The sequence below is a fragment of the Theobroma cacao genome, chromosome 10 (assembly GCF_000208745.1).
Source record: "Theobroma cacao cultivar B97-61/B2 chromosome 10, Criollo_cocoa_genome_V2, whole genome shotgun sequence".
NCBI classification, from domain to species: Eukaryota; Viridiplantae; Streptophyta; class Magnoliopsida; order Malvales; family Malvaceae; genus Theobroma; species Theobroma cacao.
The window spans coordinates 16479629-16551717 of NC_030859.1; the positions used below are offsets into that span (position 1 = coordinate 16479629).

Sequence of the window (72089 nt, forward strand, 5' to 3'; positions counted from 1 at the left end):
GCTGTCAAAATTTTATTGTATGGTGGGTTTAGCTTGCTGCAGTAGGCGAACTCTGTGGACCAGCCTATTAGAGGGGCACGAAATCCAGATATACATATGTACCTCAGTCGGAGAGGCGCGTAGGGTATCTTCTGAGGTATGGTTAGAGTTCACGTCACGCCGAACCACCTTGTGATTCTGAACTCCGCTAACGCCAAGGAACGACTGTGTTTTTCAAACTAATAATTTGTTTACATGTATACGAAATTTTTAACAGCCTTAGCGGATTCGGTTAGATGCCTCGGCCAAGGTATCTCCGAGAATGATTTTGGCAGGAGCCAAGCTTTTAAAATACTCATAAGCCATGTTGATTATTTAAATGAAATGAGTATTTATGTTATGAAAAACATATTTAGATGAAATGTTTTAATAGTCTCCTTTTACTCGACTTTAGATCTTTTGAATGATGTTTGTTTACTCACTGGGATTATAAAATCTCACCACTCTCTTTTCCACCCATTTCAGGTTCAGATTAGGTTGTAGATAACTGAGTTTATTGAGGACTACCCTTGGATTTGCATTCCTTCAAACTGTAGGTTCATAGTCTTCTTTACTTTTGTTTATTCGGAGAGGGTCATTTGTTATTGTAAATTAAATTAAATACTCTGACTTACTGTATTACAATATGCATGAATTTATTTAGCTTTTATGCTACAAAAATTATTTACGTATAACTCTATAAATATTGTTTTATAAGAAAATAGAATATTTTACTTAATATTTCTTTTATTTTCTTATTATATCCAAATAATCGTAATTTCGTTTTAAATGAAGATTTCAGACTTTAAAACTAATTTTTGATTATGAATTATGTGTTTTGTACTTGCTTACTACATTTTTAGCGGATTTTGAGATTTTTAAGAAAAAATGACCAAAATGCCCCTGTGAGGAAAATTTTATTTTTCTATTGTTTTGAATTGAAAATAGTTTATAATCTCTCAAAACATGAAATACTCACGGGGAAAGTGAGAAAAACTGATGTTAAGCCTTGCGAGGTTTCGATTGACATTTCGGGTAATGAATGTCTATCGAGACGTCGCGGTGGTTGTCACGGGCTTGATGAGAGTTCCGAGTCGTGACAGGTTATTAAATGTCAGTGATGGAAACTTAGGTTCATCAACAACAGAACAAAATGATGATGAGTCTTATTGCATTCCATTACCAAATGACATATCAATACCTCTAATTAATGACCCAATCAAAGATATCATTTCTGCAGTTTATGATGGATTTGAAAAATACTATGCGGATCCTAAATACCTTAGGCCAAGAGCTATAGTCACACTTTATGATGAAATAGTTGACTCTATAAATACACATGCACTTGATTTGATACCAGGAAACCTAAAAACATATTTTAGCTATGACTCAATATCCCAAGCAACAGATCAAATATCAGATCATCTATTATTATATCCAACTGAATTCCTAAACTCATTAAAATTCCCCGGTTTACCAGATCATGCCTTGCATTTAAAAGTAGGTGTTGTTGTCATGTTATTAAGAAATATAAACCAAAGTTCAAGACTGTGTAATGGAACAAGGTTTATTATCACTTAATTAGCTCTTAATATCATTGAAGGAAAAATCATTTCTACCCCTGAAAGAAATAATAAATGTTTCATACCACAGATACTTTTAACAACAAAACATCATAAATGGCCATTTGTCTTCACAAGAAAACAATTTCCCATTAAGTTATCTTATGGTATGACTATCAATAAAAGTCAAGTACAAACACTCGACAAAATAGGCATATATCTGCCTAAACCTATATTCACGCATGATCAATTAAACGTTGCTCTCTCAAGAGTAACATCTAGAAATGGATTGCGAAATTTAATGACAGATGAAAATGGCTTGGCTATCACTCATACCAAAAACATAGTTTTCCAAGAAATAATTTGATTTAAGGTTTGTCTCAACATTTATCTACAACGAAATATTGATTTATTTTTTCAAATATTTTATTACAATTTAAAATACAACAACACCTACTCTCAACACTAGATTCTATTATATGTTGTCTTTTCTTTTTAATGCTTATCACATGCTCATCTTCCAAACCAGCTAATATTGATTATTTCTGAATGCAAGTTAGCAATGTCAAACCAGTTTCTGCGCAATTTATGCCCTTCTCAACAAGCTATTTCTGTCAAGGTGAAGATAGTGCGTATATGGGAGTCCATTGACCCTTCTTGACCAGACGCACTACTTAGCCTTGATTTCCTAGCTACAAATGCTCAAGTAGATCGATTTTATTGTTCACACATAAAATCAACCGTTGAAAAATATATCAATAGTTATAATACTTATTAGATAAATATACAAATTAACTTAAATAGTTTTTTGCCAATCTTGCTTATGTCAATATTATTATGCTTATGATTTATTGATTTTTAATCTTAAATTCACTGCTTGATGTTGTTAAAAAAAAGTCTATGTTTTTATGAAATTTAATATGCTCACTCTGTCTTTTGATAATATTGCGTACATTAAACCATTTCACTGTATATGTAATTGACATTCTTGCCACATATGTTATCATTGTATGGAAAGATGTGCTGCATTTATGATCAGGAGTTTGGATGCATCACAATTTCGACCTCAACTCAAAGAAAGATGCCTTTATCGAATTAGGAAATTCTAAATCAATGATAAGAAAATGCCTTTCAATCTTATTCCCTCAAATATCACGGGAATGTTTACGAAAAACACTACCATCCACCCAATCCAAGAATATTTGCATCCATACCCTGCATGTTACTTTACTTTTGCCTCAATTGACCAGCTTAATCCTCGAATCCACAATGATGTAGTTTTAATGGGTAACTAGCAATTATATATGGTTGTCACATTTTTTAATCTTTGATTCTTTTTTTACTGATAGTGGCCACTCTTATTCCTGAATTGATAACTCGATTCATTACTGATATTCTTTTTTTAATATGCCCTTCTTCCTCCCAGATTTATTCGAGCTCTTAAATCGATGACCACCATTGAAAAAGTTTGTTTACGGAATCGGACAAATGAAGTCAAGAAATGTGACATGTATATTAAAGCCCTTAGGTATGAAAAAAGCGTAACATGTTTTTCAATCATTAAATCGCTCAAAATTAAATTATTGAAAATGACACTATATCTTACTAATTGTTGATTTTATTCACAGTAGCAACAACTTAAAAGTTGTTTTGTATGGAGACAAAGCTGAAGCAAACAATCAAGACCAACTCCTTAATGATATGATTAGTCCAATTGTAGTGGTGACTGCAACAACTGTGAAGAAATACATGAGTATGTATATTGTATGCATTATCACATAAATTCATTCATCCTAATAAAAATTATATTAATTTTAGCCTTTTTGTGTAGACACACTTTATCTTACTTCCTGTCCAGCCACCAAAGTATATGTTGATCTTGACATACCAAAAACTGTTGCCTTTAAACAAAGGTGACATTTATTCCTAAAACCTTTATATTACAACCAAACAAAGCATTATATAATCATAAATGAACATGCAGATATGAAAAGGGACCCTTTAGTGTCCAGATTATTGATATGCAGATGTTACCATCAGTCAACAACAAATATCAATGAAATCAAAGAATCAACGATAACAGATATTAACATTGTTGATCCAACAAAAATACAGGTAAACAAAATATAAATCAAAATATTGAAAACTTAACACTCAACTAGAAACAATTTGACAAATTGTGCATTTTGCAGGAAACAAAACACAAAATTAGAGCAAATATAACTGACATTGATTACTCTAATGGATGCTTCTATAATACATGTAATGAATGCGGGGCAGCACTAAGATTCTGTGCTAGCAAATATTGGTGCACCAAACATGAAGAAAAAACACCAATGCCTACATAAGAAAATCTTGAACCATTTATATCTCTTATCCCAGTTATATAATACTTTCACATTTTCCTTAACAACTGCATCAGACAATACCTCATTCAAATGTATACTGCCCCTTATTGCACAATAGATCACTAACAAAAAATTATATTACATTCATATCTTTAGAAAGTTGTATGAAGCATGCTACGTTTTATTCATTTTCCTGTTCCTTTATCTATATATATATATATATATATATTGTTACTCCACTATTCACACATGCACTGCCTAATTATATCTTGAAATTTATTTAACCATCAACGAAGTAAAGTCATTTGTGAAACAATCATAATTCTTATGTCTAATGATTTCCTTTGAAAAAAACTTTGGTGAATACACACTTCCTGTAAAAACTTACGGTGAATTACACTTTGCCATTATTTCATTACTTTTTAGGTCATGCAAGGTCAATTGTCTAGCATAGACTCAAATATTTTACTTCTTTTATCAAATAGTTTTTAACAGCATTTAATATTAAAAAAATCATACATTATATCTTTTTTATTCAAGGTACTCCATACAACTTATTGTGGTGGCTCATACTACACAAATGGACTTTGTGGCTTTTGGTAGGCCAATTGAAAAGTTGGTTGGTGCAACAATTACAAAGCTTGCAGCATTATAAGTAATAATTTGCATGACCCTCCTTGGACCTTTGAAAGCACTAATCAATCAAGAAAGGATATTTACAATAAGCTTAACTACCAAAGCAATGAAATCGAGAATTGCGAACTACAAGATGTTTGACCGTGATGAGCTGCGAAACCAAGAATTTTGCACTCCAAGCTTTGTTGGTGCTTCATGATCAACAACACCTCCAGCAAGAATAGAACAACCACAAGAACAAATTCTGCCATCACCAGTCATCAACCAAGTGGTTAAAGAACTTTTCACTGACTACACACCACAGAAAGAACCCACTACCACCAAAGGAGAAGAATCACCAACCAAGAAATACAAGGCCAAGTACATATTTCATTTTGTGATTTTTGAAGATTTCATGCATTCATCATCTACTGCTCTTGTGTGCATTTCTATTTTGTGTCAAATTCTTGAGAATTCATTTCCCAGCTAAGTCCCATGTCTCCTTTATTTTCTACATTATAGAGTTATCTTTTTAATTGAAGTTGAAGGATTGTCAATTGTTTTGTTGCTCTCTGAATTTAGATTTGTTAATTTTTTGTTAAAGAGTGAAAACTCTTGCTTTGGAGGAGATAAAGACAATATTTAATTCAATTTTTTCCATTTATGTTTTCCATACGTTACTACATTCAAGGAAGATACCATTTTAGATTAAAAGGAGAAATTTAACTTTTTAGAGTTGTTTTGGTAGATTGACACCCAAAACTAAAACTTTTATTTGAAAAAAGTTTATTTCCTTCATTTCAAGAGTCAACCAACTTACAGTTTTGGCAAATAGGCCTGATGTGATGTTTCTTTTGCTTGTTGAAAATTCTTGCACTTTTTGCTTTGCTGCTTTCAATTTTTTGAAAAAATGATATTGTTCACTTACTTAAAAAAGAGTAGATAAAGAAATTTAACATGTTTGATAATATGTACTAACTTAAATAGTTGAATTGTATTTGTTAATTCACAGCAATATAATAAGATTCATTTCTTACTACTTCAATTTTTTATAGAACCTAACTTGCATTTATTTTTTCCCCATGCAGAGGCAATTCTAAAATTGCCCAATCATCAGAGGCCAACCTTGCTAAACAATCTTGACCCGCCCCTTGATACCAAGAAATTCTAGAATTTGACTCCCAGTTATGCCCAAAATTGTCTTATATTTTTTGTTAATATGCACCAAGATGCATTAACTGCTATAATGTCAACTTTTATTCATATAGAAAGATTTGCAAGAACACAATATCAGATCTTGATCTTAATTTTGTTCATGGGCATTAACTCCTTATTAACTGGGCAACAATGAATGTTACTTTTGTTGTTATGCACTCAATTTTGTTAAATGGAAATGAATGCTTTTCTTGATTGAGTGTAGATGAATGAATACAATTATGCACAACTATAATATGTTCTTCCACTTTGTACTCAAAATTCTCACAACCATTTCTTACAAAAAAAAATTTTTTTACCTGAGCGCAACGCACAGGATAGATTCTAGTATCTCTTTAAGCAAAAGTACATTTCTCTTTTGAATACTAGCTTTAACCAATAAATCAGCTTTTTCATAGCTTCCCATCTCCACATATTAAAACCAAACTCATTTAAAGATCTAGATCACTTCTCTCTTCCTTTTCCATTGCAACCACCATTTGAATAAAATCTTCTTTGGAATTCTCAAATACCATATTACTAACATCCCATGTTATTGTAGTCTCTATTAGATTGGTATTAGAAGTAAGATATAGATCCAAGTTTTATGCAGATTCATCAATAACTTCTTTTGCCCATTTATTGTTTCACAAAACCTTACCTTTTTTACCTTTTGACAATTTGTTTTTGTTGTAACCTTGCTTACCTTTAGGCCTTTTGATTATACTTCCATCCTCCACCTTATTTGTTAACTTAGCATCACTTTCATAAATGTTACCTCCAGCGTGAATCATAACTTGCGATTTATCATCTCTAATTTAGTCCCATCTTTCTTTTTCAGTTGCAAACAAGTCCACAATCTCTTCACCAACATCATTCTCACCCAAATACTATTTTGGGGTATCATATCCACCTCCTTTAAATCACATAACCTTGTGGTATTTGATGTAGAATCCTTGTAAAGAGACCTTGGCCTTTCCAACTATTCATAATCACTCAAAAATTCTAAATTTAAATGACTTTTATCCAGACAAGAACACTTCGCAGAATAAAATTCTCACTCCTCACTACATATTATAATAGCATTATTTCCCAAACATTCTTAACTATTTGGATTCGGACTCTTATCCCCAACATTTACCGCCCTCCTTTCACAAGAGTCTATTTCGACATTCTTTCCCTCATTCACACTATTTGAAGAGTTTTTCTTTATGATAGTTTTCAATACCTTCTTTCAATAAATGTGTCTAAATCTAAACAACTTTATTTGAATTTTGACAATCTTTCTCCATCTTATCCCTCGATCTAAAAAATAAACAAATTTAAAAATCTCATTGCACTCCTAAATCACGTTTGAATTTTAAACCTCCCTGTACCTCTAAATCTGTAAATAATCATGTAAAAATATTTTCCATCAAGATATCATTCTAATTGCCACCATTATTAGATTTATGCCTAATCCCTCCACACTATGTCCCTGTAGGACTTTGGCCTCTTTTTCCAGCTCTTGATTTTGAATCCAAATTTGAATTTAAAATTGTAGTTGGGATTTGGCACTCACTAATAGGACATGCCCTATCATTGGAGCGAAACGTTCCTTTCCTCGTAACATTCTGCTCCGACTGCCAATTATCACCTGAATCCGGTGCCTTTAACACGTCCAATACCAAAGTACGGATTTTATATGAGTTATCACTTACACATTATGTTGTGAAAGTCAAAATGCAGCTCACTTTCTCAACTTTAACAAGTATGCACCCAAAATCAAATTTGCTCAAAGGCATTGTACAAGCATCCAATGTTACAAATTCACCCCATTTATGCCCTAAAACTTTGAAAAGATTGTAATGTCAGATATGCAATAGAACATCTTCTACTTTCACCCAACAAAAAAAATTCCTGTTACACTAAGTTTTCATCATAGGCCACTAAATTACTCAACCATGGTTGAAAGCAATTCGAATAATCTTCAATCAACACTTTCATAATCTCAATATCACAGAAGGTAAGTAGTACCTGAAATCCCCCCAATGGTCTAACTGTAATCTCAATTCCTTACATCACGAGGCCTTTCTGCAAGTAACCGATTGAACAACCATCTCAGAGGGTCGCAATGCAGTTGCATTTCAGCTACGCATAGTTAGTTTTAAGAGAACAACTCTAGGCCTTTTCCTCTTCTTTATCTTTCACTGGAGGTTCCACCTTAGGCCTACTTCCAACATGCACCGGCTGTTCACTCTTCATAACCTCCTTGAAGGTTCTAGGTAGGCTTTGATCTACCACTAGTTTATCAAAAAACAGCAAAGGCATTCTTCTGCTTGCTGTATATGCCTCTTTAACCAGCAGTTGTCTCCCAGCTATGTACAGCTTAGTACCACCCTTAATGGCCGGCCTTAGCTCCCTTTCCTCGCTAAACCTAACAAAAGCAAAATTATACCTTTTCCTAGACGCACTTTCTAACACAAAAACATCCACCACCACCTCGAATTCGTCAAAAAACCTCTTTAATTTCAATCTAGGAAACTCCCTTTGTGATATTATCCATGAAAGCTGTATACAGAGATTTCTTCCATTACGCCAACTCGGATTGATCACGAATCCTTGTGCCCTGAAATCAATATCCCTAACAATCCATAGCCACTTCTCCTCCTCCATGCCTACCTATACAAAATATATTTAGGGCCATTGGTGAACATAACTCTGCAATAACGGGCAAAGGCTGCGACGAGGCATCCATTGGGTTAGTGACCTATCTCCAACTACAACATTAACCCATATTTTGAGCCATTTGGGTTGCTAACACTTTCTATAATTGCTTGCTTTTGAACTAAAAACAAGAAAATGGCATATACTTTATGCCCTGTCAACATTGTTTTTCTTTCTCTATTTAAACAAGGAAATTATTGAGAGCATATGAAAGCAAATATTGCTTTAATGACTGTGCCAATCTTTCTTACTATAAAATTTTTCTGTGTCTTTCAAAAGAGAAGAATGACCAAAGAAAACTTACTCATCATTAAGGATGAAATGCTTCTTTTAATTGGTACTTTTTTTAATCCAAATGTGGCTATCAAATATGTTAATACCACAATTTTATATCTAAAACCGTAAATAGGAAAGAAGTAAAAACAAGAAAAGCATAAGAGACCTCATGTATTTCAAATTCAAATCATTTTTTTCAAAATTAAAAAAAAAAACGACCTTGCCTATTTATTGTTGGCTTTTTGCTAGGAAGCATCATTATTAAGACTATATTTCAAAATAGATTAAATTATGCAATTAGTTGCTATATTTTGACAAAGTAATAAATTTAACCTTTGTATAATAATTTGTGAAAATTAAATTCTTATATTTTTAAATTAACAATATCAATCTAATTATTAATAGTATTAAAAATTTTCTATTATTTATGAAATCATGGTATTTTATTACTAATGTGGCATTAAATATGATAATCTGTTAATAATGATATGATTCAAAAATTTTATTTTTTTTCTATCTCTCAACATTCTTTTCCTAAATCCAAAAATCTATTTGTCATTTTGATTAGTTATTACCTATACCAAACATGCTATTATTAAAAAATTAACTGCTTTGAGCCAATTATCAGCTTGTACGATAAAGACACTTGGTGTTAATCAAAAATAATAAATTTAGACTCCATTTTAATTAATTTTTTATTCAATATTTATTTTAAAAACTTCTTAAACTTTTTCAAAAAATTTAAATAATTCTTTTTCATTATATTTAATTAAATTCCTGTACCTTTATTTTAAATCAAATAAACTTTTATAATTAAAAATTAATTAATTAGTATTCACATCAAGTGCCATTTTAATGCCATATGCTAATTAATTATAACAGAATATAAGACGACCATATATGACTATATTATCATGCCACATCACTATCTATTAAAATAAATTAACTTGCCACATGAACATTCCAACATAAAAATAATAAATTTAACTAATGACAATTAATCAACTGTTAATAATAAAAACATATTTAACTCAAAATAAAATTAAAAATTTTAATTAAACTTTATAAAAAATAAATTTATTTAAAATTTTCTAAATAACTCAAAAATTATTTTAAATATTATATCAAATAAAATGAATAAAAAATAAAAATAAAAAACAAATGCATAATCAATCAGACGAAAATAGCCAAAAACGACATTATTCTAAGAAAAGTACATATACCATCGGAATCCACCCAACAAGAAGTATATAGTAACAAAAATATTTGAAAAGGAAAACAACAATAGTATACAATGAATGAGAGAGAGGGAGCTACTTGCCATTTGGAAACTCCAACAATGAAGAAAATAACAGAATTAGGCTTACCAAATAGGCTCCTGATGGATGAAAAATGGTAAAATTTTGATGCACCCACTATATAGCTTCTATACACTATCAGGTCACTAAATCTTAACACCTTATTAATGAGGTATTTTGAAAGAAATAAAAAGTTGATATTAAAACCTGATACCGTTTTGAGTCCTTATCAACCTTTTATTTCTTTCAAAACAATACCTATTTATGAGGTGTCAGAATTTAATGGCTTACTGTATATAGAAATTATACACTGTCAATGTATCAAATATTAATCCACGAAAAATTACCTTACAAAACAAAAATTTGCCCCATGCTGTCGGGGGAAATTCCCTTTCCATTCTGCTCCAACAGCCAAGCATAAAATATCACATTGCAGGTGAATAATGTGCATACAAACTGAGATATGCTGCAAAAATGGTTCAGGGCTACCACAACCCAACCAGAAAAAAACACTTCCAAACTTAACCCAATTTTGCTTTCCTTCTTTATGCTATCAAAAAGGACAAAAGAATGTGGATGTTAATGTACAAAGAACATCAAACTTCATACTAGTACTAGAGTTATTTTCCTTTCCTCACCTCTTTTTTGGGGTACCGCAAATATGATCCATCTCTGAAACATAAACCCCCACGATTTACAATATATGCTATAAAAGAATTGATCTACTAAATGAAAATCGCCATTACCCAACCATACGTCAGACTTGCTACAAGCTTTATGCACCTTGGCAATCCTTTGTAACATTCCAAAATGCTTCTGGTATAGGAAACTATACAATACCATCGTAACTGTTTCACACAGAACTTTTGCACCGACTTCAGAAAGAATCTGCTCTTTTTAGTTCAGGCAAAAAAAAACCAACACACTGCAGCAAAAAGATGCTTGGCTCCCACTTTCAAACTATCCATGATGACAAGCCAAGAGTTTCACCAGATGCACATCTTTTGCAGGAAAAAAGTTGCTCAAAAATGTAATGAATGCACATTATTTGAGCTACTTCACACGAAATTCATGTCTGAATACGGTTAGATTCTGGGTGAACTTGTCTCTGTTCTTTGAATCTAAGCTTCGAGTAACATCTGTCATAAGTTTGTCAAAACAAATGGATAGCCTCTGATGTTGATCCACGGGCTGCAAAATGATGCACGTGTCATATGATGGACACTAAAGGAAAGGAGTAAGATAGGTGAAAGTGAAGATAGTAATAGAGAGACAGAGAGGAACCGAGGAAATTGATTAGTCCTAAGCTAAAATCATCACTAGAACTAAATATTGTGGCCATTCACAACATGAAACCGACGGTTAAAGAGTATTGCAGACAAAAGTAAAATTCTAATAAGTACAACTTGAAGTCCAGACAGCATCAATTCCCTCTTCACAAAAGATTCATACAGCATAATTTAATAAAAACAAACATCACAAAAATTGCACAGCATAATAACAGTGCCACCAACAGTAGTAGCAACCTCTGTCCTCTCTGTTAAGAGGATTTGAGTAATTTTCGGTATGTCAGAATTTCTAATAGTAATTGTTCACGTCTAAAATAATAGATCACAATCAAAATTCATGTGTTTGTCAAAAATTATAAATTGATGCAACCACAACTGCAACTTTCTGCAATAGCACTGATTTTTAAAGGATACGCCACTTCATACACAACAATTATGAAAGATCCATATAAACTTTAAGGTTTAGTCGACACACTGAAAAGTAACTGTACCCTGGCTTCATAGCAGTGGAAAAGTTACTAGCATCCTTTTCTGTTTCCTAATTTTTAATTTTGACCTCAATCTAAGAGATTGAGCGAGAAAATTTAGAATAAGGAAAACTCTAAAGTTTAAAGTATCTATGACCCATTCAGGTTTCATCCATGAAAGATGCTACTCCAGAAGGGTCCTTAAAAGCCATTCCAAGCATGGTTCTAATGTTATGCAAGGTCGAAGCATAGGCGCGGGGGGAATAAGGATGAATTGATGAAAAATATCTAATAAAAGGAATATTAAAGTTGAATAAAATGATAAAATGATAAGGATAATGAACATGAAAATTTAAAAATTTCTTTTCACGGTTAAGTGAAATTATTGGATATATAAAAGATTAAATAAAATTAGTCTAATTACTAACTTTTTTCAAAAAAAATAAAGAATGGAAGTTTCACAACCTTAAAAAACGTTGAATTTAAAAAAAGAGAAGCCCGACAGAAAATTAAAAAACGAAAAGCTATAATGTACACAACATATATACTTATATACTAATTAGTTTAGCTTTTTTAATTGTATTTTTTTGTCTACATAAAAGGCAATAATTTCACATATAATTAATGTCAACATGCTTGTTTGATTAATTCAAAAGATAATATCATTTTAAGAAACTAAAAAAGTTTAACGAATAATAATTATATAAAAAGGGGGTAAATTTTCTATTGAAAAAGGAAAGAAAATCAAATTACTGATTGAATCCAAAAGCAAAAATGTTAACAACTTGCCAAATTTACCATTTCATTGTGAAATTTCCTAAAGGGGAGGGGGAGGGGGCCAATAAATTCTCAGTGGGCCGAATAAGATTTTACCAATTTTTGGGTGAAAAGATACATATGGCTAAAGGCAGCTTTGGGGAGCAACGGCCCCTGCCACCACCTCTGCCCCAAAGTCAAAGTTTGTTCATATGTATTTGTTGTCAAAGTCCAACTTGAACTAGGATTGTTTCCAGTTTGCTGCATGTGGTTTTGACTAGTAGCCTTTTTATCTAAGGCTTGGTTTACACTGTCATTGATCCTTCATAATCTGATGTTTGGAGACTATCAATTTTGATCCTAAGACAGTTCATTTGAATCAAAATGCCTAAAAACTTAGAAGCTATCTAATGTAAAACCTTTCCATCATTTTATATTAAGTTATATGAAAATTGTCCAGGTATTATGTAAAGGGAATCATATTGTTTTAATGGTAACGCTGATCTTCATTACAAATACAATTTCCTCGAATTGACTAAACAATTAAGCTGAGGAAATATTTAATTGGCAAGTAGCAAGGAAGCCATAGCCACTGAGCATCAGCCATAGAATGTCAACATGTTCTTACATGTAGCAGCTTTAATGAAAAAAGGGTATGACTTTGGCTAATACTATGTTGCTGATCCAATGCTAAGGAAACAAACCTATCTTCAAAATTTCGTTAACACATATGAAATTTGTAGCAACAACTACATGTAAGCAGAAAATGTCTTGAAACAGCATTAAGAAAATATGTTGCTCATCCAATGGTGAGCAAAAACAAACTATCTTTGCAATTCTGTTTACACATTTAGTCCTTACAACACTAGAAGGACAGAAAAACATGCAGAAAATAATGTCCAAAAAACTCACCTGTGAACCCAAAATTTGAGCTTTCAGATCAGCAAATATCTGCAGAGCAGTAGCAGTTGTCAACTAAATATTTAAGAAAGTTTGCATGAGTGTTAAAATTCTAAAAGTTCAACGAGAAGTGATCAACTCCAAATTCAGTTGAGATTTTGATTGGTTTTTAAGTATCAGCAAGCACATAACAGAACCATATAATACAACATTGCGGCTACAGAGTACTTGCAGAAGGAAAGGAATAACAGATGGGCATAGGTTAACAACAGTGTGGAAAAGAGAAAACTCAATAATTTGAAATCATACTATTATAGATGAAGACAAAATATCAAACTGATTCATGCCCAATATTATAATTCAGTCTTAAAAATAAAGTACAAAGAAAAAATGATGGATTAAATAGCACTGAGAGAGGGAGACAAGCAGAGCAACAGATTCAAATAACAATTAAGCAAAATATTGCAGCCAAACAGAATTTTATTGGTTGAAGACTCTGGAGGAGGGAGGGACAGGATCATACAAAAATAAACTTAGAAAAGAACCATGAAAAAAGGGGACCATGATGTGGAGCAGAACTTGCTGGCCTCCTTTTTTCCGTCTTTAAAATAAACTAACAACAAAAAAGGGAGAAGAAGCACTGAAAGAGAAGAAACATGAAGAGGATTGCAAAGACCAAAATAGGGAATAAAATCTAGATTATCATAGTAGTCAAATGCTTTCTAGGCCAAGGTACTACATGCTAAAAAGGGCAGTCACTTGTGAGGAGATGAGATCAACTGAAGTAAATATCTTAGAAACCAACTATAAAATTCTATGTGATATTTATAGCATAAGCACGTCCTTTTTTCCGTTGTTTGATGGGGGGGGGTGGATAAATAGCACATCTTAGTTTGGTAATAAAAAGTCATAGTTTCTGCTGGTGTCATACATGAACTATCCATAGCATAGCAAGGTGGTTGCAATTAGAGCCTTTCAAGTCAATCAGGGTGAGCACCTAGGTGCCACAGACAAACGCCATCTAAAAATCACCTAGCACCTAATCCTATAACATCCTTCTGCAGCTTCTTTCTTGTTGAAGGCCATGGCAAATGCCTTTATTTATGCTGCCCTTCCAATTTTAAATATATCTAGCTACCCTTGTGACATGCAATAAAAGTAAGAGAAAAGGTGAGCAAGCAAGGGGTGTTGGGGGGGGGAAAGGAAAATATACTTATTTATGATAGAAAGCAGCAGGTCAAACTATAAATTCTACCATAAGTTTCTATAAGAACCCGTCTCAATCTACAACTCTCTCATCTCCAATATATATATATGATAACGTTAATGATATGAGAGTTTTACAGACAACAAGAAGGATCTAAGTCATATGGTAATTAAAATGACAACGTTCTTCTATCCCAAAATTCTAGCATAAAGTGATAATAAAAACCACATCTTGATGTGTAAACCACACCATATATCAAACCTGATAAGGCTTAATGATAACTAAAAGCATGGTTGCCTTTACATGGCCCATGGCCAGTTTTGTCATAAACGAACCGGGCCATATGGTTGAACTGGTTCAACCGCAGACCATTAGCCTCTCCAGTCCAGACATGTACATCAAGTGGCATGCAATGCAAATTAGTCAAAAAACAGAGAAGCCGGCAACTTGTTGACTTGGCAAAAATAGTTGTTAGAGACAAGTAAAAGCTATCAAAAATCAAATCATATCTTATATTTTTATGATCCAACTATTTAAAAAAAAAATCGAATATGGGATATAAAAAATCAGATCTACAAAATTTCATAACAGATCTGTCAAAAGTTTTCATAGCAGATTTGGTATAAAAAAATTTCATACCAAGATCTGTGCTAAGCTGCTGGCTTGGGCAATGATATAAATGGAGGAAGAAACTGAGAGAGAGGAAGAGAGAAACACAGTTGGAAGTGATGAGAAGAAAATGAATTAAAAGAAAAACAAAAAAAATATAAGAAAAAAACTAGCTAAATGGAATTACAAAAAGAAATGAGAAAAGAACGAAAAAGGAACAAAAGTTTGGAGTAGCAATGTTGAGCCTGCTCTAAAATCTTCAAAGGTTTGAATTATCATGGAAAAAAAATGAAATGAACAAGAAATTGATCAAATGGAGGCAGCTGGAAGCACTAACACATAATGGAGGCAGCTGGAAGCACTAACACCACATTTGTTATTGATATAATTAAAGGTGAGCTGTTAAGGCATGAGAAGTTGTAAGGTAATTTATGTTGACATCCTAAAGATTAAACAGCTAAATCGAACCATTCAAACAGATTCTCATCCTGGTCCGCTTATAGAAACACCGTGCATGACAATGTTTTCTATCCTTATTTTTCACATTAATAATGCTATAATTTTACAGACAGGACCAAGGATTTGAGTCATACAGAATGATAATGCTAACACATTTTATTCATGTTTCCTTACCAATCTTCACTATACAAATTTCTAAAAATGTTCCATAAGTATATAATTGTGAAAAAAAAATCAATCATCTGTTGGACATAAACTTAAAAGAGGATTTAGCAGATAAGTTAAAGGAAGTATCAGCAAATCATCACCTGCTCACTGATAAGAACTAAGCTCAACATAGGCCTGCTAAGACTCCATTGGTTGCCACAATCCTCAAATAAAACTATCTCGAATAGGGTCTTTAATATCTGTAATGAAAGAACAGAATGTAATTGGACTGTCTAAAAAACAAAAGATAGGGAAAGAAGCCATCACGAATATTAATGGTTCAAACCACAATGCAGGATTGATGCCTTATAACAGTAACTGATGTTAGCCTTTAAAGTTCAACTTTCAAATATTAATTATGGCTAACATTATGTGCTATGTAAAGTAGGAGTTAATCTCTTAATATTACATGAAAAGGAAAGGCCATTATTTCTTGATTATATTAGCAAGTTACCAACATTACTGATTTCACGACCTAGATTAGGCATGCATAGCACAATCTAAGCGCATGAAGAGAGGGCCTTTTAACTTATTTATTTGTAGACAACCAGAAATGAACATGTACATTTTGGTGCATAAAAGACTCACCAAATTCCAAAGCAAAATAGGTTTTTAACATCATACTTCAAGTCCATCAAGCATAGTATCTTGAATTTGAGGTCATCTTAGGTAAATTCTGAACACATCTTAGGTGAATTCTGAACACATTGTTCACCCGGTATTTCACATACCCTGTTTCTTTCTTCTTTTCTTGACCAGATATGGCCAAGACTATAATTCTTCTAGGCAATTTGGTAACATGCATAATCACACAACTAAGAATGATGAATTTGCGCTTTCATTCAATTTAATAAAGGTAAATATTTTATTCAAATACATCCTTTTTCTAGTTTAGGATATGTCACATTTCTATATTTTAATTTTCTAAAATCATTTCTCATCAAAACAATGGTGTAGCTTGTATGTATGACCTCCATATGGTGATTCAAGTATTTGATTCAAATCCGTATTTGACTATCATCTGAAATTCACATATGTCAAAGACTAACATTTTGCTTGGTAGAGGGAATGGAAAAGGGAAAATAGGCTTTTTATAAGAAAAAATAAATAAACAAGCAAATATATATATAACTCACAAAAAAGACTTTTCTTCTCATATACATTTGAAATTGAAGATAAATACCAACATAGAAAATACTCACAAAATCTATAAAGCAATCAAACAATGCTGAGAGAGAGAGAGAGATGGCATTTTAAGCAACCTTTTTTGTACATGTACATACTGATATTTGCTGAATGTTACCTTAAATCAGAAGTAAATTAAATCTCTTCACATATTAATTAAAGAAGAAAACCTCACAATGTATTTCATAGCATTCTCAAAAATTAAAAAAAATAGAATAATTCAAATACTTATCAAAATCTTTATTATAAAAATAATTCACGGTTTAATCTGTCACAAAAATAGCACTTATCCGCAGTAAGAAATAAAAAAATTATCTTAATAACAGATATTAGGTTCACAGGTTTCGTTTACGAAAATCTATATTTTATTTACAGAACTTCATACAGTAGACCTAGCACTGAAAAAGATTTAGTGGACTGATCATACTTAAGTAGCTTTTTTATAAGATTTACTTATTAAATTGATAACTAAATACATTATAATTTCAAGAGTTCATAGTACTTTATTTACAAATTTATAGTCTTCATTAATAGACTTGAGTCCACATGATTATGGGCTTACAAAGCATTTGTGTTACTGCAAGTCAATCTCACATTATGTATGTTATGGTAGATACATAAATATTTCATAGGATGCAATGCGATACAACATATTTCACAAGATAGACTTGAAAAAGTTCTGAAACAATATGACTCTGTATAATGTACTGGAGCCAACTTTACATGATACATCAAGCTCTTAAATAGCACATGAATAAGATAACAGTGGAAGAAAAATCATGCTGTAAAAAATAAGCTAAGCAATCGAATGGGACAAAATGTGCAGAAGATTTTTGTGTTTGAGTTGAGTGGTATTATGCACCAAAACAATAAGATGTATTAAGAGTGTATAGAGAACATAGAGAGGAGAATGAAACAAACCAAAACACACAACACATGTACTTCTTAACACTAAGTGCAAATAATAATGAGGAAACATAATATATTAGGAACTCCATCACTTACTTGTGGAAACAAACTAGGACAGTCTGCAATATGCTGGGCAAGTTTGACAGCAGCTGGTGAAGTGGGTGCCTCCCCCATAGTGATGTTGTTGAAGTAGAAAGCAGCCAAATTATCAACAGCAGATGCACACTGAAACAAAATGTTTAGACTCTGAGATTGAGTTTTAAATATATATGTGGTATAAAGGCTGGGGAAAGGAAGGTGGTTAGGGACATCAGATGTAAAATTTCAATAAAGAACTCAGTTAAATTCTAGTTTTGTGATCATGAAACAGCTTGAAAAATAAAAATAAACAGTTCTAGCAATAAAAGAAGAGCATGTAAAGATCCACAGAATTCACAGCAAGATACAAACCTGTGATGAGATATTTGTATCCAGGCCTTTTAGACCAGATTCAAGGGAACCAACAATATGCATAAACGTTGCAGCATCCAAATTCAATATAAAACTAATGTGGCTGTTGAATAGAACCTCTAAGAATGAGAAATAGGCCCTCGTTAGCTGCAAAAGAATAAGTAAACAATATGATATTGCCATTCATTCTAGTAAAATAGTTCAAGACATTTACATAACAGGACGATAAAGAAGCGCTAATCGTGCCTCAGTAGATTTTTACATAACAGGCTGATCCACTATTAGATCTTCATCATTTTTATTTTGGGTGCTTGCTTACAAAAGCAATGTTTGTTCTTTTCCTTTTTCTTTTCTAATCATCAATCAGTTCTCAACTTTCTTTTCACTGTCTAATGCATGTATTTTCCCTTAAAAAATCTCTTCCTCTTCCCATCTACCATTCTCACACCTCACAATAAACCAGTGGCTAAAGTTTACTATTAAAACAACAATCCATTTCAAAGTTCAAATTAACTAGCATTGGAATTTAAGAAAAGAAAAAAAAATCTACAAATTGAAGGTAATGTAAAAAGATATAAGTGAAACCATGATTTGATTCATCATTTTTTCTAAGTGAGAAAATTGCAAAAACAAAAGGAAAAGAAAACCAACTAAATCTAAGTTTGGACATCCAAATTTATTAGTGAGAGAGAGACATAGAAGAGTAGATGGATAAGAGGAGGAACAAAGAGAAATGTCTATTATTGAGAGATTTGCAGTTTTTAAAATTTCAATGAAAAGATTGAGCCTAAAAAATTGAGAACTTTAAATCTAAATTGTTTTGGGAATGGATAGTAGAGAGGACGGCAGACAAAGCGAATGATACAAAAAGATTGAATAAACACTATGAAAAATTAGAGAAAAAAATTTGAAGGGTGACAACATCATAAAGAAGGACCAAAAAAGTCCTTTTAGGTGAAAAAGTACAAAAGAAGTGGTTGAATCTGAAAATGATGGTAGTGCATCAGTTGTTGGAGCATTTACATCATACTGTTGGCTGAAGGATGATTAATATTTTAGCTATCCTCCTTTCATAAACATTATTTGTTTCTGCTCCTCAAATTTGGTGACTTGTTGATGCTACATTGATACACACATGCTCGTGCATATACAAATATATAAGAGAATCCACAGAAATGTAAACATCAACCAAGTCTACCAGCAAAATTACCTTAGTCACACTTTTTTTTAATTGAGATCCTTAATGAATCAATATATAGAAAATATTTGACTTCTCAACTAGTAAGTGCACAAAGTTCAAGTTCTTCAAACGCAAGTTTGCCAAAAGATTTACTACTGATTAGACAGACTCTTCTGACAATAGAATTGTGAAAGACAGTTTGCAGTGGAAACTCAAATGAAGAAATTGCACTCAAAATCTTGCATACCTTTCGAAATGCTAATATATCAGCCAACGGAATTGACAATGTCATCTTTAGCGCAACATCAAGCGCATCAGAGAGTGCTCTATCACCGTAGAGTTCAAACACACCAAAGTTTACATAGTTTCCAGCAAGAGCTGCCATTTAGTAAAAAATGACAAGTTAATTTGTGATTTGCTGAAATCTTAAATAAAACACAATAAGCAACAAATACAATTTTGATGGTACCAAAAAGAAGGTCAAAATTAAATTCCTGAAGTAAACGAATACTTAATGTTGGTAATTAGTAAAAAAAAATACTACGATCATATAACAGAAAACCAGTAAAAGGAAACTTTGCACCTAAATTATATAATTTTCTTTAGAATACTCTAGCGCCTTTTTTTCTTATATATGTTCATATAAGCTAGTTTTAATATCGATCCCACTTCCATTGTAGAGAACCTTAAAGAGTTTAGAAAAATCTAAGAAACCATGAACAGTATGGGATAATGAGATGATGGCATGATCCAAAGAAATGAATCGTCTTGGGCAATATGGGATATCTTAGCCTTAATCATCTTTTCTAGCTCTCACTTGAAACTATTCTTTCAACTAGTTTCATATTCAGTATCAACTAGTAAACCCAATCCCAGAAAATTAGGAAAGCAAAAACAAGTAAAAATCAGCACATCATGGAAAAAGACACAAAATCCAATTATAAAACTTTCAGCTTTGAATGGAAATGAAATCTATGAAGAAATTCAAAAGTTCAATGGATATAAACAGAAACTCAAAAATAACAGTTACCCTACACCAAAAGATGAAAGAGGAAAAAGAAAATAGGAGGAAATTGAGCAATGCTTGAGGAAAAGGACCAAAAAAGGAATTCCATGCTGCTTCTGGACTTGTGTTTTAATTTGGGGAGGGGGGATTTTGAGGAAGGGAGTAGTTGGAGGCTGGTGCATATGCTTTGAATAGAGAAAAAGGCAACAGTGATATGAGGGACTGTACACGTAAGTGCTGAAACAAATTATATAATACATAAAAGTAACATATATTCAAGCTGGGCCACAACTTCAATTCTAGTGTCCAGGCACAGTGCAAAAACTCTTCAGCCTGATTTTCTTACCAGGAGCCTGCTCAAATATTGGACTCGGCTACTAGGATGGTGGGTTGCTAAGCCTGTGGACAGCTCGACATTACATGTTTATAAATCTTTCAGAACTGCAAAACTTCCTAAAAAGATCAACACTACATGCTCGACACAACAAAACTTCTTAAAAAGCTAGCTCATCGTAACATTTAAATGTATACACTAATGAACATCTATATCAAAAGAGAGTGGAAGCACAGAAAGATAAGGAAGAAAAAAAATATAAAAAAGATAAAAGAACAATACCAAGCTAATGAAACATGTGCACAGTAAATATAGAAAAGTATTGCTGGTACTCCAACTAAACCCAAAATAAAGAGTGCCTTAGACTTTATTGATCTTCAAGACCTAAAAATTAGCTTTACACAGGGTTTGCCACTCCTTGGTTCAATTTAGCGTTTGGAGTCTTCATTGATCAAAAAAATAAATAAATATAACAATTGCAGGTTCATATTCTGACCTCTTGCTAGAATAGTTAGTGAAATCCATATTCCCTTGTACTTGAAGGCATATATATCAGCCGGATTAGGCAAAGATAATATCCTTGTCCCATATGCTACAAGTAGTTTACTGACTTCACGGAAAAGAAGAATCCCATTAGGAGACGATGAGTCAAAAGTCAAGCGTTGTGCTTTGTTCAAGACAAACTCAGCCATGAATTTTAACAATGGGGTGGTAACCTGCAGTGTTAAATGAAACAATTACATACCCAGGACTAGAGTTTATGGGCCTGATACTAATGCTACAAATGCACCACATATAAATAAATATTTAGATGGCTAAAAGTAAAAATAATAAAATAAAAATACAAAGACTAGAAAAAGACATGCAGAAGTTACAAGTAACTCTAGTTCACAATATCGTCCGGTCATTGATGAGGTGAGACAATGGTGGAGCAACTGTAACAACCAAATTACACAAGATAGAAGCAAAAAATAGTTTCCTGAGTCCAATCTTAAGTAATACTCATCAAAAATAAGTGGGAAAAGTTTTTTGAAGGCCCAGGACAGACCTAGCTTTAATATTCTGAATTCTCTGACAAAAAGAGTACAACAAGATAGAGTGCTAAATAGATGAACAAGACAAGACCACAACAAATAACAAATCCAGCATAGCAGCAGCTGAGAAAAAACTGGCAGAGATGCCAAGAGTAGCAAAGGTAGTTAGGTCATCTACAACATTGCCTCACTAATATGAGAGCAAAGTTGTTCTATTAATGGTAACACATCTGCTAGAACAAGAAAAACTTAATTGAAGGATCTTCGAGCCAAATGTATAAATGTGTAAACAAAAATTGCTACGTTGAGACCCTAATGCTATAACAAGAGTTAAGAATGTACCTCTGGTGTGTCAGTCCAGTGAGTAATGCCTTTCAAGATAAGTGGCATGTGCGCAGGATATAGCCAATCAAATAGAAGACCATATGTTCTACGACTAAGGAATTCAAGAAATGAAAAAATACATTATTTGAGGAATTGCCTACATTTAGAAGAATTCACGTATTGCACATAATACAAACCTGTTTGTGGCCATCGCAATACCTCTAAGATCCCTCATTAATCCAATTAAAGCATACTTAACTGCATCAGTACGAAATACCGAATCAGGTGTTGACTCCAGACTGAGAAAGACCTGAAGCACCACAAAACATTATTTTAATGACTAAAGTGTAAATGAAAAGATAAATAATGGAAAAACAACAGAACAATATCATGTTAAAAACCATAAAAACAGAGAATTGGCATTTATGCACTTTAAGTCATACAATAACAATTTTTATGCTGACAGTTTTTTTTTTTTTTTGAAAAGCAAGCATAATTTTATTAATAAATAGTTGAAATACAAATTTCAACAAAAAGAGGTCCCAACACATAGCCAATATGAACCAATCCAGAAGGACAACTCCAAGTCTGTTACCCCATACCTTATAACAATTAACTAATTTAAGTCTAATGAAGCTAGAACAATCAAATAACAAGAAGACAACCCATAACCTCAACAAAAGCACACAGAGCTTCCAAAGAAATTACAGAGGCATCCTGTCGAACATCCTTATAGCATAAATGACAACCCATTAAAGCAGATACTACTTGCATTTCCCATCCCCCAAAAAGCAGCCAACTTCATCCTTCAAAGGTTATGATACGAATCATAACAAATATTGGTACCAATAAGCATATGTAAAGGGGATTATCATGTCACTTTGTAAAAGAGAGAGAGAGTACTTGCAAAAGAGGTTCCATTGAAGACTTGAATTTCACAGGGCTATCCTCCATGAATATCAACCAACCAATGGTGTAATAGAAAGTTGTCCTGCTACGGGAGCATCTATATTCTTCTAGGAAAGGAAAATGCTCTCTCTGAAATAAAGTTTCAAGAAATAATTTCATCATCAAGAATTCATGTAAAACAAACAAATTAAAGCAATTAGACAAAAAAGAAATATGTTGTGAGTGGAATTACAGTATGATTTGCAATTATAAATTTAACAGTCTCCAGCTTCAGAAGCAACTTTCCAGTCATGTATCTGCCGAAATTATTCATTGGTCAAACAAGCAAATTACTGTATTGGGAAGTGCACGACTTTTATCAGACCAAACAACAAACAGCTTTAATTCTATTAGACAAAAACTGAGAAAAGCTTACCCAGATGCCAGCTCCAAGAATAAACTTAGAGTATGATCAATGACTTCCTCACTCTGAAATAAACAACAATTAAGCTAATGTATCGACCATCGGCATGATAATACCAAGACGTAGCAAGAACAAAACACTCACCTCTGTGTAGCACTTTAGATTTGTAGCTATCTTCCCAACAATCACATTTAACAGTAATAGGTGATCATGGAGTCCAAGCAGCTCAGATAAACGAGCATATAACTGCTGTAACAGAAAGTGAAAGGCTCAACTAACATACAAACCACTAGATTTTACAAAAAATAAAAAAGAACTTTTTTTACCTTAGATGAATGCATTGCTTGATCACCGACATAAGACTTGCGAAAATGCTGAAAGAAGGTAAGAATTGCTCGATCAAGTCTTTGTTTACTTAACTCACCATACCTCTGCCAAATGCCAAATTCATGGAATCAATGACACAAAATTGTAAAATTCAAGAAATATTGTTCGTGGATTAATAATAATGCTTCAATGCATAACAAGAGAAGGCCACAACATGTTCAGTACATGTAAAGGATCTACCCATTAAAGTGGGTGATTGAGAACATGATTAATGGACTATCAAGAAAATAGATAAGCAGATGTTCAATAGTAGGTAATAGTCTTTCAAGTTTAGTATGGAAGGAATGAGGGTGCATTTGGTGCACAGGATAATGGAGGATGGATAAAATAAGGTAAGTGGATTTTATTAGATACTATCATTCCATCCAATATTTGGTGTGTGCAAACCTACCCTATACCTATCATCCTAGCCCATAGGATTAAAATAATCCTCCCCTTTTCCATTGGATTAAGTCATCAGATGTTCAGCCCTTCAACTTCCAGTATATAATTTTGAAATAATAAACTTCCAGCATATTAACTAAAGACAATGGTGACAAACAAAAAATTGCCATGTCAATGAAAACATTGACCCACAGGCAACAATAACAATCATGCCACTTCCATTCATACAACAAATTAAGCTTAACCTCCTCAATGAACAGAACTTGCATATCAAAGCATGGAAGAAAATCAAACATTTTGATCCCAACAACATCAATAGAGCCTTACTATTAATCTAACCATTCACACAACAAAAGGCAACAATCTATAGATAATAAAATGGTTGCAACATCTTATCCTTCAAATTTCAAACAAATTATCCCCCTATTTTCTAGAATAAGATAATAATAGTAATATTTTTCTTTTGATGTTGCACCTAGGTCTTCCCACATTAAAACATGCTAGAATTTAACACTATACTCCACAACAGTTGCAATTATAGATCCAAGAATACAAAAGCTATACGTATTGTTAAGCATCCACCATAAACCAATTAGCCATAGGTGAAAAGGCATAACCTTAATAAGGCTGCAACAAATCATCAAATTAAACTGATGTGGGTAATAACACTTCTCACATGTAGGCCAAATACTAACAACCGAAATAAATAAGCCTACCACATTGACAACTAACAACAAATAACAAAAAACAAACAGAGCAAATCAACTTGGGGTGCCATGCTAGGCATCCAATCTAAAACCAATCAACAATAGGTGAAGAGGCTCAAGTTGAATATAAGGCCACAACAAACACTATTAACTGTGAGATAACACCACTTAACCCATTATTCTTGACAAACACTAAACATGCATCTTACACCACTCAAATACACCTTAAGCATTACCAGCCAAATTTCATTTCAGAACTTTGCCTAGACGTGCTTGATGCATTAGAGATCAAACATTACCCCTACCCATTCACAAAGACCATTTTCCACTCATCACCACCCCTTAGCATGGCTGGTAATGACTTTTTAGATCAGATTTAGAGAACACCACAGATTCAGTAACTAACTGAATATGTTTCCTAAACAAGGTCAGGAAACCAATATTTGATGGTAATTCTGTAAGTGGCAAGCCAACCTCACATCATCGATGAACAATCCTGTATAGGAGCAAGGCTAGACAAGCACCAGGGATTATCATCTCATGAAATAGGCATCCTACAAGCTGGCATGTAAGCTAATGCAGCTCTAGAACCAAATCACTTGCATGTTAGAAAATCATGGTTTGCAGTAAAACAGATGGCAAATCAGCGCTAACCAACTCTTGAGATTCTTCTAACAACTGCTAACCTTCAAGACCTTGTTATAGTAATTCACCAATCTGGTCATTCTACACAAAGTCATAAACTTGCTAACTATAAGATAAAAACCTTTACGTCAACTACTCTCAGCTTCAAACTCCTCCTCAGATAAAAACCATTTATATTGCTACAAAAAAAGGAATGAACAGCTTTATTTTAACAACTTTCTTTTGTAGGTTATCACCTCTAGAAAATGCATAAGCATTAAGCTTAGTGTGAAGTTCCATGTCATGATTACATTACCAAGGTTTGCCCAAGAAAATATGAGCAGTATTCATGAGCACAAGATCACAGAAATCATTATCATCAATATTACCACTCAGTAAAAGTCTAGGATGCTCCTGAATCACAGAGTTAGCTTATTCTCTATGGGAAAAATTGGAAAAGCAAGTGTTGTGACGTGAAACTAGTCCATTTTATTTGTAAAAGGCTCACACCATTTAGAAACTCAAAAACAAAAGAGTATTATTAGCCCAATTTCGTTATAGGAAACACAGCAGATTAAAAGAAGGTTTAAAAGAAACCCAAATAACCAACTAGACCATGAATTATTAGTTCAAGATTAAGTCCAAAACCCAGGAATCACGTTAAACCTTATTTCTTTTCCCCTCCCCCTTTAGAACACACAAGCACACCAGCTTCCTCTCATTGTCATCATCTTTGTGATGGCAGCAGGCTGCCAAGATGAAACCACTTTGATCATGCCACTTCATCTTTCTTCCTCCCTATTTTAGCTTCTTTGTTTTTTTTTTTTTGTTTCCTTCTCTCTCATTGACATACTTAAACCTTTTCTATCCTTACCCACCATGGCACCAACAATCTAGAAATCCTGTCTGCTGCCAACAATGTTGTTGGCATGCCATGAACACATGCCTTGGGCTTTCCACTGTGTCAAAATAGATCCCAAACCCTTGTCTCAACAAAGGTAATCAACTTTTGACAAGTCCAAGCAACATAGTTATACAATCATAAGGGGAGAAAAATAGAACTTCAACGTCCAAATCATACAACTTAATTTATATATTTAATTAAAAATAAATATTATCTAAACTGAGTTACCACTCCTGGTATACCTGACTGTGTAATCCACTATCAGTGACATTTATTAACTGCAGAACGCGAGCTGAGAGTTCTGCATCAAGCACTTCTTGTGACTCCATACTGCATGAAAGAAATGTAGCAGAGATCGATAACTCTGAAGGATGCCAGCCAAGTAAAACTAAAAATACCATCCCAAAAGTTCGAACAATATGACTAAAATGTCCACACAATTTCATATTAACAATCAAGTGACCAAAATTTTCAAGAAAGATCAATTAAATCGTTCAGTTAGTTAATGTTAAATATGCCATATTAACAACCTGATATGTTCATATTTGACTTAGTTTGCAATTTTTTTCCCTTTTTTTAATTCTTCTTTCTCCTTTTTCAGTTTTCTTCTTTCTCCTTTTTCAGTTTTCTTCTATCTACACTAACTACCACAATTTTCTCTCTTCATTCTGATTTCCCCTTAAATCCTTTCTTCTTTTATACCTCTCTAAAATCACTCTCATTGCAATGTCCTCAAACCATACACCCTCTATCTATTATTTTTTCCTTTGCATACTCTTCAAACCTAGTCCAGAAACCCCAATTCTCCAGCTCATAGAATCTCAGATGTCTGGACAGATCTCTCCCTTTAAAGCTCATTCCCACAGGGAAACTTAATTATGTAATTACTTTTTGTATTTAATTGAATTTTTAAAATTATACCCAGAAATTTGCTGATTTAATGGAAAACAGAAGAAACGGAGGACAATATAGAAAGATCTCCATAACTACAAGGACAAAGAGAAAACCCTCCAACTGTGTAACTACCAAAATCAATGTCCAGGATGCTAAAAAGTTGGTTCTAGTCATTCCAAATCCCACCCTTAATTTCCTAGAGAGGCTATAAGTTAAAACAGTAATAAAAGCAAGATCTCCTGATATGTTCTAACAATAGAGTTCTTCTCTGATAAACAGGTTTGAGGGAATTGACTTCAAAATCTTTTTTCATTCATTTCACTTGTGAAACGACCACCAGGAATCTCTCAAATTTCACTTGTGGATATTTAGGTGGATCAATTTTAAAAATGGGTTTTTTATTTATTGGGTCATCTCTCTTTTCTTTAACATGAGATATTTTTCATTTTCATTTCCTTCTGAAAGAAAGCAAAGATAGGTGTTGTTGTATTTTGTGGTTGTCTTTCAGTGAGCTAAACACAATTGCTATTCAGCTTTCATTAAAATTCAAACTACACCAATATTTCAGTTATTATTAGTTAACTTTTCAATTTTTTTCATTTTAATCAAATTTTCACATTAGAATGTCAAATAAGCTGAAATGTGGCATTCATGTTAACACGTGACACTGATGTGGCAACTAATTTGATAAATTTAATGCCCACTCTAAAAGAATGTGATCATTATTTCTTGAAAGCAGTCACATGACTGCTACAATTAGAATGTTTGGGACATTTTGGTTATTGGGTCAGACTTAAAGGAATAATGTAATTTTACAGTTAACAAAACTAAAATAAAAAGTAAATAATTTCTTACCTACAACCAGTACATTGTTTTATCTTAAGAATGGCAGCAATAATATGAACAATCCAAGTGAGTTTAGCTTCAATAACAGAGAGTTCATTTTTATCACAGGTCTGCAATCTTGCTCTTTCCTGCAAAAGTGAATTAAAAGTATTGAATAGAGTAGAACCATCAAGTGAAAATATCTGTCAATATGCCAACTCCAAAACGAGGCCTCACCGATAAATTACCATACCGTGTATGACTGCAGAATAGGCTCCATCATGTTTATTATATACAAGCCACTGCTTTCATACTGCAACTCAAGTATATAAAGAAATCAAGAAGCCAATAAAATAGTATAATAAAACACAATTCAAAAGAAGATTAGGAATTAAAAGTATCAGATCCTCTGCTCATTCTACATATCACAGTTGATCAGCATAAGTTTTGTAAGATGTAATAAATGCCCTTTGACTTTTTTTTTCCTTGCAATGAAATTCTGAAACTTTTTCCCAGCTACTAAAGCTTAAAGGTTTTTAAATACTTAAAAGAAAACTCATAAATTCTAAATATGGCATTCATTTGGAGACTTCCAACAAGGAAAGACATGCAAATCTGAGATAAGGGAGCTAAAGAAATGCTTAAAAAATCCAGACCATCTTCAAACAAATGAAAGTAACGAGAAGAAATAGCTATTAAACCTGGAATCTGCAAAGGTAAGGAAAGCAATCCAGCTGATCCTGAAGCAGTTCAACATTATCCAATGGATTCTCAGAAAGATCATCGGGGAATCCAGCCTACAGAACACACAGAAAAGGGAAAATAATATTCAAATTATATCAATTAATCCCAAAGGCTAAGCAAGAGGCAAGATACCTGCACGGAGTTGAATCTTGATGTGAGAAAACTCTCGGTGATCTTAGGAACAAATTCATCCAGCAAACTTGGAGCATCACCCTTCAGATATGGAACAGATGACACCAATCTGGACCATAGCCCTAATAGGTAGTATACACTGCTACTGGCCCACTAGTACAAAAGTATAAACTTAATAAGCTTCTGTTGCAGAAGGTATTATGGATCAAAAGTAAATGGTTCAAGGTTCTCAAACAAATGGTTCACAAGTAATGGCTCAAGGTCCTAGAAAAATAGTTTACAGGTTGTTGGAGGCCTCATTAAGCCACATAAGAACATAAATTATTTTCCTAAATACTTGAAGTAATAAACATCAATCAACCTGCCAGGATTGCAAAGACTTCAAAGTGAACTCAGCAACCAATCGTATCCAATCACTATAGCCCTCCACATTCACTAGCTCTGACAACTGTGACACAATTTTACAAATTTCGTGAACATGAGCATTAATTCTTGTTATTGCAAAGTAACAAATCAAATTCATTTACGAGTGTCATTAAGTAACAAAAACACATGATCCGCCAGCATTGCAACTAAGATGATAAAATCAGCTAGCAATTTAATGGTTCAGAATCAGAAACAGAAAAATAAAGCCAAAAATTAACAAATAAATCACACAATATGGCAAACTCCTGCTTATATCAAAATCATCACACATAAAAACAGGGACAGTTGAATTGTATCAAGACTGTTTACAAAATTTTCTGCAACTGCATGGCACATAGCAACCCCTGTGTGCCTTAGAGCCAAAAAATATGAATGAAGGCTACCACACAGAGGCATATATGGACTTGAGTAGAATCACACAAGAACATAAATCAAACCAAAGGAGATCAGATGAATTGGTTAGAGATGATTAATCAAAGCCACTTTAGCATTCGGTTCCAAAACTTTTATTAGCCATTTAGCTTCTACATCTCAACAAAATATAAAATTAAATTTTAAACCAGTGCTAACAACAAATGGCATAACAAATTCCAAAGTAAAATAAGAAGATTTTTATTGTCAACAACTTACCAAAAGATTATCACGTTCGGTTAGTTAGCTTCAAGGCATTCAGCACTTAAACCTACTTCACCAGCCACACAAACTGAAAAATATACTCTGTTAACCATTCCATCGAGACTTTTCCAAAATGGGTAAGTGGATGTTTGGCCCGACTTATGGAAGAGCTTTTCTACTACAAAAGCAGAAGCAATCTGTCTGGCTCTCTAATTTTTAAATGTCTAACTTATGCAGAAGTCCATTTTGGGCTTTTAGACAAAGCTATAAGTCAAAGCTGTTCCAAAATGTACTAATCTGTAGTAACAAATACTTAATCAGATTTTTTACATTATCACTTTAACCTTAATAATTTATAAAATTATAAGGAGAATTATATTATTCCACGCTCATCTGTTTCATGTGTTTCAATTTTTCCACTTGATTTCATTTTGTTTTAATCTGATTTTTTTTTTTTCTGTTGACTTGTGTTTGCTAGAGATTTTTTAGGAATAATTTGAGGAATAATTATTGTATTTTGTGTCTGATTATTAGGGCCTAATATTGTGCTTTCTATATTAGTGATAACTTCCTATTTTAGGGCTGTTTTAGGGTTAACATGTATATATATAGGCTGCTGTGAAAAATATTTTTCATGACAGAATAAAAACTCTCTTGTTTTTTCCTCTCAACATGGTATCAAAGCTTCTATCGACTAAAGAAGCTATTTTTTTTATAGCTCGGCAATAGGGGAATCTTGTGTGCTACCCTTGACAGCTGCCAGAAGCCTTGCTTGACTGGGTATTTTGCAAGTAGTTTGTGCATTTTTTACTGCAGTGTTTCAAAGCATGGCTGATGGGAAGAAAACAGCTGCTTACAATAAGATTGGTTTGATCCGTGAGAATCCCTCATTACAAATCAGTCCCACAAAGCTAGATGGAACTAATTATCTTGCGTGGTCAAGATTTTATCTATTGTTCATCCAAGCTAGAGGTCTGAAAGATATGTTACTGGGAATAAACAAAAACCAAAGGTCACCAGTCCCACCTACAACCGGTGGGAATCTGAAAACTCTCTTGTAATGTCATGGCTCATTAATTCCATGCAACCTCAAATTGCCCGAGGTTACCTGTTACTAAATACTGCATCTAAAATTTGGAATGCAACATCTCAAACCTATTCTCAAGTGGGCAATGATGCATAGATTTATGAATTGCGGAATAAGGTGCATGAGACGAAACAAGGTGAGATGACTATTGCTCAATACTAAGCTGAATTGAGTGGTTTATGGCAGGAACTCAACTATTACCAAGATTTCCAAGCAGCATGTTCTGAAGATGCAGCCAATTTTCAGAAATTAGTGAAAAAGGAACACATATATGATTTTCTTGCTGGTTTAAATATAGAATATGATCCAAGGTCAATCAGACAATGGCCATTTACACTATGATTATTATGGGAAGACAAGGCATACTAAGGAGACTCGTTGGAAGCTGAATGGTCGACCAACTAGGAGTCGTGGAGATGGGCTCGTGAAGACCACAAGCTAACCTATCCGAAATAGTAGAAATACCTAGAGAGAACTAATACTGAGAGTCTTTCCAATGAAGAAGTACAAACCCTAAAGCGTCTTTTGTCTTAGCTTGCTTCTCAATAAACCACAGTTGCTTCCTCCAATTTTATCGAAACAGGTACTACTTTTCTTGCCAATCTTGATACTCATAATGATTCATGGATTATAGATTCTGGAGCAAACAAACATATGACAGGCTCTTCCAATAAATTTTCAACTTATTCTCTATGTTCAGACAATGATAAAGTCCGTATAGCGGATGGATCTTTAACCTCTATATCTAGAATAGGTTCAATCAAAGGTACTCCCGCCATTAATCTCTTTAGTCCTTCATGTTCGTAGTCTTCCTAGTAGCCTTTTATCTGTTAGTTCAATTACAAAAGCACTTAATTGCAAAGTTGAATTCTTTCCACTTATTGTGTTTTCAAGACCCAAAAACAAGGAGAACGATTAGCTTTGGTAGACTACAAAATGGCTTGTATCTACTAGAAAAAGGTTGCAGTACCTCGATTCCTAGTATAACCCTAGCCCTATTAGGAGAATCTATGAATGTTAACCAAGAAACAATCCAGCGGCATAGACGATTAGGACACCACTCTTTTTCTAGTTTAGAAAGATTATATCCTAGTTTGTTTAAACAATGCAAGTTGGATTTGTTATTCTGTGATGCTTGTGAATTAGCTAAACACACCAGACATTCTTATACTTCAATTAATAATAAGAGTTTAGTTCCTTTTAAGACTATTCATTCTGATATGTAGGGACCTAGTCGAACAGTTTCTCTATCCAATTACAGATGGTTTGTTACCTTTATCGATTGTTGTACTAGATTAACTTGGATTTATTTGATAAAAGCAAAGAATGAGATTTTTTCTTGTTTTCAACCATTTCACAAATTGATTTGTGCACAATTTGATGCCAAGGTTCAGATTCTGAGAACTGACAATGGTACAAAATACATGGATGGTATGTTTAGTGCATATCTATATTCCAATTGGGATATGGTACCAAACTAGCTGTGTGGACACTAGTGCACAAAATGGAGTGTCTGAAAGGAAGAACAGGCATCTATTAGAAGTGGCTCGATCTCTCATGTTTACTATGAATGTTCCAAAGGTTTATTGAGGCAATGCAGTACTTTCAGTCGCATACTTTATTAACAAAATGCCCCTAAAAACACTTAATTTTAGGAGTCCTTTAGAAGTTCTACAAGGTAGTAATGCATATATTGTTCCTTCAAAAATTTTCGGATGTGTTTTGTTCACAAGAGGAAAGTAGGTAAGTTAGAACCTACGGCCCTTAAATGTGTGTTTGCTGGCTACTCTGCAACTCAAAAGGGATATAAGTGTTATCATCCACCCTCAAGAAAGTACTTTGTAAGTATGGATGTTACCTTTAGGGAGTCTGAGCTTTATTTTTATACACCTCAATCACCTCTTCAAGGGGAGAATAAGGAGGAAGAGGTAGACGTGATAGCACCTGCCCTTATACAGTTTTTTAGTCAAAATCCTAGTTATGACAAGGAACAACCTAAAACTAGGCGATTGGATAGGCCGGATTTGAAAACCTATACACAACACGAAAAGACAAATAAAGCCATCCAGTATGTAATACCTGATCAAGCGCCATCTCTGAGTTCAATCCCTAAAAATGTATGATGTGTCTCCTTTAACTTTGATTGCTGTAATTCTAATTCCATTACTAATGATCTTGATGTTCCTATTGCTATCAGAAAAGGAGTCAAAGCTTGTACTAACATCCTATTTCTAACTTTGTTTCCTATGATTCTTTGTCTCCTTCCTATAAAACCTTTGTATTGTTTGTTTCTTCCGTTTCTATTCCATAGGGTTGGCAAGAAGCATATCATGATCCGAAATAGAAAGAGGCAATGGTTGAAGACATGAAGGCTTTGGCAAAAAATCAGACTTGGGAACTTGTTACTCCCCCATTGGGAAAGAAACCAATTGGATGCAAATGGATGTTTACAATGAAACATATGACAGATGGTTTAGTCGAAAGGTACAAAGCTAGACTAGTGGCAAAGGGCTTCTCCCAGACCTATGAGGTGGACTATCAAGAGACTTTTGCTCCTGTTGCAAAAATGAATACTATCAAAATCATGTTATCATGTGCAGCTAACCTTGATTGGGACCTACAACAGTGATATCAAGAATGCCTTCCTACATGGAAACTTGGAGGAAGAGGTGTATATGGAAATTCCTCCAGGATTTGATGATGAGAAGACTAAAGGGAAGGTTTGTAGATTAAAGAAAGCATTACATGGTTTGAAGTAGTCACCTAGGGCATGGCTCAATAGGTTCAGTAAGGCCATGATCTCATTTGCATATCATCAAAGCAATGCTGATATACCTTGTTTATTAAACACTGTAATGGTCAGATCACATATTGTTTATGTCAACGATATAGTTGTGACTGGGGATGATAAGAAAGAGATTGCCCAACTCATAAAACTTTTAGCTTAGGAGTTTGAGATAAAGGATTTGGGTATGTTGTGATATTTCCTTGGAATAAACGTTGCTGATCTGATCAAGGAATCTTTATTTCTCAAATGAAATATATTTTGGATCTCCTTGAAGAAACCGATATGTTGGGATGTAAACCAGTAGATTTTCCTATTGAAGGCAATCACAAATTACAAGCAGAAGTGGGTGAGTCACTTGATTTAGGCCAATATCAGAGGTTGGTTGGGAGATTGATTTATCTCTCACACACCAGACCAGACATAGCTTATGTCGTAAGTTTGGTAAGTCAATATATGCATGACCCTCGGGATTCTCATCTAGAGGCTGTTTTCCGCATTTTAAGATACCTGAAATCTGTACCTAGAAAAGGACTGCTCTTCTCTAAACATGGTCACCTAAAGATAGAAGCTTTTACAAATGCAGATTGGGCTGGATCTCCTGATGATAGGTCAACATCTGGTTATTGCACAGTTATAGGTGGAAATTTAGATACTTAGAGGAGCAAAAAACAAAATGTGGTAGCTCGGTCAACTGCAGAAGCAGAATATAGAGCTATGGCACAGGGTGTTTGTGAATTACCATGGCTGCAGAAAGTAATGGAAGAATTCTGATTGTCAGAAGGGAAATGTCTATCCTTGTTCTATGATAACAAGGCTACTATTAGTATAGCTCACAATCCGGTTCAACATGATCGAACAAAACATATAGAGATTGACCGGAATTTCATAAAAGAAAAAATAACAGATGGTGTTTGGTGGAGAATTTTTAGGAATAATTTGAAAAATAATTATTGTATTTTGTGTCTGACTATTAGAGCCTAATATTGTGCTTTCTATATTTATGATAACTTCCTATTTTAGGGCTGNTTCAAAAAAATACCTCATTAGTGAGGTGTCAGGATTTGGTGGCCTGATAGTGTATAGAAGCTGTACACTGTTAGTGCATCAAATATTTTCCTTATACATATGCATATGTATATACATATGCATATGTATATATGCATATGTATATATATATGCATATGTATATATAATATATATAATATATATATATATATATATGTATATATATAGGCTGACTGAAAATAATATTTTCATGACACAGAATAAAACTCTTGTTTTTCCTCTCAACAGTTTCCAATTAACAGAACGGTTCTTTATTTATTTATTGTTTCACTTTATAACGTATGACTTGGTTTAATGAAGTTGAGTCTTTCAGTTAATTTATTTATTAAAAATAAACAAAATCCTACCAATAGTTTTCTACATCCTACAATGCTTTTCCACTAACAGTAGCTTAGCTTCTCTTTACAACATTTTTAGAGCAAATCTACTCCCATAGAATTTCCTCCAGAAGTTGCCACCAGGCCAAACTAAATTTGCAAGATCTCTTGGGATGATATTACCAAGCCACACAGCCAGAAGAAAACGCATATAAGTTATATGAACTAAAAAGGTTGAACCATAGAGACAACATACAAAGATACAGTTCATCAAACATACAAAGAAACATAATAACTTGCAGTTGTCAGACATACATAAGCCACAAACACGCATGTCCACTTATACACACAGCATAAAGATACTTAAAAGCAATAACAAACATGAAAATGGGAGGAAAAAAAGATATAGAACTTATAGAATTACCTGATAATTCACCCTAAAACGTCCAAGAAGGCGACAGTACTCATGGTAATTATCATGATCAGCAAGACCTGACATCCAATGTAGACATGATTTTTAATTGATAAATACTGAAGGAAAAATTAATAATTGAAAAAAAAAAAAACATAATAGAATACAAAACACAGCCTGAGAACCCAGTTCCATTTCAAAGGACAGGAGTGCCCAAGAGTCAAGCCATTGGTGTAAACTTCTCTAAAATCAACACATCAATTAACTGTTATTATTTGATTTCCAATGAAGCATATTACAATTAAGCCACATAAAAAGTGATTACTAACAAATTTCAGCACACAAACAAACAAATATCAACAGAAAAATTCTATGCATGAAAGGGCTTGCACAAGTAGATTTTAGTTTAGAATTGTTACCCATGGATCCAGATCCATAAGTAGATAAATCCAACCTTGTTTAAGTATTTTCCCAAATTGGTGATTCATACCCAATAACTACTAGAGGGATCAATAATTCAGGTCTTCAGAGAAATATTTCATCCAACCAGATATGAGACATAAAAGTAAAAATTGCAAAATTCAGTTTAACAGCTATTTTAGTACAAGGCAGTCCAAACAGCTCTATAAGCATGTCTTTGAAAGCTATGCCTATGGAAGTACTTTCCCTTAAATTGACCCCAATAGAACTAAGAATCATTAAGACAACAAAGTAATTAAAACCTTAATAATAATAGCATACAAGCCAACGATACCTTGTCCTGATTGGAGAATTTCTTTGGTTCCTGTCATTAGATGGGCCAAAAACTTGGAACGGGCTGCCTCATTTGCAAATAAAGAACGTCTTACAGATGCTAGTCTTACCAAGCATTCCAGTGCCTAAAAGAAAGGGTTAATAGTGTGAATATAAGTTTGAGTATAGCAAACCCTTCAATAATCAGCAAGGAAAATTCAATTAAAAAACGAGATAATAAGTTGAATTTACTAATTTCAATAGAAAAAACAAGTTATGCTTTAAAACCATACATGCAACAGCACTACAACAGGCAATAAGAAATAATTGCAATCACTGACTAACTATATACAGAAGATATAGTCAAACTTTAGGAATAGTCAGCAAGATTTTTGCTGTTCTCATTCTTATTAGCAAAAAGTTCAAGTCAAAGACCCAACAAATGCAATCACGTATGCAAGAAGAGAATATCATGCACATCAAATTGGCTTAGACAATGAATTATGCTACAGTTACAATTTAGCAAAAAATAATGGGCTTGGAATTACCCTATGGTTACACACACACACAAACACAAATCTTAATCTGATTTCTTTCCAATATCCCAACAACCACTAACACAGATGCCTGCAACACTGATTTAATCACCTTCCAATTGATCACTCTACCAATCACTTAATAACTACTTCTACACTATTGCTACTTGTTGGGTAGCGACAGTCACCCTAATTGTTACCATAACCAACGTTTCCTGGCCCAGGATGACGATTTAACAGAAATTCAGGACCAAAACTGCATTCAAGCCCTTATTACACACAACTACACATACAAACATGAATACATATAAACATAGATACATATATAACTATATATGCATGTACTAGATTACATTCACAAAACAAACTATAGCAAGCTACCTACTATGCAAGGGAAACTAATCTTGTAAAGCCTTTCTGAGCCTATCTAGTTACCTCAACAAGGAGTTTTTTTTTTAATGCTTTAAATAAATCACCGGTTCATAATTTCACCTCCCTAAAACCTCCTCTTTGCTTGAACCAACCTTGCACCATAATTCATCCCTCACCAGTTGACTTTTCATTTCCACCATTGTAAGTGTGATATTCCTTTGGCACTAGTAATGGGAACAAAACAACCTATGTCATGCATTATCACACTAATCATAAGCAGAACATTAATTTGTGAAAACCAACATATGCTTACATCCATCTCTCACTTATAATACAAAATATATATATTGACTTCGTTCATGTTTGTCCACATACACAGGACACATATATTAACCTTAGAAATTAATACCACAACAACAGTTCTATTTATAAACATCATCTATCATATCAAACAGAACTAACACAATCACAAAGCATGGATAGCAAGGTCTCCTACAGAAAAATGAAGCATCATACTTATATACTAATAACCCATGCATAACCTTCTAAACAATATGTTAATTTCAAAGTTTAATGCTATCCAGATACCAGTATCTGGTTTACACGGGATTCTGATCCTAAATTAGATACCTAAAAAATTAAAACAAGAAGTTCCAAACAGTGAGGCATAATTGCTTCCAACAATTTAAAACAATATATATTAAAAAGCAAGGAAAATGTTAAAACAGTATAAACAAACCTCCTTTGAAAGAGGAGCTTTAGTAATGGAATAATAATCAAAAAATATCTGAAGTGTTGAAGAATCCTCCAATACTGGCCTCCAAGATGATGGAATCTGTAAGGTTAACACCATATACTTGGTTATTTACAAATAATGCCCAATGAGAGACTTTCAAGCAACTAAAAGTTAAAAGAAGTGCACAGTTGAGAAAATGTTCCATAGATACCTGAACTGTACCAAACTCTTCTGAACTTTCATCAATTGATGTCCCAACAAAATCAAAGGATAAACATTTCAGTGCAAGAGAAAGTGCCAGCTCTTGCAATCGACTTGCAACTGCATATTTCATATAATCACCAACAAAGAATCACATGAAAAAAAATGAATAGGGCAAGAATAAGGAGTCAAGGAGAAGGGAATGGATCCAAATAGAAAACATGAGCAAATTAGCATGTTACCATCATTTTTCAGATGACGCAGTGATGTTAAAGATATTTGGAATATTTGAAAAAGTGACTGATCCCTGAAGGAACAAGCTACCCTTCGATGATGTGTTGATGGCAACCCAGGATTAGGCTGAAAGTTAAGGTGTCAAGAAACATGCAAGCACATGAAAAAATTCCATTGCAAGTAAATGAATGAGTAATTGTAATTGAAAAGAAAAAGAAAAGGAAAATTAGAGTATTAAACAGTACCCAGTTCTGGATCAAAGGTGAAGTTAAACAACCTAGGGATCACTAATTAGGATCTAGTGTCTTCCAACAAAAGTAACAGCATTTATAATTTTAATTTGTTGGGGGGGGGGGGGGGAAGGGGTTAGGGGGTAAGCCTATGTTAAGGTTTATTCTAATGCTATATTCCTGTTAATAGTATGCATGTTCACAGGTAACATAAACTGCAAATGGCACCATTGTAATATGAACTGTGGCATACTATAAAGTGCTGATCAACGACCTTCCTTAGTACCCAATAAAAAGATAGCACCAGATTCTTGGAAACATATCAAGAACAGCCACATATGGATGCTTCATAACTGTCCCTAAACTTCAGATGCAAACACAGAATGGGCCAAGAAAATATCTTCGGAAGAGTAATTCACTCATTACAACTTCATTTTAACGGACATGAGAAAATAACATAACAAAAGACCAACAAATGCAATCCTTCTCACAGTTTCTTGCTATCAACAAAATACCTACACAAAAATTATACAAACTCACCACCATATCAATAGGATGGAGGTCAAGGACATGCAGCATGTTCCATCCCATAAATTAACATAGCAAAAAGCATGTATTCTTTCACAGGAATCCCGTGGCAAAAACATATTAAAAGAGCAAGTTTCATACCATCCGATACTAATTAGCAATTATCCAGCATCAGAATGATAAACTAGGAATCAAGTAGAAAATAACCTGGTTCATCTCAGAGACAAGTTGATTTAGTATCTTCAAACCGATGGCATAATGTTCTGAAGTTCCCTGGTAAAGCAAAATGCCAACAAGCAGGAAACCTCAGCAAACTCTACAAACTAACAGTGCAGACAGCAAGTAATGTGAGCTTCAAAAGTTAGCGATTCATCAATGCACAAAAACAGCACAAGCATTTTAACAGGAGATACTAATAAAATTGAAAATTGATGATGCTAATATGAACAAACAAAAATAGTTGCAAAACGCGTATTTTGACTTCAATAGAGCATATCACATTAAGAAAATTATACAAGACAGTTTGGCCATGCACAAAGAAAACACATAGTGGTTTAGTGAAGTGATTCAATATTTGAACTCGCATTTCAGGTGCAAGGAAGTAAGAAGGCTAAAAGCTATGAAGCCAAAGACTTCTCAATACACATATTATATATACAGGTGTGTATCTATACACCAGTACAATCAACAGAATTAAACAAAATGACCAACTTTAGACACATGATGCAACAGATACTCGCACACATGCAATAAGGTGTCATTTTAATTGTTACCTTTACTACATTGCCCTTTGCTTCCAGAAGAATTTAATGTCTATAAATGCACGGTTTTCCTTTTACAATATAAAACAATTACATTAACAACAGCACCATGCCTTTAAAAAAAACAGCATCCCATTAATCACTTATCAGGATTTCGATTTCTCCCACTTGCTTTTGATTTAAAGCAATCTTTTAGTAAAGAAACAACTAAACCGAGAGCCTAGAATGACAACCAAATCACCTGACTCAAGAAGTTGGTGGACTCTTTAACCACGTCACGGAATCTTTCATCATCAAACCATCCAAACTTAGTCACCCGGCTTAACAATTGAATCAAAGATGCAGTAACAAACTGTTCCAACTTCGGTCCTCTCGTCGCCAAATAGTTAAAAAGATAAGTCCCTATAAAATTTTTTACAAAAACAAAACTAAATTAAATCTTGTGAAAAATAAAACAGAAAGCAAGAGCAAAACATCAAGAAGCAAAAGATATACTCCACATACAGATATCGATACGAAGCGGCAGAGCAAGGCTATGATCAGTGACTTGTTTCAAAAGACTTGAACTAGCAAGCATCAAAGCGTAAGGAGTCAAAGCATTTTCAAGAATGTATTGGCATTGCGAAATGTAATCAGTGTTAACAGAAAAGCATTTCAAAGTGTTCTCGGCATGAGCTCTCTCCGCCGAGTCCTGCGAATTGTATAGCCTTTCGCATAACGCTTCTAACTGCGCCAAGTTCTCCATTCTTCGATCACCTGAAAACAAAAAAAAACAACAACAAAAACGAAAATATAAATCGATTTGATCGTCTGAAAACAAAAAATAAGGGAGCTATGGTGTTTGTTTACCTTGTTTGGATCTTAAGCGAAAGATCTAAAAAGCGGCGGTTTAGCGGAATGTGAAGAAGAAAATGAAATACTCAGAAAATATCGAAGAGGGAGAAGGGTTTGGTTTTTCTAAGATGGGAAGGAGGAATCAGCAATGCTCTTCTTCATTTTCCTTTCTCTTTTTCCTTTTTTTTTTTTCCTTCTTTGCCTGTCGGGTTTGTGAGTCTATTTGTATAATACAAGTGTAGGTTTTCCTTTGCTTTTGGCCGCTTGATTTTATTACTGCGTCCCAGATCGAACGGCAGCTTATTTTTTAGTCTTCTTTTCGAAAATATAATTACTTGTTGGGGTGTGCAAATGGTCAATTCAATATTAAAATTTTAAAATTCGAACAAATTTAATTAATTGTATATAAAAATTTAACTGAATCAAATTATTATACTTAATACAACTCCTTCAATTAATTTGATCAAACAACATTTTAAATTTAAAATATATTTATTGAATAATATAAAAATAAAAAATATATTAATATATATAATAATTTAAATTCATATTAATTCAAGTTCGATCAATTCAGTTGAGAAATTTAGTCATCAAAAACTGAATTAAATTAACTAAAAGAACAATACTTACAATATCAACAAATCATAAATTTTGATTAAATCTTTTGAAGTAAGAGTTTTAATAAAAAATAAAGAGATTAGAAGAAAATAAGCTTACGTATCTTTCTTGAAAAGGTTTCTGCCACCACTTCTCTCTTCCTCCTCCTCTTAGCTTTACCGCGCCTCTCTTTCTCTCTTTCATTCTTGGTTGATTTTTTTTTTAAAATCATTAATTAAAAAAAAAAGACAAAATCAATTGTCATCTTATAGTCTAGGGTTCTATATCTTATCTACGTAAAATTCAAATTGAAAGTATTATTAAAGAATAAGTGGTAAGTTTGTTTTATTGAGCAATCAATTGTTGGTATTGTGGTGGTGAATTTACCACAATTCACTAAGTGTCAAAAATAAAAATCTCAAAATAAAATATACGTTTTATCTTATTTTAATAGATTTTTATTTTTTTAGATGTGATTACATTATTTGTAATATGAATTATGTGTTTTTCTTTTTATGTAATTAGATTATTTGTTTCCTTTATAAGCAAAATTTTTGAAATTCATACTTTACACAAATACATGAATCCACTTAGATCCAACTACATCAATTGGTATAAAAAGAAGGTTTATTGTAAGTTTTGTTTCCTTTCTAATCAAACCAAAATTTCAAATTCATTTTAATTTAATCAATTTGTTTAATCCGAAATGATTTTACTAACCCTCAAATGTTTATAACTCTTCTTTATTTATATTTATTAAATAAATCAAGGGTCATTATCTTAGGTCATTGGCATTAGAGTTTTTATTTTTTTCCGATAAAAAATGATATACTAAATATTTGTGATACATGTGTTCACAATGTATGTTACCATCATAATCTAATAGTACTTATTTGTTTGCTATAAAATTAAAGTTTTAGAGGTCAAATAGCAATAAAACTAATTTATATATTTTAAACAAGAAGATTTTAGAGTATCTTTTGTACACTCTCAACTTAAATTTATGGTATCCAAAAAAATATTATTTTGATTTTTTTTCATTATTCTTATATGACTTGGCTGATAGCCAAATAAATTGAAACAATTTTTTGCTTAAATTAATTTGATTTTACAACTCAGCATATCCTTATATTTGATAATTTAAATTATAAGTTTTTTAAAGAAACAATTCCTTAAAAAAAAGCAAAGAAAATAAATAAAGTAAAAGAAATACATTATTTTCCTAATCTCATAATTACAACCCTTAATATTATACTCTATATTCGAACCTTAAGACTAGGATTAATGTGTTTTGTAATATAATGTTAGAAAAAACTCTTAAATTATTCAGAAAAAACTCTTAAATTATTCAAAAAATTTAAATAAATTTTTATTCTGTAATCATTATGACTAAAGAAAGGTGATAAAAGAAACTTATTTAAAAAGTTTTTAATAGTTCAATGATTTTTAATATATTATACCTCTTTTTTTGTTGCACTTTGTATGTTTAATAAACTTCAAAACTAGTGAGATTAAAAAACATATATTTCTATTAAAAAAAACCATATATTTCCCCAAAAAAAAAGAAAAGAGAAAAGAAAGCCATATTTAAAATTAAATTACAAGAAACCCCTGAGCGTATACCAAAGATGTATGTTTCCCATGTTCAGTTCTTTTTAAAAATTATACATAAAACATGCTATGCACAAACAGGATTCAAGGAAAATTCTGAGGGATATAAGACATCCTAGTCAATTATTTCTCCCTCTTCTTCCTCATTCCTCACAATTCCTTCTCCACTATCAGCTTTCTCCTCCCTAGCATACAAGGCCACTTGGTCAGCTTGAGTGTCATGTTTATTTTCATCATCTTCATCGCCATTAACATCATTATCGTCCTTGCTTTCACGATCACCATCATTGTCACTGTCATCGCCATCTTTATTCTCACCATTAACAATACTTTGGATCATTGTCTTGTCGCAGACTTCTAGTTTATCTTCCCCAACAACCAAGGGTTTCTCTCGAACTATCTCACCCTCGCTCAGACCATCCCTAACAACCACCAGAGGATATTTCAAGGGCTTCTCAGGCCAATCCTTGAAGAAAGAATTTATAACCATGAATCTAAAAACCTGCAACAAATGACTTTTATCTTTCCTTATATCAGCACTAAGAAGCTTCTGCAAAAGGGTTGGGCTCCTTTTGTTGACAGAAGTGCCATCAAATGATTCCTCATTAGTTGATCTTCTTTTCCTGGAAAAACGGTCTCTTTTATCAAATCTCACTCTTTTATCATGCCTCTTTTCAAATCTCCCCCTCTTTGTTAATGGCCAACTGTTCTCTTCTCTTCCATTCACCTTTTTCTCTGAACCTAACAGATAGTGTGAAGGAATTTCTGCAACTTCAACTCCTAATTCAGCTTGCTTTGCCAAAATTTCCTTGAGTTGCTGGAACAAAGGTTTTGATATATTAAAGAAAATAAGTTATCAAGAAAAAACCTTACTTATATAGCTCAGTGACAATGAAGCATTATTCCCACCACCTTGCTGTAATTTTAGTCTCTAATTGCCTATTTTTATAACAAGTTTATATACAAGAACCAAAAATTTAGCAATTTCTTCATGCTCATTTGAATTGTTAGACATGCTAGGTCCTATTAGGCAATACCAGTTGTCTAGCATCTTGGATGCTACTACTATAACTATTACATATATGCGTAGGACGAGACGCTAGACCTGTTAAGATGGAAACCATCAAATAGTTATTGATCAATGGCTCCCTTTTAACATGAGATAGGTCACATGCTCAAGTCAATGCAATACTTGCAAGTTCTTAATAGATCAAGAAATATATACCTCACTTCGCAATTTGGCAACCTCAGCATCTGATACTTTCCCACTGAGTTTCTGCAGTAAGCAAAGCTGATTATCATGAGACATATTTCAAACAAAAAAAAATTGAAGAGCATTCAGCAACTTAATCTAACCTTCTTTATGTTGGTTTTTGTCGGATAGTGCTTCTTACGTTCTTCACGCCACTGTCGTATTTCTTGCTCCGAGTAGGTCAAAGCAAGAGATCGTCTAATTTAAAAAAGAATTGTGGACACATCCAAACAGAGAATAATAGTTAGAAAGAAGGTAAATCTAGGGGAGAGAGAGAGATCTATAACAAAATACAGTAGGATGTCAACAAAAATGATCACAGCAACTGAATTTGATTTATGCTATGGGGTACAAAAATGATCAGAATTAATGACCATTTAGAAGGCAGCTGGTAAATGAATTGAAAACTATGCTTGGCTAAAATTCATCAAACCAAAATCTGAGGTCAATGAATTACATGAAAATTGCCACTTGCAATTTATAGCTGATACAAAACAAGCAACTCACAATTATGGCTTCAGTTAGCACTATATATATTTATATATATATTTTACATTCCCCATCAAACAATCAAATTCAGGCGCTTAAAAACACTCTGAAAAGCTGTGAAACATTAAAAATTCTGGTATCTATACAGTACAAGAACAAGGGATGGAGCACGACCATTCCGTGCAAAAACTGGGATACCATTCTCAATACTTACAGTCCTTGTAATACATTGCAAGAGTTACAAATGGACATTTAGGGCCTAAATTAACTGATCCTAAATTTGCCTATCATCAATGATTTCATCATGATACATCTTCAAGAATTTAAGCACCTCATGGAAATCAAGTTAATTAAGGGTTAAGTTTAGGGCAAGCCAATAGTTTTTAACATGATTGCATAGAAATGAGTCCCACCTTAACCGCTATTATAATATTCAAGGAATGAAGTTTCCAAATCAACCATATAAGGCCCATTCATCTGAAACTCAATGGAATGCATTGTTGGAATGACTCTTTCAAGGCTGTTTGGGTGGTTTAACAAAGGATTCATCAACCTTTGTTGTTTAGGTAATATGATCTGATCATATGGCTTTATTTTACATTTAGATTCGGTGCTCAATACGGCATGAATGAGATCCTAGGAGGGTGAGGTGCATTTTATTTGTTTGTTTCCTTCCGCTGCAATTTTGTTTGTATTTGATGCATGACCAGCCCTCACCCAATATGCATCTCCACTTAGACCAATCCTATCATTTAACTTCTTATATTTTAGGTGATACATGTATCAGCTCCGCTGACACTACTGTTCCATAATCTATACCACTATGGTAGAAGATTCAGGTAAAATATGCACTTCCTTAAGATTTAAAAGAAAAAGCCCCAGTCTACTATCATTTGATATTTTGATAAAGTTTAGACCAGAAACAACTTGTCAGGAATGCCCAATCACAACCAAAAGCTCACATGATTTATTAAGTAATATAACATATATTGCCCAGCCAAAGACCTATTTCAACTAACAAAGCCATTAATCAGTTGGATGTTAAAATGCATAAACAAAGCAAAACAAAAGCTGTCTAATTTCAGGCTACCCGCCATCGTGGTGTAGTAGCCATCATTTCAAAGGCAATTTGAACTAAATAAATGCTTCATTTTTATTTTTTTTTGTTAAATATCTCATGTTACAATGGCATTATTCTCAAGCAAACATCACTTTCACGCAGCATAGACCCAATAAGAGTTTTCTTTGCATCTGACAAGCAAACATACAATATATCGGTAAGACCAAGCAGAACTTACTTTCTCTTTTCCTTGTCTGGTTTTGTAGAATTAGAATGAGGAAATTTAGCTGCCCTCTCATCATCCTGCCCTGTTATTTTCAACCAATGGATGAAGAGATATTAGAAATTATTTCAAAAGAAACAAAAGCAAAAGGTTAGGCAGAAAGGAAGCCAATTCCAAGCCATAGTCATCAAAATGTGCAGTTAATGGGAAATTGTTTGGCAAGTTTCTTAAGAAGCCAAAATAATTAAGTAAATAAATATTGCAAATCAGACTCAAAACATATATCCAAAGATATCTACATATTGGCATTCACACATGGACTCAAATAAATCAAACAAGCTATATTTTCTCTTTCCCCTTTCTCATTTTCTTAGTTTCCTATCAATAGGCAAGAATTTAAACCTCACAACAGCATTAGCTCTCCCCATCTCATACCTCAATGATCTGAACCCCAGACCATAGCTACTCAGGATCTTGATTTATTAATGTTAAAAAATAACCTTCTATACTTATCCCACCAAAAACAAAAACCCTTCAATACTAAATTAAATGTTCAAATATTAACCAAAAAGCAACTTCCATCAATCACTCTATACACCTTGCATATCTTATTCTATTTCTTGAATACTACTTCACTTACATGAACATATGAACGAGGATTAACCAATGTCAAATTTGAGAATTACTGAAATCAATCACTGAAACAGTGATTTCAAACAAACTGACTCTCAACTGTAAGAAAATTTTTTTTCAAGAATTCAAGCAATCTAGTTCTGCAATAGAAGTATTATATGTTTCTAAATCATTCACGAATTCCACATCTCTCAGTCATATTTGTATCCAGCATTTACATGATGAGAGGAGGCATGGGGAGAAAGGATAGGGTTTTTTGCTTGCAAATTTCAATAAACGAGTTGAAAGCAACAACTCAGGTTGAGGGTTCCTAATCAGAACCCTGACGCAAACAAGGGAGAACCAGTTTTAAAACCTACGAGTAGCAGGGATTTTCCACCAAAATCCTATACAACTATCCTTAGAAATCTTTGTTCCACCCTGTCCCAGAAGTCTATTTTCAATCAGCCCATTGGATTACTAGTTAGGAAACAAATGGCATATCATTTTCTTTAGACCATAGAAGACCAAAAGCAAGATTTAGAAACCAGGATTTCAAATTAAAACTAGTTTTCCAGAGATACAGAGGGTAAATTTCACCAAACCCCTTTTCCCACTTTTGTCACTGGACTCTAATTTGTCCCAATTGAGTAAATAAAGTTCTTAAAGTGCATTAAATTCAGTCATTCTAACCTGTCTTGTTTAAATTTGACACAAAGATGATGTGACACCATATTAGAAGTCCAATGTCAAATAACCATAAAGGAAAGCTTATCTACACACAAACCAAATCATGCATTCAAATGTATATTTACTTAAAACAGAAAATTAGAAATTATTTGCAATTCATAAAGAGGGGAACCTTTTTTCTTTTGTCCATTAGATGATGCAAACTTTCTCTTTGCATTATCCACTTGATGAAATCGAGACTGCTGAAACTTAGACTTATGAAATCTACAAAAATAGAATTTCAGCTGCATCACAAGCCATTAAAGTCTTTCACAAAGAGAAGCTAGAAACAAAAAGATATTTAAGAATACACACACCCCCATTTTGAATCCCTAGCAACATTTCTGCCTGGAAAATTATTCAAATTCTGACCACTTTTACCAGGACTGCCCTGCAAGAATTTAAAAGACTTCAATTAATTGCAGCAGCCAAAGCAAAGAGATACACACCAGAAATATCGTGGAAAGGAGCATTTCACACAATATATCGAGATATCATTTCCTGCTTAACAATTAAAAGATATTATTAAAAACACGACAGCAAGGCAGCTTCAGAAATTGTGAGTTTGGTAAAAGTAGAACATGAGCTAATAAGAAAAGGTCCCCAAATGAAGGAGTATCCCCATTTATGAATAAATCGTTCCAAGTTCTCAAAAGTCATAGCAGAACAACTCATCCTTCTTTCTACATTTAAAAACAAAAATTAATTCCAAAGTTGGTTGAATCTCCAATGTTAACCCTACCAGATTTGTTTTAAACCATTCTCACATATCAAACAATGGGAACCGCTGCAGTATTAAAAGAATAGTTTTGCTAGAATCAGTGCTTTACTCTAGCATAGGCGATCGGACTTTCTTGAACCAAATTTAGAGTAATATAAACTACAATGGCACTAATTATCTAGTTCTGGCACAAAGTTAAAACAGTAAGAGAAAAAAAATAGATACCATTGGCTTTCTGAATGATGGGCCCCCTAGTACTTGTGCACCTGCTGCGGAAGACGATGGCTTTGATGCGTTAACATTTGCCAAATTTTGCTGACTCTGGTTGGCTTGCTGCTGTATCTGGTTTTGCTGCATAAATCCAAACTGTGGATTCGGAGGAACACCGGCAGGATTGAGGCATCCCATTGTTTGACCACCAGAAACAAACTGAGAGAGATTTGGGATTTGGTTCAAAAGTTGGCCAATGCTCTGCAATTGGTTCTGCAAAAAAAGTTGTTGTTGCTGCTGATGCTGCCCATTTGTCAAACCCATATTATTTTGATTAAGTTGTTGAGGTAAATTTAACCAATTGGGTTGATTTGGGCTCTGCAAAGGGTTATTGAATTGGCCATGAAGTTGTTGGAACATTGAAACATTGTTCAAGTTTGGGAAAATGGGACCAAATTGAGGAACACCCAGATGGTTATTTTGTGAGGGAAGAAGCTGGCTAGCTCCATTCATGAAACCAACATTATTTAGCAATGACATAGCACTGGAATTATTACTCAATGGAATTGGCAGTTGAGGATTAAAAATAGCCATTTGGGGCTGCATCATTAACATGTTGTTGTTGCATTGGTTTTCCACTGCAGAACTTGATTGGAAACCCTGCTGTTTAAACAAAATCAAATCAACGTTCAAATTTTCTCTTAAAAGAATAAAGTACATAAAAAAAGAAAAGAAAGAAAGGAAAGAGAAAAGAGGTACCCTAAAACGTCCAAGAAGTCGACAGTACTCATGGTAATTATCATGATCAGCAAGACCTGACATCCAATGTAGACATGATTTTTAAGTGATAAATACTAAAGGAAAAATTAAAAATTATGAAAAAAAAAACATAATAGAAAACAAAACACAGCCTGAGAACCCTGTTCCATCTCAAAGGACAGGAGTGCTCAAGAGTCAAGCCATTGGTGTAAACTTCTCTAGAATCAACACATCAATTAACCATTATTATTTGATTTCCAATGAAGCATATTACAATTAAGCAACATAAAAAGTGATTACTAACAAATTTCAGCACACGCACAAACAACTATCAACAGAAAAATTCCATGCATGAAAGGGCTTACACAAGTAGATTTTAGTTTAGAGTTGTTACCCATGGATCCAGATCCATAAGTAGATAAATCAAACCTCATTTAAGTATTTTCCCAAATTGGTGATTCATACCCAATAACTAATAGAGGGACCAATAATTCAAGTCTTCAGAGAAACATTTCATCCATCCAGATATGAGACATAAAAGTAAATATTGTAAAATTTCATTCAACACAGATTTCAGTACAAGGCAGGCATGTCTTTGAAAGCTATGCCTATGGAAGTACTTTCCCTTAAATTGAACCGATAGCCACAATAGTACTGAGTATCATTAAGACAACAAAGTAATTAAAACTTTAAAAATAATAACATACAAGCCAATGATACCTTGTCCTGATTGGAGAATTTCTTTGGTTCCTGTCATTAGATGGGCCAAAAACTTGGAACGGGCTGCCTAATTTGCAAATGAAGAACGTCTTACAGAAGCTAGTCTTACCAAGCATTCCAATGCCTAAAAGAAAGGGTTAATAGTATGAATATAAGTTTGAGTATAGCAAACCTCCGAATAATCAGCAAGGAAAATTCAATTCAAAAACGAGATAATAAGTTGAATTTACTGATTTTAATAGAAAAAACAAGTTATGCTTTAAAACCATACATGCAACGGCACTACAACAAGCAATAAGAAAAAATTGCAATCACTGACTAAATATATACAGAAGGTGCAGTCAAACTTTAGGAATAGTCAGCAAGATTTTTGTTTTTCTCATTCTTATTAGCAAAAAGTTCAAACCACAGACCCAACAAATGCAATCACATACGCAAGAAGAGAATATCATGCACATCCAATTGGCTTAGACAATGAATTATGCTACAGTTACAATTTAGCAAAAAATAATGGGCTTGGAATTACCCTAAGGTTACACACACACAAACACGCATCTTAATCTGATTTCTTTATTTCCAATATCCCAACAACCACTAACACAGCTGCCTGCAACACTGCTTCAATCACCTTCAAACTGATCACTCTACCAATCACATTATAACTACTTCTACACTATCGCTATTTATTGGATAGTGACAGTCACCCTAATTGTTACCATGACCAACATTTGCTCGCCAAGGATGACAATTTAACAGAAATTCAATACCAAAACTGCATTCAAGCCATTATTACACACAACTACACATACAAACATGAATACATATAAACATAGATACATATATAACTATATAAGCATGTACTAGATTACATTCACAAAACAAACTATAGCAAACTACCTACCATGCAAGGGAAACTAATCTTGTAAAGCCTTTCTGAGCCTATCTAGTTACCTCAACAAGGAGTTTTTTTTAATGCTTTAAATAAATCACCAGTTCAAATTTCACCTCCCTAAAACCTCCTCTTTGCTTGAACCAACCTTGTACCACAATTCATCCCTCACCAGTTGACTTTTCATTTCCACCATTGTAAGTGTGATATTCCTTTGGCACTAGTAATGGGAACAAAACAACCTATGTCATGCATTATCACACTAATCATAAGCAGAACATTAATTTGTGAAAACCAACATATGCTTACATCCATCTCTCACTTATAATACAAAATAGACATATTGACTTCGTTCATGTTTGTCCACATACACAGGACACATATATTAACCTTAGAAACCTGTCATAAGGTGGGCTATGAACATGTTGCAGAAACAGGTCCAACAAAATGATTAACACTGTAAACTACAAGTCCCAATTTTTGTATTTTCTTCATTGACAACAAAGCACAAGCACATTATTTTGTGCTATGTGCACTACTTTCTCAAACTACATGGTCTGATACTACATAAGACAAAGAAACATATATTTCAAATTGAGAAAAAAAAAAAAAGCTTGTTCCAGATTACACTTTGTTTAAAGCTTCATATTCTAGTTGCAATGTGAAGGACTCCTGCAACACCTTAATAGATTCTATTTTTAGTTGAATCTTCAATATTCCACTGGATCTGTAGGACTCCAGTCCCATCTCAATATGATTTATACTCAGGTATATCTATTATCTTCATGTTTTGCTGCATTTTGGAGGATTCCCACCCCAACCTTACCATATATACTATTTTACTTAAATCATTGTCTTCTGTGAAATTTTCATGAACTACAGCAGGTCAGCCCCACATCAATATAATTTATATTTAGTTAAATCTTCAAGTTTTGCTGCATTTTCCACTCCTGCCCCACCTCAATATTTTTTACACTTTGCCCCATCCTGGCTAAATCCTTATTATCTCCAGAACCCTTTTTCCCAAAGAATTTAGGCATAACCTGCTCTCAGCTACACTAACATATCTATTCCTCAACAGAACCAAAAATTAATACCACCCCAACTATTCTATTTATAAACATCATCTATTATATTAAAACAGAACTAACACAATCACAAAGCATGGATAGCAAGGTCTCCTACAGAAAAATGAAGCATCATACTTATATACTAATAACCCATGCATAACCTTCTAAACAATATGTTAATTTCAAGGTCTACTGCTATCCAGATACCAGTATCTGGTTTACACGGGATTCTGATCCTAAATTAGATACCTAAAAAATTAAAACAAGCAGTTCCAAATAGTGAGGCATAATTGCTTCCAACAATTTAAAACAACATATATTAAAAAGCAAGGAAAATATAAAAACAGTATAAACTAACCTCCGTTGAAAGAGGAGCTTTAGTAATGGAATAATAATAAAAAAATATCAGAAGTGTTGAGAATCCTTCAATTCTGGCCTCCAAGACGATGGAATCTGTAAGGTTAACACCATATACTTGGTTATTTACAAATAATGCCCAACGAGAGACTTTCAAGCAACTAAGAGTTAAAAGAAGTGCACAGTTGAGAAAATATCTCAAGCTACCCTTCGATGATGTGTTGACGGCAACCCAGGATTGGCATGGTGTTTGTTTACCTTGTTTGGATCTTATGCCAAAGATCTAAAAGGCGGCGGTTTAGTGGAATGCGAAGAAGAACATGAAATACTTAGACAATGTCGAAGAGGGAAACGGAGGGTTTGGTTCTTCTAAGATGGGCTTCTGGCCGCCTGATTTGATTACTCCGTCTTAGATCGAAGGGCAGCTTGTTTTTTAGTCCTCTTTTAAAAAATAAAAAAAATATTCGTTATAACGGGTGTTTGAAACTGGAAAAAGTTTAATTTATTTTATATAAAAATTGAACCGAATCAAATTATTATACTTAATCCAACTCCTTCAATCAATTTGATAGAACAACATTTTAAATTTAAAATATGTTTATTGAATAATATAAAAATATATAAAAATATATATAATAATTTAAATTCATATTAATTCAAGTTCAATCAGTTTGATTGAAAAATTTAATCATCAAAAATTGAATTAAATTTTTTAAAATAACAATACTTACAATACTGAACAAATCATAAGCCTTTTTAATCGAACCAAAAATTCAAATTCATTTTAATTTAATCGATTTGTTTGATTCTACTGATCCTCTAATGTTTATAACTCTTCTTTATTTGTATATAGTAAATAAATTAAAGGTTATTATCTTAGGCTCTTGGCACTAGCCATTTTTTTTTAGATAAAAAATAATATACTAAATATTTGTGATACATGTGTCCACAATGCATGGTAACTTCATAATCTAATAGTACTTATTTGTTTACTACAAAATTAAATTTTTAGTGTTCAAATAACAATAAAACTAATTTATATATTGTAATATCTCATCCCCTATAATATTAATTAATGCAGATATATTCACGAATTAAGATGAATTATGGCTACTGATGATTTGAAAAGATATGTGAAAATGGAGGAATCAACGTTAAATATAATAATGAAATAATATGAATTTATTATTGACGGGTGTTGAGACGACGTAACATCAAAAATTGATATTAAGGAATTAATTTTGGCTAAAGTGAGAGGGAGTAAGAGACCGCCATAGTCAACCCTATAAGCTCTGTATTTGACCATAAGGCAATGTGCACATGAAATCCAAACTTTTATGAAGCCATAGTCGACCTTGAGAGAGAAGTGGTCGACTACACCAAGCCAAACTTAAAAAATACAAGCTTTCTGGAAGAGGATCGACTTGAGAACTTTCATACTTGACTACAAGTGACCATTAGATACAAAATTTAAAAAGAAAACAACTAGTTTCTTCCTTTAATCACCTCCACTGACTCCAAGACTTTTCCAACTATAAAAAGAATCATTTGGAAGCATTTCAAGTTCAAGAAGAAGAAAGAAAAAAACTGAAACCCTTGAAGATCATGGTCTTGAAAAGAAAAAAAGAGAAAACCAATCCTACTTTAGCTTAAACCTTCTTTGTGCTTTCACGTCAATCTTTGTATTCTATCTTTATACCCAATCTTAGACATTCTTCTTCCACTGTATCCATTTAGCAAAATCTACTTTTTAGAGGCATTTTTGCTATTTTTGTAAAAGTTCTAACTTATTCTTGAAAAATTAGTATGGGTTTGTGATGAGCTCGTTGAAAACCATAAGTTTGTAGTTAAACCCGTTAAAAACCATAAGTAATGGTTATGATTGATCCCAAAAAATAGACATTGTATGCGTTTATGGTTGAGCTCGTTAAAAACCATGATTTATTGCTTGATCTTGTGAAAAAGCCATTATGAGGGTTACCGCTTCATCTTGTTAAAATGAAAAAATTCTTTTTAGTGGATTGAAAAGTTTTTAGTTGCCAATGGAGTGGATGTATACATTTGAGAAAGTCGAATCATTATTTGATTTACTTTTATACTTTATGATTTATTATTGAAATTTTATTTTAGAAAAATTACTTACCTTGATTTTAACACGTATGAAATCCCTTTTGAAAAAGGTTTGATTTTCACCTAATGTCTTTATTTTATCATTGCCTTGTTTTTGCTATACTTCATTTCAAGAAAAACCATTTTATAAATTACACGTTTGGTTCGCAAAATAGACAAGAATGGAATAGAATTGCTATTCTGTAGAAATAGAATAAAGTGAAAATAGAATAGAATAGTTATTACTTTGTTTGGTATTATGAATGGAATAGAGTAGGAATTGCTATTATGACTTATTACAGTGTTTGGTTGGTAGAAATAAGATTGGAATAAAAAAGGAATAGGTGATAAAAAGATAGAAATACCCTTGACCATATTAACATTTATTTTCATAAAAAAAATAAAATTATCCTTATTATCATTTAAATACACATTTATCCTAAAAGACAATTATCCATCATAATTATATTCATCCCAATTACTAAAAATAATTATAATTTACTCACATATTTTTATAAATAGATAATTATTTTAAAATATAATTTAATTATATTATATTTTATCCATCATAATCAATTAAATTTGTGTATAAATGTTTATTTTTAGCCAATTCTTCACATATTATGAATCATTTACACTTGTGTTTAGAAAAAATATTGGAGAAGAAATATTTGGCAAAAAAATTAAAAAACTAGTAGAAATAGAAAATCATGTTTTTTGATATATTAAATAGATGCTTGTCTTTGAAATTAAAAACATAACTTACTTTTTTTTAAAAAAAAAAGTAAGTTATGTCTTTTGATATATTAAATAGAAAATCATATCTTTGAAAATAGAAAAATGGCCTTCAATTTTTCCTAAAAAAAATGTAAATTATGTCTTTTGATAGATTAAATACAAATTCATATTACCTTTTAAAAAAAGAAGAAAATCATTTCTTTGAACCTAGCATATGGTGCTGAGGAAACATAAATGGCAAAGAGAGAAATAACGTGTCTTTCAATTTAGATAAACATTCCATCTCTGGGAAGAAAATGACAATTTACAAGCATAACTAGTGCATATTAGCATGGAAAGCAATAAATAATAAAAGAGCCTTGTAATACTATAAATGCCTTTTAGATGAAAATATTATTACATATAATCAAAAGATAAGGTCTAGTTTACAAAAATACACTGACCTTGAAAGTAATGGATGAATATTTATGCTATTACACTAACTTACAACATGCATAAAACTAATAAAGTCGTTACAATAACATCACCTTTATACAACCACCAACATAACGGTCAACTCAAAAGGGTTTAGACTTGTTAATGAACCTCATAATTAGTATCAACATCAACCACAAGTGCCAAAAAGTTACAATATTAGGAACTTACCTTTACAAAAAGTTTCAGAGGCATCCAAGCTCAACAGTTAGCAAGAAATGTCCTCAGCCATTCAAGTCTTCGATCAGGATCAATACTAAAAAACACAAACATAAGAGTTGGAGATTCCGGAAGTTTAATTGAAGCTAGAACCCTTTCCCTCGCTGTCAATCCCTCTACTTGACTTAAAATTCCATCCAACTCTTGAGCCTTTTGTTGGATGTTCACCTATGCACCAACACTTTTGTTAAACTCAATTCCAGCCTCTTTTATGTTTTCACCCAATATCGTTGCAGCAGCAATAATTGATTCAGATGTGATGGGATCACCCGTCTCATTTAGCCTTTTTCCTCTTCCTTGTTGAAGTTGTTTCACTTTTAGAAGCTGATGTTTGAGGTTGAATATTGGAAAAATCCTCATCCTCAAAATTATATCCAGCTAGGTTTTCACCTTCAATTTCCTCATTGATTGTATCATTACAGTCCTGCATTTCTTCAAGGATATCTGCTGCAGTTTGTGCATCTTTTTCTGTTGCATGATCTCTTGCATATATAATACTAAGCTCATTGAAAAAAGGAAAACTCTTTCTTTTAAAAAGGGCAATCTCCTTGTGACTCTAATAACAAAAAAAAAAAGACTATTAGTTATATTATTAGTAAGAAACTAATATGAAAATAATTAAATAACCCAAACCCAAAAACTTATCTGTATGTAAGATTCCCACACAGGATCATCAGCAACAACCATGTTTCTTTGATCATCCCACCAAAATCCACTGGTATGTGTCCCTTGCACCATATCATATATAATAGCCCATTCTTTTTTCAAAGTCTTTATTCTAGACTCTATGTGGGGCTTCGCCTTCAAGTTTGCATCTGGTAATTTTGTTGCAAGCATATTTTCAAGTTCTATTCAATAACCCCTTTAAACCCAGTGTCAGCATTGTATTTTCCTATATTGTGCAAATCAATCAAAGTTGTAACAAGTGCAACATCTTCATGATAATTCCATTTTCTTTTGGTTCTCTTTGAACTTTGAGAAGCTAGTGCTGAAGATGTGGACATTGTTTTCTACCATACACTAAATATTTAATTATAAAAAAATTAATTATAATGCTAAAAAAATAAAAGATAAAAAGATATATCTAATAATATATTAAAACTGGTCAAACTTTATTCACATGATAAAAAGTACAATATAAACAACACAATTAACAACAACAGTTGACAAAACATTAAGACACTAAGAACAAATTAGAAAAAAGCACAACTTGTACTGGCAAAGGAAAGAAACACTAAAACAGTCCTTCAATAACAATATGCCTAACAAATGTCAATCATCATTTTGCCTAGATGCTTGCCATTCATTGAACATCTGAATTACTAATTTCATTATGAAATTACCCCAAACATTAGTAGGATCAATAGTACTTATAAAATTCTCATCAACTGCTGTGTTGGTTTCAATATATTCCCCTAAATCCACTTCAATAGGATCAAAACTCATATCCCTCCTAATAAAATTATGAAGCAAACAACAAGCTATAATGATCCGATTATGTATCCTAATCAGATAAAATGATGGACTCCTAAGGATACCCACCTCATTTTCGATAACCAAAAAACATCTCTCTATAACATTGTGAGCAGCAACATGTTTCATATTAAAAATTCTTCAGGACTACTTGGTTCATGGCCTTGATGCCATTCATTCAAATGGTATCATTGACCCCTAAAAGGTGCAAGAAAGCCCTCACAATTTGTATCGCCCGCATCAACTAGATAGTAACAACCTATATAAAACAAACTAAATAAGTTATTTACTTATTTAAGTAGAATAATCATATAGTACATAATTTGAAATACCTTCCCATTATCATAGGAAAGCTTACCATGAGGCACTTTAAGTCCATTTCTTCTCTTTAGTGCATCTCGAAGAACTCTGCCATCAGTTACAAGCCCTTCCCAACCAGGAAGAACAAAGACAAATTGCATGTCAGGTGTACATACACCTAACATATTTGTTGCAATATCCCCTTTACGAGTGCGATATCTAGGTTTATCTGCACTTGGTACCTTAACTTTGATGTATGTCCCATCTAGAGCACCTAAACAATTCTACAAATCGGATGTAATGAATTACTAATAAGTTAACCTATTAATGTCTTGTATATATATAGTTAAAAAAGTTATAAGATCAATAATCTACCTTAAACCACTTCCACCGATTGTCTGTTAAGTTTGTTGGAATGTGCTCAGGTTTTTTAAACAAATGTTCTTACAATTTCAGCACTGCATTTAAAACATTATGAAAGTACAAACTAATTGACTCACCCGACCTTCTAAAATTTAAACTAATCACTCGATTTTTAACATGATGAGCAATAATATGTAAGAATATTGCTACTTGTTCATCTGCAAGCATGTTCTTTGTTGACTTCAACCCTCCAATACTTTCTAACATTTCACATAATTTAAAAAAGGTTTCCCTATTCATCCTAATTTGTGAAATACATGAAATATCATTATCATACACAAGTCGCCTCACATACTCTCGATTTGCAGGAAAATCTAATGCATAAGATCTTACTCTTGGCCTATAAGTACATAAAGTTGACGCTGCAGACAATATAGTCAAGAATGAACTAACAACATGACAAATCTCCATATAAAATTTAAACATAGCCAGTAGGCTTTTTCGTCATTCAGTATCTCTTCTCAAATACAAACGAACCATGACTGCAAAAAATAAATATTCTAATCTATTTTATTATATACAAAAAACATTAAAGTTATATGGTAACAAAAAAAAAATAAGTGACAACAAAAGCACATTTCAACCCCATAAGTAAGCCATATGGAAAAATTGTGAAAGGTGGTGCAGCTGGGTTAGAGAGACATACAAGGAAAAAGAGGGTTAATCACATTTCTACTTGGTGACCGTTAATCACTTAGAAACTTTGTACTCTAAAACTAGGAGAAAGTAAAAGGCTAAAATGGTCAGCAACACTTCCTACTTAATATTTTCCTAAAGTATGATTTCGTTTTAATAAAATCTTTTTGCCGTAGTGGAAACCAATATTAATATTTCCAGTTCATGGCTTCTTTGGCAATTCAGCCAATATAAAAACTGAAGCGTTTTTAGTCCACTACCTAATGCTATATGCTATCGTTTTCTCTTGCTACTATCATAATATTATTATTAAATTGTCAACATTCTTTTGGAAAAATCCAACATAATTATTAAAAAAAGTCAAACTAACTTGATAAGATATTATCAAATAATGAATCTAATCATTTTGGGATACTAAAACGCTTTACATTGAAGTAAAAAACCTATGTTTAAAAATAAGTGAAGTTATAGAGCTTTTACACTTCACAACACCACTGATACAATCAGCATTACAGATTCATTAACAAAATAGACAAAGAAAGCAAAAAGTCACAACTTAAATTGGGCTATTACTCACCTAAGGGGCACTAGCTTCTGTTTAAACTGGGTTTAGATGAAACTGCACAATATATTCACAACACAATTAAATTAAATATGCATAGTTAAAAACAGTGTCAAGACTTGACAATGTTGTGCTTAATTCTACAGTGGCAAACATCATGGCCAGAATCAGTAGCTTAATGATAATTCCAGATTATTATTCTCATAACAAAAATCTCTGAATAAGCTAGAGCATTGACTTGAAAATTCAGTATTAGCACTATTTCCAGATTTTGTCTCTATTTTTTTAGATATAAATCTATATTTATTCAAATCAAGTACAAGACCAACTTAAGGTGGTAATTAACCTAATAATAAACCAATTTTACCAAAATCGGCCAAAATTCCCAATTATTTTTTACCACTAAAATCCCTAATCAATAAAAAAAAATTCAAACCACAATTTTTTTCCCATAAATTCCAACAACTAAGAATAAAAATTCATAAAATTCATGCCCCAAATTCACAAGTAAATCAGATATACTAAATCCCATGATCAATAATAGCAATAAAAACCTTTAAACTAAAATTTTGTTGCCGAAAGGATTTGAAGCAAATACTTGGACTATGGATGGTTGAGAGAGAGAGGAAAACAGGTGAGAGCGGCTGAGATAGAGGGAAAGACGGATTGGTCAGAGAGCGGTTGAGAGAGAGGGGAAGACGGGTAAGAGAGAGGGGAAGACGGATGGGTGAGAGAAAGGAGGGGTAGACGGGGGAAGACGGGCTGAGAGAGGAAAAAGAGAGAGAAAAAATTAGAACTTTTTATATGGGATAGAGTTGTGATTTTGTAAATCTATTGAGGGTATTTTAGTCATTAAACATTTCAAACCTATTCCATGGGTCACGGAATAGATAAAACCAAGGGGGGCACGGGTATTACCCATTCCAGACTTAAACCCAAGTTGATAGAATTGCTATTCTTGAGGAATTCTTATTCCTCATTCTATTTGACAACCAAACAAGGGAATATGGTTTGCATGGGAATAAAGGGGTAATAGCTACCAAACGCGCCAAAAGTGTTTGTAGTTTGCTTTATATTCTTAACATCTTATTTTTTATTCTTTATTGAGTCTTTTTTTTATCATCAATACACTTTTACTCTTGTAAATATTTTTCTTGTGTTACAATTATTTGTTTTGTACTTGAAATACATTTAAAGGATCTCAAAAATAATCATTTGCTTGCATTTGATGAAGTAGTTTTGCAAAAAATTTACATATGCATCATAACTCTCTTCGAAACTTTTTTTGCATCTTTTGAAAATAATTTTCTTACTAAGGGTTGACTATAAGATCAGTAAAGTCGACTACAAGGTTTTTAAATTATCTTAAAAAGAGTTCTTCACAAGCATAGTCGGCTAGAAACCTTTTATAGTCGACTGTAGCATTGTTTTCTAATTCCTCAAGTTCAAAGTAATTTTTTTTTAAAAAAATCCAATTCACCCTTACTTGGACATATTTGTTAATTATTCATTAAGCTAACATTTCTAACAATTATTATCAGAGCTTGATCTCAATCTTATAGGAATTTCTTACTAGTTCATCCAAAACAAGGCATGACCTTTAAGGAAATTATAAGGAGAAAAGTTGCTCGAATAAATGGGGCTAATCATTAAATTATAGAATAGCTAATAGCATGAATTGTGTAAAAACTATCTACTTTGCTTGAAAAGCTCACTTTGGAAATTAATCACAAGAAATTGCAAATGGGGCAACTCTGATTGAAACATTCATGCTTTTGTTCTAATACATTTTGAAATTTGCTATCACCTTACAATCTTTTTGTATTGTTCTTTTTACAACAATCCAACAATATCTTAAATATTAACTTTTTCATTCCGTTTAACTAATCTACATAAAAAACAAATAAAGCCTCCATAGGTTTCACCAAACATAGAAAAGAAATTAAAGAATCTAGCTATTGTTACATTAAGGAATACTTATCAAACCTCGTGTAACACCCCGTACCCTCGTATAGTAGTTAATGTAACCGTCCTAGTAAGACGAACGGCTAATTGGTACGAAATTATGTCCTAAACAGCAATAAGGAATGCTCCAAAGTAAAATATTTCGTACGCATGGGAATAATAATTAAATAATCATGTCCTTGTCGAGGATAAATTAACAAGTTAAAAGATAACTTGGAAGTGAATTGGGACATAATAAGATGTTCCGAGACCAAAGGAGACAAGTGAAAAATTTTAGAATAAAATAATATTTTATTCAATAAAATAATATTAAAATATTGATATTTAATGGATGTTGAAATTAGTTCGGAAGAAGGATTATATGGTCAATCCAAGTGGGGAAAAGAAGTACGAATGAATTTCGGAGATAAATAACGTAAGCAAGACTCGCGCGTTTTTATTAAATCGAGCTAGCACGAGTAAGTAAATATTTAAATATTATGGTGATATAGCGTCGAAGTACAATTTTGATATTTTGGTGGTACACGAGTGAAGGAAGAAAGATAGAAGGAAATTGAAATTTAATATATGTTGAAAGGACTAAAATTATAAGGATGAAAGTTATGGTAAATAAAGAATAAAAATTAAAGCTAGTTGTATGAACTTTGATTGGTGCAATGGTGATCAAATGTGAAAATAATAAAGTGGAGTGGATGTGATTTGGATGGAACCATGAAATAATAAATAAAACATAAAGTAGAAATGGTGTAAAGGATAGAAGAATAAAAGAATAAATAAATGAGGAAGATAAAGAAGAAGAAATGAACGACAAAAGGAGAAAAAAGGCAATGTAAGACTTGTTTTGAAGAGGTGGGGGTCCTGCCAAGTAAGAAGAGTGGAAGAAAGAATGGAAAACTAAGAAGTAAAATAAGAAAAAAAATGGATGGATGAAGGATTAAGCCAGCCAAAGTGGACAAAGAGAAGAAAAAGAACTGATGGTAGGGGCCGGCTGAATACAATCAATAAAGGTAGAAAGGAAACTAAAATATTTGACAAGTAGATTGACTTGTCAAAATGGGGATAAGGTCGGTTGGAGAAGGACTAAGAAAAAGGGAGAAAGAGAGAAAGAGGAAAAGCTGAAAAAGAAAGGAAGAAAGAAAGAAAAGGAAAAGTCGACGGCCAAGGAAGAAAAGAGAGAAAGAGTGCTGGTGAGAGAGTAAAAAAATGGTAGCAGGAGGGTGAGAAAGAGAGGTTGTGTTACTGCCAGTTTGTGCATGAACAATGGAGGTTGTTTGCTGTCGAATTGTGAAAGACAAATAGGGCTTTATGCTTTTGGTTTGTGTAGGAAAAATGAAGGTTGTTTGCTGCCGGATTGTGAAGGACAATGGGGGCTTTGTGCTGTTGATTTTTGAGGGAGGTAGGAGAGGTTGTGAAGCTGATTTTGAGAGAGAGAAGGCCTACCGAGTGGTGCGAGTGAGAAGGAGAGAAAGGCTGACCGCCTGAAAAAGGAGAGAGAATGAAGGAAAAGAAAGGAAAAAGAGAAAAAAATAACATAAAATGATGAATGAATAAAAAAAAAATGGGCATAGCCCAATAAGGAAAAGTAGAAAGAGCCCATGAGAAGGGTCCAACACCAACAAGGAAGGAAAGGTTCAAAAAAAAAAAAAAGGAAAGGTGGAGACTTGGGCCAACCTAGCTCAATTTGGAAGTGCTAAAGTAAAGATAATGCACTATAATGGCATGTCAGAGGAAATGATGAGTGACCGGCAAGTAGAAATAGTGATGTAGTATCTCATTATTTCGAGGTGAGTAGGGGGTACCCATTTTAAAAATTTTCATAATTATATCTATATATTTATTTATGTATAATTTATTTTACATGCGAAAATTGTAACAAAGCATGAGCTGGTAGAAATTTAGGAAATTTGTGGTTGCTATGATTTTTCAAATATGTTTTGAATATATATATATATATATATATATATATATATATATATATATATATAGATTATACGTAAAGTGTTTTAAACCAGGAAACAAGCTTTTCAAGACAATTTACATCAAAGAAAAGTGTGCCTTATATTTGTGCGGTGTGCATTCATAATTATAATGTTTACTCGCCATGCGAATTGTCGTTTCGAAATTCATGCACAAATTTTATTTTAAGGGACTGATAATAAATTTCATCATACCCTATATTGAATGAGTTGGAAGAATTTTGAAACGAGATTTCAAGGACATAACACAATTTTTGAAATAGTTTTATTTAATCGAGAGATTCGAGAGTAGGTCGGATGTCACATCGGTTAAGTGTGACCCTCGTACATGAGTGAGCTCTAGCTAGAGAATTTTTGGGTCGTTGACGGGCTGTTAGACATGGTTGGGGCCATGGTTTGTGATATACGTGGCAAGGCCATGGGTGATATACGCGGTTGCAACCACTTGATGCTCCGATGTCGGCCAACATCGTTGAGATTGCCATGACATTGTGTGAGATCCGGTGGAACCGATGTTCCCGGATATTATTACGTGGTAGTGTGACCACGGGTGTTATTGTAATTCTTACTCGAGAGTAAAGTCTCTTTGGATTTTCGACTTGTGATTTTACGCATGGTGAAAAATATAAAGTTTTTTGTAGCTCTCTTGTTCACTCAATGATGTGGTTTTAACACCTGACACATTAGGTGGTTTAAAAAATTGATTATAAGTTTTCAAAGGTTTGATTTTACCGGAGCTTGCCTGATTTTATAAAACTGATTTGAGAAAATGTTAAAATGATTTCAACTGTAGAAATCTTCTATGTACCTTAGTTTTAAAGGTATACTTAGAATAATTTGCTTTGAACAAGTTACTAAATGATTTTCACATGGTAACCTTATTTCGCACTGGTTTTGATATGCACATATCGAGGGTTTGAATTATTTAGAAATTTTTGCATTAATTTCTTGATTTATCTATAAGGCACACATTCTCTTTTAAAGTTGATGGTTTTTGTCACGACCCAAATTTCGGGCTATGACCGGCGTATGGGCCCAATGGACGTAGTCCACTAAGCCCAAGCAAGCCTATTAATCTGACATGTTCATCATTCCATCATAAACTGCTAAGTCACATTTCATAACTTAGAGTCAAAATAATATTAAACATTTGCCACCTCATACTGGTTTACCAAATAAGTGTATATACATTGTCTACAATATGTATCTTAATAATTTACATTAAGTTTGTCTATACACAACAAAGGAATACTCGACTTCCAGCGGAGAGACTCGACGTATATGCAGCTACTGAATGCCGAGATACCTACCAAAAGATGGATACAAATCTACAAGAACACCTCGTCCTAGTTACCGGCTGCCTCGTGATCAATTTATCAAAGGCTTGTTCCCAAAGCACTCGTTTTTAGAGAAAGTTGAATAAAATCATTCAAGTATATAGTGCAAATAGTTTACATTCCCAAAACAAATTTTAAAATGCAAGTCCACTCACCAGTATATTGTTGAGCCTTTAGCTGACTTTAATCCCCCTAATGATCCAATTAGGGTAATGGGGCTTCGTTAGAACCTAGAATCACATTAGCATAAGCATTATGTTAATTCACACACTATAAACCCTAAAAGCTATCTCTTAACTAGCTTTCAATTGTCATTTTAAATGGCTATCTATGTTCACTACCTAATCACTCTAAAATGAATGAACATCCTCAACAATAAAACAGCTCAAAATCCTAAATTACTAGCTATTATCCACAACTAGAAACAAGCTTAGTTCATCCTAGGGTTTCTTTGTAGTTGAATTCTTTTCTAATAGCTTCTAAACAAATGGTGTAATTCTCTCTCTCTCTCTCTCTCTCTCTCTAAGACACCCAACTAGTGAGAGAGAATGTGGAAACAAAAATTTTCAAGGGTTTTAAAGTGAGAGAGTGAAAGAATACAAGGGTTCTAGTCAAAAGGGCACAAAGGTATGAAAATTAGAGCTAAAGAAAGAAAATTATGCAAGCTCCATATCAAGCTTCTATGGAGGATGGAAGCAACATGAGGTGGGAAGAGGAGAAGAAGAAGAAGCTGCTGGAAATTCAAGAAGTTGTTGGAAGAAAGAGATATTTATAGCTTAAGCTTATCCACTCTAATTAAATTACCAAAATGGCCTTCCACAAATTAACTTATTCTCCTCCAATCTTTTATGCAATCTTTTTGCTCTTTTGACACTAGGACAAGGTCCATAATGGTCTAGAAATGCTCGGGTTCATGTAAACTTAAAATTCTAACCTGAGGTGAAAAATGACCATTTTGCCTATATTGTGAAAATCATCAAAATTTTTGTTTCCTTGTCATTTTACCCATATTTTCACCATTCATTTATGCCTTAGGCCTACTTAGGCCATAATATTGTTTAAAATCTTACTTTTATGGGCTCACTAAGGAAATGACGAAATTACCCCTGATCAGGGATATCGCGTATACTTCTATCTACGAGTCTATAAAGGTCAAGGTCTCACAGTTTTCATATTCTTATATTTTTCATGTTCAAAAGTTCTACCTTATTGCTTGTTTCCCATTTACGCCCTACTCACAGAGCCGATGATCATTTAGTTTGTGAGACTCACACTTCTCTTTTTTTCCCCTTTTGCAGACAAGGATCAGCCTAGCTTGAAATCATCGACGCGTACGGTCCACCGTGGATAGGTAAAGGCATCTCATAGCATATTATCCTGAGTTACTCCACTGTTAAAGGTCGTGTTGTAACACCATACTATTTAAGGTGTAATAGATATTGGTTTTTGGTATAAATGACAAATTGAAAAAGTTAGACTTTATTGTATATATATGTTCACGACTACATGATTCAAAAATTGCATTGTTTCATTATGTCTATGTTTTCAAATCATGATATGGGAATGTGCATGATTAAGCATTAGCATGAATTGATGGTCGTGTATAGTGAGTTATTGAGAATATTCATTAAGGTTTGTTCAGGACCTGACGGGATCTCTCGGAGGTCTCGGACGCAGGTAGCGATTGAGGTGGGGTCGTTACACCTCGTCCACTTAAAGCATGCATGATAACAAATGGTGGCCCACATTCTTATTTCAATCTGAATTTATGAAGCTATTAAGCAAAAGAACATCTTTAAAGGCAAACAAACAATTTTTAGAAAAGATAGTTTCAAGTCTGTTGTCTTTGTCTCATATTTACCCAAAAGCAGAAAACGTGTTGCATGGTAACTTATAAAGAAGAGTTTGGGGGGGACTAAAAGTGGGAAACTTATCAATAATTGGTGCCATCATGTGCATATATGGTCTTCAACTTTTATTTTTATTGAAGTTTCAAGCATCTTTGAGAAAATTAAAGGATGAAAGAGAAAAAATTAATAATGTAGAAATCAAATAAGAGGTGACTGTTGATAAATTATTTATAAATAGAAGAAGGCACCAAGCATAATAGGATAAATGCACAACTCAACTCAACAATATAAAAAATTATGTGCAAAATACTTAAGAGAAAGAGTGAAGAAATGAGAGATTTATTTCCAGATCTAAGAGAGGAAGGATAGTGAGCATGCTTGGCTATTGGGAAAAGATAAAAGCTATCGGAGGAAGCTAATCACATCACCAACGGAAGAAATTGAAGGTGGAGGAAATAATGGTAAAGAAGGGACTTGGGGACTTAGGGCAGGAAGTTTTTGTTCTTTCAGTTGTGAAGATATTGTCTTACGCTAATTAAGGGCATAAGACAATTTCTAGGGACAACAAGCCTTTTTCCTGTTGACTCATAAATTTTTTTACAAAATGAAAATGTTTTCAAGTTATTAAACAACATTGAGTTCAGAAAATGTTTTCCAGAAAACATTTTAGCCAAAACAAATGGACTTTTAAATAAAATATATAAAATAATTATTTTGATTTGATTTTGAGAAAAGAAACTATATAATGAAATTAGTTTTGATTTAATTTTACCTTGCATTTTAAGGAAAATTTGGACCAAAACAATGTTTAAATAAGGGTGTTGTAGAAAAAATAAATAAAATTTTCCTAGAATTTTATGTCTAATTGAAGCTTGTTAATTTGATGGTAGATTTTACCTTATATCCACCAAGATTTACTCCATTTTATATCCCTATGCAAAGAATCTATACTTCACATTCAACAAATGGTGAGGATCTTGAACTTAAATTTATTGAAAAATGTAGACATAGAAATATTGGTCAATGTGAAAAGATGCAATGAAGGTAGAATTGAATTCACTTGCAAAATATGAAATTTTTTTACCTATAGTCCATACAACAAATGGTGTAAAACTAATCGGATCTAAATGGATATTTGAGTGAAAATGAAATGCAAAAAATGAGATTATGAGATATAAAGCATGACTTGTTGCACAAGGTTTTACCCTAAGACATGATATTGATTATGAAGAGACATATTCTTTAGTGGTAGATGCAATTACATTTATATATTTAATTAGTTTGGCAATACATTAGAATTTTAAAATGCATCTAATGAATGTGGCTATAGCCTATTTATATGACTTGTTTGATATTGATATTTATATGAACATCTTTAAAGGATTTAAGTTGTGTGAAGCACACAATTCATGAGAACTTTATTTGATCAAATTAAATAAATCTTTATATGTAATAAAGCAATCTAGAAGCATGTGGTATGATCGCCTTAGTGAATATTTGTTGAAAAAAGGCTCTAAAAATGATCCTCTATGCCTTTTTATTTTTATAAAAAGATTTGGATCTGAATTTATCATAATTGTTATTTATGTTAATAACTTGAATATTATTGGAACTCCAAAAGAGTTATCAAAGGCCATAGGTTACTTAAAGAAAGAATTTGAGATGAAATACCTTGGAAGAACAAAGTTTTACTTAAGTCTTCAGATTGAGCACTTGACAAATAGAATTTTTGCCCATTAATCAAATCATATAGCAAAAGTGCTAAAATTATTCTATATAAACAAAGCATATCTATTGAGTTGACCAATGGTTGCAAGGTTACTAAATGTGAAAAAGGATCTTTTCGACCTCGTGAGGATGATTAAGAACTTTTTGGTCTTAAAATATTATATCTTAATACAATTGGAGTATTATTGTATCTTACTAGCAATACACAAACTAATATATCATTTGCTATAAATTTATTAGCAAGATATAGTTATTTTCCAACTTGAAGATTTTGGAATGAAATTAAATATAGAATTTTATATCTCCAAGGAACAAGGGACATAGGCTTATATTACTCAAATGTATCAAAATCAAATTTAAATGGTTATGCAAATGCTGGATATTTATCTAATTTACATAGAGCTCAATCTCAGATAAGTTACTTATTCACATATAAAGGTATAGCTATTTCATGGCATTATGTAAAACAAATTATAATTGCTACTTTTTCTAACAATGCAAAAATTTTAGCAATTCATGAGGCAAGTCATGAATGTATCTAGTTAAGATCTATAACTGAACATATTTGAGAAATGTGTGGTTTGTAAAACAAGAAGAAAATTTCAACAACGTTATATGAGGATAATATCACTTACAATAACCTAGTTAAAGGAACGATACATTCAAAGGCGATTAAACAAATCATACTTTGTCAGAATTCTTCTTCACTAATATCTCTAAGAAAAAAATGATATTGGTGTTCAACAAATTCATTCAAGTTACAATCTAACATATTTATTCACCAAAGCTGTTTTTATTGCAACATTTGAAAAGTTTACCCAAAAGATTGGAATGTGTCTTTTTAAATATCTTAAATAATGCAAATATTAGAAGAGTAAAATACACACTATAGTCTTTTTCTTCATCAAAGTTTTTTTCACTAGGGTTTTCTTGGTAAAGTTTTTAACGAGACATTATTTCAAAATGTATTATTTAAAAGAATTATGTACCTTTTTTCCTTCACTCGGGTTTTTTCCCATGATATTTTTTCTAGTAAGGTTTTAATGAGGCAAATTCTTAATGGTCAAAGTACTCAAATAGTCTTTGTACCCATGCGTTTTTGTTAATTTAGTCCATTTACTCAAATTTTGATCAATTTAGTCCTTCAATTTTAGGAATTAGAACAATTTGGTCCTTCCCCTTTATGTTATCCAATTTCGCTATTAGAAGTGATAACGTCAGTGCTAACGTGACAGATTTTGCTGACGTGTCCATGAAATGAGAATGAAATATTGATGTGGTAGTGCCATTTCACTTTGACATGTTGATGTGATAGTGCCATGTGGCACTAAATGATGACTAGACAATGCCACATGGCACTGACATGATAATTTGGTAAATTGAGAAAAAAATTATTCCAAAAAAAATCTGAACCACGTCACAGGGGTTAAATTGAATAAAAATGTATAGTACAAGGAGTAAATTAAATAAAATTGAGGTACTTAGGAACTAAATTGAACAAAATTTTTTTGAAAAATATAAATCTTTGAGTAGATGAAGGATATACTTATTAATAAACTAAATGTTTAAGTATAAAAGATTTATGGTATTAAAAAATAAATATAAATATTTTCTTACCCACAATAAGTACATTAATTTATCTTCTTTACAAAAATTGAGTTTGAATTCTTTTTTTTTATTTTCAATAGTTAATAGAGTTATTTTTAAAATATCATAATTAGAACCATTATCCCTTAAATTTTTCCCTTTTTGTAATAAAATTGATATTATTTTTAATAAGATTATTTCATAATCCATTTATTAAAAGAAATAAAAAGATTTAATTGCTTTGTATGTGTGTGTGTGTGTGTGTGTGTATATATATATATATATCTTTATAACATAAGTACGAAAGGGGTTTCCTCATTCACCCATGTGTCGACTCAAGCAATGCCCACGTTTTCAATCTCTAAACCTATTAGTAAGTCCTACTTTACAAAAGAACCAATCAATCCACGTTTCCCCATTAGTGAAATTCATATCTCTTTTCTCCATAGCCAGAAAAGCTACGTTTTCTAGGAAGGAGTTTTGAACCTGTCAAACTTGAAGGAAAAGGTTTAAAATCTCTGCCATGCGTTATGAAACAAAACCCAAATTGCCCACATTAGTAAGTCATTTGATCGTCTTGGTATTTCTTTGTCCATTCCCATCCCCTGTTCTTTGACTCCTCGAGTTGGCTTAGATCTACTTGATCGTTTTCATCTTTTTAGCTTCCCTCATTGTCGCTCCCCCTTGAGTCTGCTCTATGCTTCAGGCTTGCTCTTAGGTCAGCTTGGGGAAGGAGTGGGAATCATGAATTTTTAATATTTTGTCCTAGATTATTTGTCAGAGAGTTTCGGTTTTTGGGATTTAGTGTTGTGTTTGCTTTTTTGGATTTCATTTTGGTCTTTGGATTTTCTACGCCCTGTCGATGTGTGTGGTCTGAGATAGGTGCCATGTCTAGCCTATTGGTTTCTGCCATATCTATATTTTGTTTTCTGTTCTATTTTGCTTTTTATTCTTCACTTCAGTGTTTAGCACTTCTTAAGTTAGAACAAGTTTTTAGTTTAAGGTCTTTTCTCATGTTTGTCTTTCTTTTTTTGCTGCTTTAATTTTACCGTTGTTCAGTTTCGCTTTTGTCATTAGTTTATTGAGATAATTGATTAATAACTGCTCATTTCGATTTTCTTTTTGTTTTTAGCACCCTCTTTTTCAGTTGAGTTTTTATGAATTCTTACATTTAAACATTAGTGTTGTTCATGTTTGCTTTTGTCATTGTGTGTTTTTCCTTTTTTTTATTTTAGTGTGAGTTTTATATTTAAAATTCCTTTTACGATTTGATTATTCAATTTTTTTTTATATGTATGTAATCATAATCAATGTTAAACAACATAAGAATCATCTTATGAGTTCTGATTGAATTCTCATACTGATTTAAAATTAATGTTGTTTTTTTCTCTTTTGGTTTTGGCCTTCCAGTGCGTTTGTAAATATAAAATTCTTTGTTGATACAAGCTGCTCCTAGAAAGCATAATGTCTTCTGATTACATTAAGTTTTAGTTACAGTATTTTATTTTTTGCTTTGTCGTTTTAATTTATTAATCTCTTTTCTTGCTTAAGTCTTTGCATTATTGTCTTTCCAAGCTACTATAAATTTCATGTCATATTTTGCTTTTATCTAACACAAGCTAGCAATATTTTCCTTAAAAGATTTGTTGAATTGTTGAGAAAGAGGAAGAATTACAGATGATAACTCAGCATAAATAGGATGATATTTCTTCCTTTACTAATTTGACAATTTAAGGGGGATGATGAATCTGTGTTTAAATTTGGATTTTTTTCTTGAAAAAAATAATTGAAATTATTGAGAAAATCATCCTAAATTTATATATAAAAAATAAGAATGAGAAGCTTAAAACCAATTCAAACTTTGATTTATCTTGAACCATTATCTTGAAGTATTCTTCTAACAGTTCTACCACCAGAAGAAATTTGTTGCTGTAGAGTTCAAGTGCTAATAGTTAAAACTACAAACAAGGAAGAAAAACAAGCTCACAAATTTATATATTTAAATATTAAGTTGTTATATATACCAATCCACCATTGATTGAAGAGCCAATTGATACAAGTGCCAAAAGAACAATAACAAAATTTATGTAAACTTGGTAGTCAACTCTCATCATAGACATTACAAAATTATCATCAGATAGAGAAAAGTAATTAAACTTAGTAGGACCAACAAGACCTCTAAAGCACATATTAACTTACTAGAAAGTAGCATTGATCAAAACCTATCTATTCCACTACAACATTATTGATTGTATTTTATGTGAATGTCATCATAACTTATTTTTAGTTTACA

At 32.7% G+C, this 72089-nt stretch overlaps 2 protein-coding genes and 1 pseudogene across 11 annotated transcripts; all 3 read right to left on the reverse strand.

Moving 5' to 3' along the window:
* Positions 10380-41328, reverse strand: LOC18586961 (exportin-7). Of its 2 annotated transcripts, none has more exons than XM_018129453.1 (29): positions 41136-41328; positions 40791-41042; positions 40528-40688; positions 39733-39798; positions 38776-38893; positions 38544-38653; positions 38336-38431; positions 36711-36834; positions 35969-36036; positions 29608-29694; positions 29247-29399; positions 29072-29167; positions 28624-28683; positions 28401-28519; positions 26894-26981; positions 23972-24076; positions 23790-23891; positions 23658-23710; positions 23475-23538; positions 23237-23371; positions 22531-22643; positions 22352-22445; positions 21472-21691; positions 19883-20013; positions 18456-18602; positions 18102-18230; positions 16013-16111; positions 13442-13480; positions 10380-11208 (listed from the first exon to the last, which is right to left on the reverse strand). In XM_018129453.1, the coding sequence occupies exons 2-29, from the start codon at positions 41029-41031 to the stop codon at positions 11071-11073; spliced, it is 3156 nt and encodes a 1051-aa protein (XP_017984942.1). In that variant the 5' UTR covers positions 41032-41042; positions 41136-41328; the 3' UTR covers positions 10380-11070. The 2 variants fall into 2 exon arrangements, with proteins under 2 accessions (XP_017984942.1, XP_017984941.1); XM_018129452.1 differs by having other exon boundaries at positions 23790-23894.
* Positions 43282-52861, reverse strand: LOC18586963. Of its 9 annotated transcripts, none has more exons than XM_018129449.1 (12): positions 52627-52815; positions 52421-52515; positions 51109-51212; positions 50104-50227; positions 49384-49439; positions 48640-49284; positions 48011-48084; positions 47827-47918; positions 46368-46437; positions 44685-44778; positions 44554-44604; positions 43444-44145 (listed from the first exon to the last, which is right to left on the reverse strand). In XM_018129449.1, exons 4-12 carry the CDS (start codon positions 50138-50140, stop codon positions 43444-43446), a joined length of 1821 nt encoding a protein of 606 aa, XP_017984938.1. In that variant the 5' UTR covers positions 50141-50227; positions 51109-51212; positions 52421-52515; positions 52627-52815. The 9 variants fall into 9 exon arrangements, with proteins under 9 accessions (XP_017984940.1, XP_007010640.2, XP_017984938.1 ...); XM_018129448.1 differs by having other exon boundaries at positions 48640-49287; positions 51141-51212; positions 52627-52814; XM_018129446.1 differs by having other exon boundaries at positions 48640-49287; positions 52627-52814.
* LOC108663633 lies at positions 55811-56963 on the reverse strand (annotated as a pseudogene).

Excerpts from the sequence above, each read along its gene's own strand:
- LOC18586961 (XM_018129452.1), bottom strand. The coding sequence starts at position 41,031 with ATGGAGAACTTGGCGCAGTTAGAAGCGTTATGCGAAAGGCTATACAAT. Across the intron at positions 38,654-38,775 it reads GCGTCATCTGAAAAATGATG|TTGCAAGTCGATTGCAAGAG; the intron begins GTAACATGCTAA and ends TGAAATATGCAG. Across the intron at positions 23,372-23,474 it reads TTATAATTGCAAATCATACT|AGAGAGCATTTTCCTTTCCT; the intron begins GTAATTCCACTC and ends ACTTTATTTCAG.
- LOC18586963 (XM_007010578.2), bottom strand. The coding sequence starts at position 50,140 with ATGACAGGAACCAAAGAAATTCTCCAATCAGGACAAG. Across the intron at positions 47,919-48,010 it reads GCTAGGGATTCAAAATGGGG|ATTTCATAAGTCTAAGTTTC; the intron begins GTGTGTGTATTC and ends CTATTTTTGTAG. Across the intron at positions 44,605-44,684 it reads CAAAAACCAACATAAAGAAG|AAACTCAGTGGGAAAGTATC; the intron begins GTTAGATTAAGT and ends TGCTTACTGCAG.